Source organism: Zingiber officinale, chromosome 2A, assembly GCF_018446385.1.
Source record: "Zingiber officinale cultivar Zhangliang chromosome 2A, Zo_v1.1, whole genome shotgun sequence".
NCBI classification, from domain to species: domain Eukaryota; kingdom Viridiplantae; phylum Streptophyta; class Magnoliopsida; order Zingiberales; family Zingiberaceae; genus Zingiber; species Zingiber officinale.
The window spans coordinates 168610430-168681504 of NC_055988.1; the positions used below are offsets into that span (position 1 = coordinate 168610430).

Here is a 71075-nt window from a genome sequence, read left to right on the forward strand (position 1 = left end):
TATATAAACTGTAAGTTCCATTACATTTACATCGATCCAATTTGTCATTCTTCGTGTTTAGAATTGCCCGTGGCCACACCAACATCATAATTAAGGAATGTAAAAATCTTACTCAACTCTCCCCGGATTACGGTGCAATGCAAGGGAGTCAAATTATGCCCTCAGAATATAGTGTAGATAGTGGGCGCATGATATCTTTGGCAGAATAGCCAGATGTCGATTCTTAGGAACTGACGACTTGAGATTTACCCTACCATACATCTAACGTCTGTGTTCTTATATTTATCTCTCTCCATATTAGTGGGGTTGACGCTAGAGGAGTCGTTAAGATAGCGGATCTACCTTTTTTATGAAAGAGCATCAAGTTATCACTTAGATATCCATGATTTGATCCCAGCTATTTATAGGAATTTTTCCTCTAAATAAATTATACAGTCACAAGATATTATTCTTTAGACGTTTTAACCGTCCGTCATGAGCACTTTTGATTTATCATGGCAACCGATAAAGAATTTTCAGTCAGTCTTATCGGATTCATCAATTTTTTTTTTTTAAAAAATATCTTGCTCAACTCTACACTAGATATATATTAAAAAACAAAGGTCAACAATTTAAATAGGGCCCGTAATTTTTTATTATATTTTATATTATATATAATTAAAATTTTATAAAATTTAATTCCATAAATTATTAACATTAAATAACATTAATAATTAAAAAATAAATTATATAAATAAAAGACATAAATTATAATAATATAAAATTTCGCTTAAACATATCTAACTAGTCATGTCTCTACTTAATTTTTTTTAAACTATTTTCTCATGTGCATGAAAAATTATCATAATGTCATTTCACTACTATCCTTCATGAGAAATTTATAATCCTAACGAACAATCTCGACTTCCTTCAAAACTATTTTTTACATTTGATATTCTTCTTGTCCATCTTTGTTGATATTTGTTTCTTCCATTGTCTAATCCTTCATAAGTTATTTTTTTAATTTTTTTCTTCACTGCCTTTTTCCTATCAAACGAATGTGGACTTTAAAGTCATCCACATCAACACTCGTATCTAGATTTAATATCAAAGTTCTCCTCTAATTTAGATCTCCTCGCCTTCTTGCTAGAGTAATGATAGTATAGAGCATGTTGTGTAGAGAGAGAGAGGGGAGGACAATACCTCTCAACCTCTAACGCAAAAGAAGAGGAAAAGAAAAAGAGATTGCGCAGAGCAACGAGACAAAGACACACAAGAAAGAGCAAATACGAGGAAGAAGAAGAAGAGTTATCGTAGTTCGGCGGCATGCCTACTCCACAAAAATGATTGAAGCTTTATTAGAATTCTCTCTACACAAGAGAATCACATTCAATGATTTTCATAATATAATAGGTTTACAATGATCCATATAAATAGTGCTTAAACCTCAAACTCGATGAAATCGTAATAGAATTTTGTTACAAAAACCTTAACAAATTTTCTTCTATGACGTCTCTTGTATTGACCTTTATTCAGATATGAGTCATCTGTCAACAATTTCCACCTTGATGAATATTCATCCATTCGAAGAACACAAATATCTGAACAAAATTCCACCTAGATCTCTGATTCTGGACTTCCTTCCTTTAGCATCTAGAGATATGGATCAAGTTTAAGCAATGTTTAAACTTTTTTGTGATCACTGGCTTTGTCAACATGTCTGTAGCATTTGTCTATAGTGTGAATTTTCTCAAATTGAATTTCTCCGAAAATAATCAACTCTTTGATCTTATGAAACCTTGCATCAATATGCTTAGTCTCGCATGATACACATGATTTTTTATCAAATAGATAGCACTTTGACTATCGCATAACAACTTGACTTTACCTTACTATTGCATAGTTATGTGACCAATCCTGTAAGTCATAAAGCTACTTTCGTTGCTTCAGCTGCTGTTATATACTCTGACTCTGTAGTAGACAATGCAACAATTGCTTGACTCATAGACTTCCAATAGATAGGTTCTCCCGCCACAATGAACATGTGTCATGTAGTAGATCTTTTGTCATCTAAATCTCTTACATAGTTTACATCCGCGTACCCAATAATTGAATGATCTTTTGGTTGTCTGCTGAACATGATTTCATAATCAATTGCATTTATCAAGTATCTGAAAGTTCACTTTGCTATATCAAATTTCGCAGAAGTCATCCTTGACATGTTGAAGAAATAAGCTAGAACCTTGCTATGATATCAATTTTTGTGCAAAGAGGAGGCAACACCTCTCAACCTCTAACATAGAAGAAGAAGAAGAAGAAGAGATAAAGAGATCACGTGGAGCAACAAGACAAAATCGCATAAGAAAGTGAAAATACGAGGAAGAATAAGAAGAAGAAAAAAAAAAAAGTTATCATGATTCGGCGACGTGTCTACTTCATAAAACGATGTAAGCTTTATTAGCATTCTCTCTACACAAGAGAATCACATTCAATGATTCTCATAATGCAATAAGTTTACAATGATCCCTATAAATAGTTCCTAAACCTCAGACCCGATAAAATTGTAATAGAATTATGTTATGAAAAAATCTTAACAGATTATTTTTCTTCCATGACGTCCCTCGTATTGGCCTTCATTCAGATATGAGTCCTCCGTCAAAGAGCATATTTCTCATACTATCTGAGAACCCTCCACACATGCATACATTTGAAGTCCTTGTTATTGTTGTTGACTTTTCATATATTGTATGTGTTCTCCAACACATTCTCATCACCCTAACCACTTTGACGATGAGTATAAAAATTATTGTTGGTTGTCAAAAAAATCCATTTACCATTCCATCAAACTTATAGTAATATGATTTACTCGCTAATAGCTTCTCGATATAGTTCTAGAAGACCAATGTTTATTGCTTAATTTATTTAAAAGCATGATTAATGGTTGAGGATAAGAAAATAAGTAAAGCAGAAAAGACATTCCAAATTGGTTATGTCTAACCAATCCTAGGGTGAATACATATTTACCAAATAGAGTTAAAGCAGGGATTCATCAAATTTTGTTGAAAACTTTAGGAATTTGAGAAATTTAAAGGATATTGTGAAATATATAAAATATTTTAAAATTTTAAAGGGTATTGATCCTGTCCGAACCAAGAGTCAGCGGACGCTGGGCACGTGGCGCTCTCTGCTGGATCCTCGAGTGCTCCGGCGAACCTGCAACAAAACCGAGCCGGGAGGGGTGCCCCGGCGACGGTCCTCCGACGCTCAAGTCAGGTAAGTGGTGGAGAAAGTGGCTGCCAATTTTTGTATTATGCGTACCTTTGGCGAAGTAATAGCCTCTTTATATAGGACGGAGAAGGAACTGATGCACGCCCACCGAGGTGCGTACGTGTCAGCAATCCATACCACGGTATGCACTTGTCAGAGAGCTTACCTGACGCCATGCTGCCACAGTCCGAGCATGTTCTTTGATGGGACGGCAGGACCACCCGTTGTCAGACTAGAAGTATGGCATAGCCATACGACTTGACGGCTGTCGAAGATGTCCCCGTCTTTTACCCACCGTCTGACCGGGCCACCCGGCGGGCGATGAACGTCGTCCGGACGGCCTTGATTCTTTGCGCCGTTCGGGCGGCACCTCCTTCCGCTCGGTCATTACGCATTGCTTTATTTGAGCGTCGGACCGTCCCTACCAGGTGCCTTTACTATCGATTTCTTTCTTTCGAAACCGGTCGGCTCGCCTTTCCCATGAGCCATGGACCTTTGACCTCCCTCGCTGACTCCTTATGGGTTCCGGATTTTTACCGGATCACTTGCCTTCCTCTCAAGTCTAGTCGGGAGGCAAAGTCCGACCGACCGATCGCCGATCCGTCGAACAATGATCATTGCTTAGGCCGCCGGCCGCATAAAGATGCTCATCCGCGGCGATATCCGTCCGTCCGCGATACTTTGTCCATGCCTTGTATTTTCTGGGAATCGATGTCCGTTGTTCTCCCACACTACCCATCACGTGCTCTGCGCACGGTAAGGGGAGCTCATTAAATGCGGCTAGTAACCGGCTGACACGTGGCGACCGTGCATTTGTCAGAGTATGGCGGTTGCGTCACTTCCGATGGGATAGCCGCCGTTTGAAACGGACGATCCGATCACAACCTCGATATCGACGACCTGGATCGGACGGTGGAGATCGTTTCCGGGCGGCGATATAAGACCCTTGACTTCGTTTCCGCCGCATTTCGTCTTCTTCGTTTCCAAACTCCTGTCATTCCCCCTCTCGCCGGCGACTTTGTTCTCAGACTTTCCGACGATCACACGGCTTCTTCCGGTCATCTTCCTCGCCTGTAAGAGCCTTTTTCTCGCTTCAGACGCATTCTTCTTTCTGTTAATCATCCTTTTCAGCCGGTTTTCTTCCATTGCTTGAACCATCCTCTTCTATCCCGCATTCTGGCCTTTCAATCATGACCAGTACCTCGCAGTCAACCGGCGGTGCTCCGGGTCTTTGGTACTCGAACATGGAAAGTCGGTTCGACGAGGAAGACGCCATGCGCCTCACTCGAGCATATGACCTACCGACCGACCACGAAATAGTGTTAGCCACGCCTTCCGATCGGCCTAACGATCCTCCGCCCGACACTGTTGTCTTCTTCCGGGATCAATTCCTGGCCGGACTACGTTTTCCTCCTCACAAGTTTTTCTTAGAAGTTTGCAACTATTTCCGCATTCCGCTCGGCCAAGTAGTTCCTAATTCTATTAGGTTGCTGAGCGGAGTGGTAGTTTTGTTCAAACTGAACGGCATTCCCTTAACCCCAAAAATCTTCCACTACTTCTACTATCCCAAGCAAGCCGAGTGGGGCACCTTTGTTTTCCAATCTAGGATAGGCTTCGTCCTTTTCGATAATATACCGAGCTCCAACAAACACTGGAAGGAGCATTTTTTCTATATACGCTTTCCCGAGCGGCCCACTTTCCGCACCAAGTGGCAGATGGCTATGCCTGCGCAACCGGAGCTCGGCAAGTTTAGAGGTGACGCAGACTATCTCCATGCAGCCGAACAGCTAGTCGGTCAGCGCTATCACATTGACAAGATGCTTCTCCCAGGAGTCATGCATATATTCGGCTTGTCTTCTACACCAGCCGATCTGCCTTGTAGCATGAGTAAGCTTCCCTATCTTCCCCTTTATTTTGTTCTAACTGATTTATTCTCTGCTTCTGCAGCTGAGGTCATGTGGCGGGCCAGAGCCACCGAGAAGGTCAAACTGAAGGCCGCTCGGATTGAGGCGGTGACGAGCCAGGAGGCCGCCGAACGGGGCCTTGCTCCGGCTGATCCGGCCGGCGAAGAGGGTGAGGGGACGCCAACGGTCCCAGAAGCCCCGGACGCCCCTGCCCCTCCCGATGAGGCCACGGGCAATATAGAACCTGCGAGTGAAGCTGAAGTGGAGGGCCGTTCGGCCGATGATGTGCCGCTGCGCGCTCGGAAACGCCGGCGACCGGAATCCGCCCCTGCCTCTACACTTGATGAGCCACAACCTGAGCGGGGTGCAGATGCGCCGGTGCTGTCCGGAACAGTCTCTCTCGAGAGTACCCCGACCCCTCAGGATTCTCCGAGGGCCAGCTTGGAAGTGCCGCCGTCCAGCCCTTCGAGGACTCGACGGCGTCTCAAGCGTTTAGGCGAGCTACCCACCTCTTCTGCTGGCGGGCCATCTCAGAGCGGGCCGAGCGGCCAGAATTTACTTAAAACCGTTCTGCGCCTCCCTTCAGAGGCGTACATGGCTGCCGCCGATCGGCCGGTGTTTCCTGAGCAGATGATCACCCTGACGGGCCCTCTCGCACAAGCTTGGATAGATGCTCGGAGTCGGATAGCTAAGTTGACTCCCGGGCAGCTCGGCGACAGCAACCTTCAATCAGCCACCGGGGTATAGCCCTTCCCCCTCTTCTCTCTCTTATTTGAAGTTTTACATTAGCGATCGGTTGGCCGAACTGGAGGAGGAACTGAAGAAACAAAAAACAGCGAGGGACGCTAGGCAGTCGACGGCCGCTCTGGAGAAGGCCAAGAAATCGCTAGAAGCCGAACGGAAACGAGCCTCTGATCTGGCGAGCAAGGTCGTTCGGCTTGAAACAATGATTAAGCAGCGAGACAAGGAGATCCAGACGGCGACCACTCGGAAGCAACAGGCCATCAACGATATGGACCACATGAAGGTGGAGATCCGGGGGCTGGAGCAACGCATCAAGGACCTGGATGCTCTGCTGGCCACCGAAAAAGAGAGCCGCTCGGCTGATCTCCAAAGATTCGATGGAGACTTGAAGGCTCTCCAAGCTGCTAGCGACGCTGCCCATGCCGCGCTCAAGGAGTATCAAGAGGGGGAGTCGGCCCGCTCGGACGAAGTGAGGAAGGCGTTCCTCCGCTCGGAAGACTTCGGAGAGAAGTTTACCGACAAGATATCCCTCACGTTCGAGGAGGCCATCAAGGCGACGGTGGGCTATCTGAAGATCAAAGGTCACCTGTCTGCCGAACAGACCACCCCCCCCCCCCCCCCCCCCGAGGATCTGGCGAGCGTGATGGACGTCATCCCCGACGCTCTTTTTGATTTCGATGTGTGAGGAGCGTTTCTGTAAACTTTTTTGAATTCTCGCCGTTCGGCCCCGCTTATCTATGTAATGACTTTTTTGGCTTGCATATTAGATAATCTTCTGCTCCTTTCTATTTTAGCAAGAAATTTTTCCCTCGTCCCAACTTTAAGTGTCTCTCGATATTTATCGTCGGAGCTCGACGGCGTGGATATTTATAGCCGGTCGACACGACGGGGCTCGTCGGTTTTCCGCTCGATTTTTATAGACGTCGGCTCGTCTCTCGATATTTATCGTCGGAGCTCGACGGCGCGGATATTTATAGCCGGTCGGCGCGGCTCTCGATTTTTAACGACGTGGCTCGTCGGTTTTCCGCTCGGTTTTTATAGACGTCGGCTCGTCCCTCGATATTTATCGTCGGAGCTCGACGGCGCGGATATTTATAGCCGGTCGGCGCGGCTCTCGATTTTTAACGACGGGGCTCGTCGGTTTTCCGCTATAGACGTCGGCTCGTCTCTCGATATTTATCGTCGGAGCTCGACGGTGCGGATATTTATAGCCGGTCGGCGCGGCTCTCGATTTTTAACGACGGGGCTCGTCGGTTTTCCGCTCGGTTTTTATAGACGTCGGCTCGTCTCTCGATATTTATCGTCGGAGCTCGACGGCGCGGATATTTATAGCCGGTCGGCGCGGCTCTCGATTTTTAACGACGGGGCTCGTCGGTTTTCCGCTCGGTTTTTATAGACGCCGGCTCGTCTCTCGATATTTATCGTCGGAGCTCGACGGCGCGGATATTTATAGCCGGCCGGCTCGTTTCTCGATCGAGGCTCGTCGGTTTTCCGCTCGGTTTTATAGACGTCGGCTGTCTCTCGATATTTATCGTCGGAGCTCGACGGCGCGGTTTTTATAGCGTTGGCGCGGCTCGATTTTTAACGACGGGCTCGTCGGTTTTTCGCTCGGTTTTTATAGACGCCGGCTGTCTCTCGATATTTATCGTCGGAGCTCGACGCGGATATTTATAGCCGCCGGCTCTCGATTTTTAACGACGGGGCTCGTCGGTTTTCCGCTCGGTTTTTATAGACGCCGGCTCGTCTCTCGATATTTATCGTCGGAGCTCGACGGCGCGGATATTTATAGCCGGTCGGCGCGGCTCTCGATTTTTAACGACGGGGCTCTTCGGTTTTCCGCTCGGTTTTTATAGACGCCGGCTCGTCTCTCGATATTTATCGTCGGAGCTCGACGGCCTTTTTAAGGCTAACTCCTTACCAGGTCGAGCGACCTTGGCCTTCCTTTCAAGTCTAGCTTGGATAATTACCCCCTGGCCGAACGGCTCAGGGTCCACTTCGTCAAGTATCTTGGCTCGGATAATATACCCCCTTCCGAATGGTACGGGGCTTCCGTTTTTAGAGCGCTTGGCGCCAATTTGATCCGTATACCTCCGGCCGAGCGTTGTCGAGCGCTTGGCTCGGAAAACCATATACCCGGCCGACCGGCTCAGGCCTTCACATCGAGCGCTTGGCTCGTAAATAATCCTCCCCGAGGTAGTCTCGGCTAAAATGTACCTGGCCGAGCGGCTCAGGCCTTCGCTCCAGGCAATAACGAACGCTGCTTATATTCTATACGCAGCCCGGCCGAACGGCCTGGGGTCTTCGGGTTCGAGCTCCCGGCTCGGATATAAACCTCCCGGCCGATCTGCCCGGGGGCCTTCGGGTTACGATGATAATGCCTTATATTCGCTCTTTTGACTTTTCATCTCTGCATTTCAAGTATTTAGTCGAAAAATGAAATACACAGGGTGATTTACAGTGATACACCTTTCACCCCGCCTGGTAAGGCTGGAGGTGGTTCGCGCTTCACGGCCTATCTAGCTGCCGTCCGTCCTCGTCCTCCAAATAATACGCGCCCGAGCGGAGCTTTTCGATGATTTTGAAAGGGCCTGCCCATGGAGCTTCAAGCTTGCCGACATCTCCGACCGGCTTGACTTTCTTCCAGACAAGATTGTTAGGATCTTTCGTACGGCTAGAGAGGGGGGGTGTGAATAGCCGCCCCAAATCGCTCTCGTTTCTTCCTACAATTAGGTTAGTCGCAGCGGAAAATACAAAGAAACGAAAGAGAAGAAAACCAAACCTTAACACGAGGATGTAACGAGGTTCGGAGATTAGGGCTCCTACTCCTCGGCGTGTCCGTAAGGTGGACGAGTCCGGTCAATCCGTCGGTGGATGAGTCCCCGGAGAACCGGCTAATACAATATACTCCTTGTGGGTGGAGAAACCTCGCCACAAACGTTTGCAACAGCAAACAAAGAGTACAAGAGCAGTAAGAAAAGCAATACAATATGAACACAATCGCACTCTACCAATTGCTTGCTTTCTTGTCGACTGGAGGTGAAGCAGCAACTTCACGCGACGCCTACAACAGCAGGAACCCAGCCGGAAGCTCACGCGAAGCTTTGGAGGAGCTCAACAAAGCTCAAGCAAAAATAACGGCAAGAAGGAAGAAGAGTCATCACAGCAGCAGCCTTCGACCCCTTTATACCTGCAAAGAAAACAAGAAACTACAGAAGAAATCTGGCGTTGACGCAACGGCTAGTGACTGATCGGTCGGGACCGATCAGACCTATTCGATCGGTCCCGGACCGATCAGCTTTCACGTAAAGCTGCCCACCTTCGTGCGGGTTCGATCGGTGCGTGGACCGATCAAAGACCTGGATCGGTCCACGGACCGATCCCAACCCTGCTTTCTCAGCGACATCGTCTCTGATCAGACCGATCGGGACATGGCCCGATCGGTCTGTGGACCGATCACCGCCTCTTTGCCTCTGTTGCTGGCGACGGTCACTGCATCGACAAGAATCGAACAGAGCTTGTTGATATCGATCGGTCACCGCACCGATCGAGCAACAGACACCTGGATCGGTCGGTGACCGATCCACTTGGGTTTGGCCCAAACCAAGTCCCAAGACTTCAAACCAATATCCGGTCAACCTTGACCTATTGGTACTTCATCCCTAGCATCCGGTCACTCCCTCTAGACTTCCTCTGCCAAGTGTCCGTCAATCCTTTGACCTACTTGGACTTTCCAACACCAGTCCGATCATCCCCGATCCATCTGGATTTTCCCTGCCCGGCTTCACTCACGGGACTTTCACCGGCTTCACTCACCGGGATTTCCACACCGCCTAACATCCCAGTTAGGACTTTTTCACCGCCCGGCTTCACTCACGGGACTTTCACCTCACTCACCGGACTTTCCCTTTCACCTAGCTTCACTCACTAGGATTTTCACCGCCTGCTTCACAGGATTCACACCGCCTAGCTTCACTCACTAGGTCTTTCCCCTCGGCTTCACTCACGGGACTTTCCAACCGCCTGGCTTCCCACGGACTTTCCACCGCCTGGCTTCACTCACCGGACTTTCTCCGTGCCAAACTCCCTGCTTGGACTTTCCCCTGCCAAGTCTCCATACTTGGACTTTCCGCGCTGCCAACCTTGACTTTTCCCGTGCCAAGTCTCCGTGCTTGGACTTTTCCGCCAAGTCTCCATACTTGGACTTTTCGTGCCAAGCTCCCTGCTTGGACTTTTGCTTGCCAAGTCTCCATACTTGGACTTTTCAGTCAACCAGTCAACCTTGACCTAGGGTTGCACCAATAATCTCCCAACCATCTATTCTTGTCTCACATCAAGAATACAACTCTTCCACGAGTGTCAAACATCAACATGCAACTCAACTAGGTCAATCTTGACCTAAGGTTGCATCAACAATCTTCCCAAGTCAAACATCAAAATACAACTCGAGTCAAGTCAACTTGAGTCGGGTCAACCAGGTCAACCTTGACCTAAGGTTGCACCAACAATCTCCCCCTTTTTGATGTTTGACAAAACTATAATCAAGTTAGGTTAACCCGATAACCTAACTTAGGTTTTCCAACCATCTTCCAATGTCCAATGTTCTTTCCTTGAACATTCTCCGGACATTCTCCCCTTAGGTTAACCCGATAACCTAACTTGGGTTCTCCAATAGTTCTCCCCCTTTTTGACACACATCAAAAAGAATTCCAATGTTCTTCCTTGAACATTCCTTGACATTCTTCCCTAGCTTAGGTTAACCCGATAACCTAACTTGGGTTCTCCAATAACTCTCCTTTGACACACATCAAAAAGTAAAAGGAGGATATCAAGGTCAAAAGTTTCTTCCTAATGAAAGTCCCATACCTTTCATTGAAACTCTTAATTTCCCCCTTGATACTAAACTCAACAATCAACTTAGTGATAATCTCATATCACTAATCCTCAAAAGTTTTAAGGAGTAAAAACTCCCCCTAAAAGTCAACTCCCCCTTGACAATTAGGTAAAAACTTCCCCTTAAAGGTCAACTCCCCCTTGACCATTGCACCAACAATGTCTTTGAGAGTTCCAAACCTTTAGAAATCCAAAATCACAACTTCCATAACTGAAATTTCAGACAACAGCTGAAATTCAGCAGGTTGGCACGCCCTGATCGGTCCCCGGACCGATCAGAACCCCTCTGGATCGGTCCCCAGACCGATCCAGCCTTTCACCAGATCGCAGTGCTACTGGAAATCACTGGATCGGTCTGCAGACCGATCCACAATACTCTGGATCGGTCCGCAGACCGATCAGAGCTTCCTTGGATCGGTCCCCGGACCGATCCAGCCACTGAAATCAGAATTTCTGATTTCCCCTTCCGGAAATTCAGAAACTCCTAGAAAATTTCAGAAAATTCGAAAAATTGTGAAATTTTGAGGATACATTCCTCATAACATACATTATCATGGAAAAATAGTTTTCTATGAAAATAGTTTCCATTTTCAAATCTTGATACAAAATTCGAAAACTTTGAAATAGTTCAAAGTTAAGTCATCTTTGTATCATCTTGCTCAATGAAGAATGCTATCACTAGGAAAGCTTCATCAAGGTTTTTCAAATCAATTTCAAAATGATTTTAAACCTTTTAATTTTGGGACCACAATCTTAGGGCTATATGCACATGACTTGTACACAAGCTTTCCCTATGATCCCCCATTTCTTGAATTAGGCTCATCTAGGTACAAGAACTATGTACCTTGATCCTAACTCATGATCCTAATATCTCACACACATCTAAGGTGTATCAAATCACATTCAAGTCAATTTGATGTGAGATATGGGTTTAGGTATCTTAGACTAAGGTCTCATGCATTTTCTAAACACAAATTTGATCTTAATATCAAAATGTGTTTTTCATCCTTAAATCAATTTCATTGATTATTAATGCAAGAGATGATGACATGGCATAAATTAATAACATAAATGAAAACATGTGCCAATGTCATGATGTCATGGCATAAAGTTTGAAACTAAACTAACACATGACATATAGATAACCTAAGCATTATCATGACATTTCAAATGATAATAAAATAAATATGATGTCATGGCATGGCATATGGCAACCAATCATGGCAAGTTAGCACAAATAAAATACCTAAATTCGCTATCTAAGTATCCTTAATCACTTAGCTAACTTAAGTCCTAATCCTAGATTGCCCAAAGTGCTCCAAGAAAATGTCAAAACCCAAATTGGCATTTCTTGATCTCTTGTTTGATTTATACCATTTAAAATTCTACAAGAGTAGCACTTCTAATTTAAGGCCCGGATTGCCTTGATTACCTAAGAGAATATCAAAATCCCAATTTGATATTTCTCTAGGTTTTTCAAAATTGTGTCAACTTAAAGTGAGATTAATATATTCTCACTTTGGCACACTTTACTCTTCCAAGGAGTGAATGATAAAGATTATTCCATTTCATTTTCAAAGGTTCCCAAAAACCTTGAAAATGCTCCTTGAGTGTCAATTTCCTCAAAGTTGGGTTAACTACCCTTCTTATTGGAGTTGACACTCTCTAACCCATTTATGGGGTAGAGAAGATGCTCCTAGGAACCCAATACCTATTTGAGCTCATTGGGTTCACTAAATATTCACTAGGGATGACTTCCCTAGCAACCCTCCTAATGACCCTCTTAGGCTTTGAAGCCTTGGTCATTTGGGTCTCGTCAAGGTCAACTATAGGGGTGACTCCCCTTGTAACCTTGGTAATGGTCTTCCTAGCCCTAGGTTTTGTTCCATAATCGAATGGAACATTATGATAAGTGGGCTTGACCATTTGGGACTTAGGTTTGTGACCCAAACCTTTCTTGTCCTTGGACTTGGGTTTTTGACTCTTAAACCCTAGAGATGACTTCTCCATGTTCTTAAGAGTCTTTTCCAAAGTATCAAGTCTTGACTTCAAGACTTGATTCTCCTTCTCTAATACCTCAATTTTTGATTTATCACTCTTCCTTGAGGTATTCCTAGGCATATGTCTAGTTGATTTAGGATTCCTACCTAGGTTATCCTTAGCCTTAGATGGGTTGATCCTAGGGTTAGCTTTCCTAGTGTTATCCTTATCTAGACTAACATCTTTGGCACCTAAGCACATATATTGGTTCCTAGAATTATCATGCTTATCATTCTTGACAATTGCAATAAAACTACTAGCATGAGTCTTATTATTATTGCAAGAGTGTGCCTTAAATGTTACCTTAGGGTTTGCCTTAGCTCCCCCTATCGACGTGCTCGGTCTCTTGCCCTTGTGAGGTTGCCTCCCCCTCGGACAATGGCTCCTATAGTGTCCCCTTTGCTTGCATTGGAAGCACACGATGTGTTCCTTGCCCTTGCGTTTCGGGACTCCGGCTTCCTTGACCTTTGGCGCCGGTGGAGTCTTTCTTACCCTCTTTGGACACTTACTCTTGTAATGTCCATGTTCCCTACACTCAAAGCACATAATATGTAATTTAATTGAACTTAAATTGCTTGAGTTACCTAGGGTTGAGGGTGGATGCGAGCTCTCTTCTTCATCCCTCCCGGAGGTAGAAGCTTCTTCTTCTTGCTCCGAACTTGAAGAAGAACTCTCCTCCTCTTCTTCCTTGGATGTTGAGTAGCCCTCAACTCCCAATTCGCTTCTTCCATGATGTGAGCTACTTGACTCACTAGGCTCCTCTTCATGGCTTGAAGTGGAGCTCTCCTCATGGAGTTTGTCCAAGTTGTTCCACAACTCCTTGGCATTGTTGTACCTATCTATCTTGCACAAAACATTATTAGGTAAAGCAAATTCAATAATTTTTGTTACCTCGTCATTGATTTCGGATTGTCGGATTTGCTCTTTCGTCCACTCCTTCTTCTTGATAGGTTTTCCTTCCTCATCCATCGGAGGGGAAAACCCTTCTTGTACACAAAACCAATTTAACATATTAGTTCTAAGAAAATACATCATCCTTACCTTCCAATATGTGAAGTTGTCGTGAGACTCGTAGAAGGGTTGAATGGTGATGTCTTCTCCATAGAGATCCATCTCTAGCCCGTGCTCCCCCGGGTGTTGATCCGTCGAAGAGCGGCCTCGCTCTGATACCACTTGTTAGGATCTTTCGTACGGCTAGAGAGGGGGGTGTGAATAGCCGCCCCAAATCGCTCTCGTTTCTTCCTACAATTAGGTTAGTCGCAGCGGAAAATACAAAGAAACGAAAGAGAAGAAAACCAAACCTTAACACGAGGATGTAACGAGGTTCGGAGATTAGGGCTCCTACTCCTCGGCGTGTCCGTAAGGTGGACGAGTCCGGTCAATCCGTCGGTGGATGAGTCCCCGGAGAACCGGCTAATACAATATACTCCTTGTGGGTGGAGAAACCTCGCCACAAACGTTTGCAACAGCAAACAAAGAGTACAAGAGCAGTAAGAAAAGCAATACAATATGAACACAATCGCACTCTACCAATTGCTTGCTTTCTTGTCGACTGGAGGTGAAGCAGCAACTTCACGCGACGCCTACAACAGCAGGAACCCAGCCGGAAGCTCACGCGAAGCTTTGGAGGAGCTCAACAAAGCTCAAGCACAGCAGCACTTAGAACAGCAAGAAGGAAGAAGAGTCATCGCGCAGCAGCAGCCTTCGACCCCTTTATACCTGCGAAGAAGACAGCGAAGAAACTACAGAAGAAATCTAGCCGTTGCGACGCAACGGCTAGTGCCTGGATCGGTCAGGGGACCGATCAGGACCTATTCTGATCGGTCCCCAGACCGATCAGCTTTCTTCACAGAAAGCTGCCCACCTTCTGTGCGGGTTCTGATCGGTCTGTGGACCGATCAGGCCACAGCTGGATCGGTCCACAGACCGATCCCAACCCTTGCTTTCTCAGCGACATTGTCTCTGATCGGTCCCCAGACCGATCAGGACATGGCCTGATCGGTCTGTGGACCGATCAGCCTGCCTCTCTTTGCCTCTGTTCGCTTGCTGATCACCGAACAGAGAGCTTCTGTTCGGTATCTGATCGGTCACCAGACCGATCAGAGCAAACAAGTATCACTGGATCGGTCTGGTGACCGATCCAGAGCTTGGGTTTGGCCCAAACCAAGTCCCAAGACTTCCAAACCAATATCCGGTCAACCTTGACCTATTGGTACTTCATCCCTAGCATCTGGTCACTCCCTTGACCTGCTAGAACTCCCTGCCAAGTGTCCGGTCAATCCCTTTGACCTACTTGGACTTTCCAACACCAGAAGTCCGATCATCCCTGATCCATCTGGATTTTCCCTTGCCTGGCTTCACTTACCAGGACTTTCACCTGGCTTCACTCACCAGGATTTCCACACTGCCTAACATCCCAGTTAGGACTTTCCCACTGCCTGGCTTCACTCACCAGGACTTTCACCTGGCTTCACTCACCAGGACTTTCCCTTTCACCTAGCTTCACTCACTAGGATTTTCCCCTGCCTGGCTTCACTCACCAGGACTTTCTCCAACTGCCTGGCTTCACTCACCAGGACTTTCCGACTGCCTGGCTTCACTCACCAGGACTTTCTCCCGTGCCAAACTCCCTGTTTGGACTTTCCCCGTGCCAAGTCTCCATACTTGGACTTTCCGCGTGCCAAGCTACCTGCTTGGACTTTTCCCCGTGCCAAGTCTCCGTACTTGGACTTTTCCAGTGCCAAGTCTCCATACTTGGACTTTTCGCGTGCCAAGCTCCCTGCTTGGACTTTTCCGTTTGCCAAGTCTCCATACTTGGACTTTTCAGGTCAACCAGGTCAACCTTGACCTAGGGTTGCACCAATAATCTCCCAACCATCTATTCTTGTCTCACATCAAGAATACAACTCTTCCACGAGTGTCAAACATCAACATGCAACTCAACTAGGTCAATCTTGACCTAAGGTTGCATCAACAATCTTCCCAAGTCAAACATCAAAATACAACTCGAGTCAAGTCAACTTGAGTCGGGTCAACCAGGTCAACCTTGACCTAAGGTTGCACCAACAAAGATCGCCGACTTGGAACGATCTGGGAATTACGCGCCGGTTGTAGTTTTGCTTCATCCGCTGACGGTATGCCATCAGCCGAACGAACGCCTTTGCCCTCTCCTCTTCTACCAAGTCCAGCTCCATGTTTCTTCGTTCGGCGTTGTCATCATCATAGCTCTGGATCCGGGCTGACTCAACGCCGACTTCGACCGGTATGACAGCCTCACCGCCATATACCAAATGGAACGGTGTGACTCCTGTCCCTTCTTTTGGCGTCGTTCGGATGGCCCACAAGACGCTCGGCACTTCATCCGGCCAACTCCCTCCCAAATGGTCGAGCCGAGCGCGCAGAATACGAAGAATTTCCCGGTTGGCGACTTCAGCTTGACCATTGCTCTGAGGATAGGCCACGGACGTGAAATGTTGCTCAATGCCGTAGCTTTTGCACCAATCCTCTAACATCTTCCCTGTGAACTGCCGCCCGTTGTCGGACACTAGTCGGCGAGGGATGCCGAACCGACAAATGATGTGTTGCCAGATGAATTTTTTAACCATTTGTTCAGTGATCTTTGCCAGCGGCTCGGCTCCACCCACTTGGAGAAATAGTCTACCGCCACTAGTAAAAATTTCCTCTGCCCGGTCGCCATCTGAAATGGACCCACAATATCCATTCCCCATTGATCGAACGGACATGAGATGGTTGATGCCTTCATCTCCTCTGCCGGTCGGTGGGAGAAGTTGTGATACTTCTGGCATGAAAAGCATGTAGATACTGTCCGAGCGGCATCTGTTTGTAAAGTTGGCCAAAAGTATCCGGCCAAGAGGATCTTCTTGGCCAATGAGCGTCCGCCCGGATGACCCCCGCATGATCCTTGATGTACTTCCTGGAGGATGTAAGCTGAGTCCTCCGAGCTTACACATTTCAGCAAAGGGCGCGAGAAAGCTTTCTTGTAAAGCTGATCGATGAGTGTAAACCGACCGGCTCTTCTTCTGAGGAGCCGGGCTGCATATTCATCGGATGGTGTGGTGCCCGAACGGAGGAATTCTATAATAGGTGTCCTCCAATCACTTGAAAACGCGAGGCCTTGCATCCGGTCGACATGCGCCACCAGCAGCATTTTTTCAATTGGTTGCTGAATGGCGACCGGCGTTATTGAGCTCGCGAGTTTGGCTAACTCATCGGCCGCCTGGTTCTCCGTTCGTGGGATCTTCTGAATAAGCACCTCTCGGAAAGTAGCTTTGAGTTTTCAAAGGCCTCAGCGTAGAGTTTGAGCCGAACGCTTGATTTCAAAGGTGCCGGAAAGTTGCTGAGCGGCCAACTGTGAATCGAATAGAGTGTCACCCGACCTGCTCCCACATGCCGTGCTGCCTGCAATCCGGCTATGAGGGCCTCATACTCTGCTTCGTTGGTAGCTTTGTAATCTAGCCGGACGGATAGGTGCATCTTTTCTTCCCGAGGTGAGAGTAGTAATATTCCGATCCCACTTCCGAGCCGAGTGGAGGATCCATCCACATATATTCTCCACATAGCTTCCGGCTCGCCTTTGCACTTCGGTCACAAAATCAGCCAAGGATTGGGCTTTAATCGCCGGGGCTGATATTGGATGTCAAATTCACTTAATTCTGCCGTCCACTTGATGAGCCGTCCGGACACTTCGGATTCAACAGACTCTTCCGAGTGGACTGTTCCTCCGGACAATAATGGTGTGAGCCAAGAAATACGGTCAAGGCGGCTAGAACCAAAGCAAAGGCCAACTTCTCAAGCCCAGTGTAACGAGATTCAACATCTTTTAAAATGTGGCTTAGAAATTACAAGTGCTGAGCCTACAGCATGCTCAGTTGACAACAGATACATATAAAGTGACTCACCCCCGACCGGCTTGGCTAACACTGGCAGAGAATTAAGATATGTCTTCAACTCTTCAAATGCTCGGTCACATTCTTCATCCCACTGGAACTTAGTGGCCTTGCGCAGGATCTTGAAGAATGGCAGGCTCCGGTCGGCGGTTCTGGAGATGAATCTGGATAAAGCAGTTATTCGACCGGTCAACCTTTGCACTTCTCTTGTATTTCTTGTGGGCGGCATGTCTTGCAGTGCTTTAACCTTGCTGGGATTTGCTTCGATTCCCCGCTCGGTCACTATTGTAGGATCGAAAAGAATTTAGATATCTCCACAATAGCATGATATTGTCCACTTTGGGCCTAAGCCCTCATGGTTTTGCTCTTGGGCTCTCCCCAAAAGGCCTCATGCCAATGGAGATATCTTTCTCTTATAAACCCATGATCTTTTCCATGTGTTTTCAATATGGGACTATGTTTGCAACCTTGCAACCCCAACAATCCCTCCCTCAAACAAAGGACCATGAGCTTCCCACGTCCGATCCTTGACCCACCAGGTCTTCCTGCCCCTCGGTCCACCCGACCTACTAGGACTTCCTGCCCCTCGGTCCACCCGACCTACTAGGACTTCCTTGCCTAGCCGCAACTAGGACTTCCTGCCTGGTCTCCCGACCTCTGGATCCTGCCTGGTGTCTGGTCCTCTTGATCCGAACATAGGAGCCCCCACTTTCTTTGTTCGAGGTCAATATTGTACTCACATGGTTCAATCAGACCATAGCTCTTGTGCACAGTCAGTGGTTAAACCTTCTGGCAGTCCGGGCTCTGATACCAATTGTAGGATCGAAAAGAATTTAGATATCTCCACAATAGCATGATATTGTCCACTTTGGGCCTAAGCCCTCATGGTTTTGCTCTTGGGCTCTCCCCAAAAGGCCTCATGCCAATGGAGATATCTTTCTCTTATAAACCGATGATCTTTTCCATGTGTTTTCAATATGGGACTATGTTTGCAACCTTGCAACCCCAACAACTATGTACCCCAAGAAACGCACTCCTTTGGCTCCGAACAGGCACTTTTGGGGATTTAGCTTGACTCCATATTTGCGCAGCGTTCGGAAGGTTTCTTCCATATCCTTGAAAAGATCGGCCGCTCGGACGGATTTGATAAGAATGTCGTCCACATAAACTTCCCGATTCCGCCCGATCTGCTCCTTGAACACCTTGTTCATCAAGCGTTGATAGGTGGCCCCGGCATTCTTCAATCCGAACTGCATCACATTGTAGCAATATGTGCCGTCGGCCGTTACGAAGCTTACTTTTTCTTGATCTTCCCGGGCGAGCGGCACTTGATGATATTCGCAGCCGGCCGTAGAGTCCACCAGCTGATCTATCCGGGGCAGAGGATAAAAATCCTTGGGGCATGCCTTGTTTAAATCTCGAAAGTCGATGCAGACCCTCCACTTGCCGCCCGGCTTGGAGACCAAAACTACGTTGGCCAGCCAGCTCGGGAACTGCACCTCGCGTATGTGGCCGGCCTTCAGAAGTTTTTCCACCTCCGCCCGGATAATGGCATTCTGCTCGGCGCTGAAGTCCCTTTTTCTCTGCTTCACTGGCCGAGCATCCGGTCGGACATGCAATTCATGCTGCGTTAGGCTCGGCGAAATTCCAGGTAACTCATGTGTCGACCAGACGAAGACATCATGATTTCGTTGGATGCATTGGATCAGCTTCTCCTTCTGTTCTTTCCCCAGATCAGAGGCGATAAAAGTCGTGGCCTCCGATCGGGTCGGATGGATCTGGACTTCCTCCTTTTCATCATAAATTAACGCAGGAGGTTTCTCGGTTATGGCGTGTACCTCAATTCGGGGCGCCTTCCGAGTGGAACAAGCTTCTGCTCGGATCATCTCTATATAGCACCGCCGAGCTGCTAGCTGATCTCCCCGCACTTCTCCTACTTTGTCCTCCACGGGGAACTTTATCTTCTGATGGAAGGTTGAGACAACCGCTCAGAATTCGCCGAGCGCCGGTCGTCCCAAAATGACGTTGTAGGATGAGGGAGAGTCGACCACCACGAAGTTATTGCTCTTCTCCCAGCGAGGTGGCCACCGGATTTGTCCGACCGGTGAACTCCGTTGCCCGTAAACCCGTAGAGCGGGTCGTCATGGGCAGCAGCTCGATCAATTGCGGCTGATCGAACGCCTTCTTGAATATGATGTTGACCGAGCTCCCTGTGTCAACAAATATGCGGTGAATGGTGTAATTTGCTATTACCGCTTTAATGAGCAGAGCGTCGTCGTGGGCACTTCTACTCCTTCTAAGTCCCCGGTCCGAAAGTGATTTCGGTCCACTTGCCCGCTCTTGGTTGCAACCGACTGCGTGGATCTGCAGCTGCCGGACGCCCTTCGGCTCGGTTGCTCCTGGTCGGCCCACCAAAGATAACGCTGATCTCGCCTCGAAGTATTGCTCCTATTTTCCTCCTCCCGAGCGGACGGTCGTGACCGTTCTCTGGACGCCCGGCGATCTCTCGGAGATCGGTGCCGATCGGGTGTCTGCCGATGTCGCCCCTCGGTGCGGGTCCGGTCGACTTCATGAGTCCCACGCCTCCTGGGAGGCGACCGTCGCTCGGCTTTCCTGGGAACAGATTGGACACAAAGGGAAGGCTTCGCAATCCCTCGTGTTGTGCGTATCCGTCGGGGAAGGTGCGAACATAGGGTCCACCTCTTCTTTGGCTTGGCGAGCGGCAACCACTTCTTGTACGTGCGATCCGGCGTGAGGATCAATTGCTTGCCCTCGGTCCTCGGGTGGGCTGAGCGGTGTGCTTCCGGCATGAAGCAGTCTTACCGAGTTTTTCTGAGCGGCTTGCGCTTCTTCCACATTTATATATTCGTTGGCCCGATGTAGCATGTGATCATAATCTCGGGGCGGCTTTCGGATGAGCGACCGGAAGAAGTCCCCATCCACAAGGCCTTGCGTGAAGGCATTCATCATCGTCTCCGATGTGGCCGTGGGGATATCCATCGCCACTTGGTTGAATCGCTGAATATAACCTCGAAGCGATTCTCTCGGCTCTTGCTTGATGGCGAATAAGCTGACACTTGTCTTTTGATAACGCCGACTACTGGCGAAGTGGTGGAGGAAGGCCGTTCGGAATTCCTTGAAGCTCGTGATGGATCCGTCCGGCAACCTTCGAAACCACCGTTGAGCCGATCCCGAGAGGGTGGTAAGGAAAACTCTACACTTTACTCCATCTGTGTACTGATGGAGCGTGGTTGTATTATCAAACTTACCCAGATGATCATCCGGGTCCGTTGTTCCATTGTATTCCCCGATCGTCGGAGGCACGTAGTGCTTGGGCAGAGGGTCTCGTAGGATAACCTCCGAAAATTGGCGATTGATCCGCTCGGGGGAGGAGTCCGCTCGGGGAGCTTTCCCCTTCCTGTCATCCCGCCTTGGCATTTCATCTGAGGAAGATCCTCTATCTCTTCGGGCTGGTATGGCTTCAGGGGTGCGAAATAAGGCCCGATGGAATGCGACGGTGGTTGGAGGTGCTTCCGCTCGGCCACCAGACGCAGATGTTGCTTGTTGCTCCGCCCGCTCGGCGGATGCTTTTTGTTTTTGCTCCATGAGTTTGGCGGCCCTCATCTCGACCAGGGCATCGAGTTCTTCTGTTGAAAGCGTCACCGTGTGTTGTCGTCCAGCCTCGTCCATTGTCTTCGATCGGATGCAGGAGCGTTCCCACAGACGGCGCCAATTTGATCCTGTCCGAACCAAGAGTCAGTGGACGCTGGGCACGTGGCGCTCTCTGCTGGATCCTCGAGTGCTTCGGCGAACCTGCAACAAAACCGAGCCGGGAGGGGTGCCCCGGCGACGGTCCTCCGACGCTCAAGTCAGGTAAGTGGTGGAGAAAGTGGCTGCCAAATTTGTATTATGCGTACCTTTGGCGAAGTAATAGCCTCTTTATATAGGACGGAGAAGGAACTGATGCACGCCCACCGAGGTGCGTACGTGTCAGCAACCCATACCACGGTATGCACTTGTCAGAGAGCTTACCTGACGCCATGCTGCCACAGTCCGAGCATGTTCTTTGATGGGACGGCAGGACCACCCGTTGTCAGACTAGAAGTATGGCATAGCCATACGACTTGACGGCTGTCCTGACTGGGGTGCCCGGCCCGCCGGGCGGGCGATGAACGTCGTCCGGACGGCCTTGATTCTTTGCGCCGTCCGGGCGGCACCTCCTTCCGCTCGGTCATTACGCACTGCTTTATTTGAGCGTCGGACCCCTGGTCCCTACCAGAGTGCCTTTTACTATCAGATTTCCCTTTCTTCTGAGTCCGGTCGGCTCGCCCTTTTCCGGCGAGCCACTGGACCCTTTGACCTCCCCTCAGCGTTGACTCCTTATGGGGTTCCGGATTTTTACCGCCGGATCAGGTATTATGCATGAGAGGAAAAATAAAAATATTAGATATTTGAATTAATATGAGTATTTTGGGAAGACATATTTTCTTTCATATTTGAAAATTTTAAAAGATTTATAAAAAAACACTAAAATTTTCTGATATAGAGTAAAAAGCAGAAAGAAAGTAGCGAGTGATAGGATAAATAAAAAAAAATAAAATAGTGAAGATGTATTTATAGATTTTTTTATATAAAAAAATATTTTTTAACTTTTAAACCACCTTTAAAAATTAAAAATTAGCCACTGAATAATAACTTATAAAATATTTTATTACTTTTAATCTTTTTAAATAAAGACTAAAATTTTAAAACTCATTTTAATTATAAAAAAATAAATAAATAAATAAAGGAGCGAGAGCCGCTCCCTGGCGTTTAAGAGGGAGCCCTTTCTCTCATATTCAAATCAATTCCCATGTGCATGCTCTTATCTTCTCAAACTTGTGGGCACACTATCTTACGCATCGATAAAATGTTTCACCAGGGCATTTCTATTGGTGTTCATGTAGGGGTGTTATAAACCCTAAATGATATCTTTACTAAATGTCCATTTACTTAGAGGGAAATAGATTTATTATAATAAAATGATATATCAATTTTCAACGGATGTATGTTCTCGAAAAAGAATTCCTCCAACTCCCTAATTAATTTGACAATTAATTATAAAAATTATAAATTGTTCCTATAATTTATTTCTCTTTACATAATTTAGAGACGGATTATAAAAATATTAATAAATTTAATTATCTTTTACTATTATAACGTCAAATATTATTACAATCAAGTATGGATGAGTATTTGAGTACTATAATACCCACATATTAATAATAAATAAATTTTATATTAAATATTTAAAAACAATAAGGAAATACATTTTGGATATAAAAATAACGATGAATGAGTATACTAATCCATAAATAATCATATTAATATTAAAATAAATATAAATATGTATTAATATATTAATATGTGATATATTTTTTTATGAAGCAATATATATATATATTAACATTCAAATAAATAGAATGTCATACTTAAAATTTTTTGGGCCGCATTATCTTCTCGAACTTGTGGCTCTCACCTCTCACATTGAAGTGGTGAGCCCCACTGATATCGAGTGGGCTCCACCATCAGAATATAAAAGGTGGAGACACTGTATAGGATCGAACTAACCCTACTTTAGGCATCGATAAATTTTTTAATTATTTGTGCTTATAAATTTCTAGGTCCCATTAGTTCCAAAATTGCGGGTCCCATGACCTTCCCCTCGACCAAAATTGATTCAGACTTCGTGCTTCGACTATGACAGTTGCAGTCCATTTTTCAACTTCGAGCCATTCGTGTGCGACATCAAACCTGCGCGTTAAGTCCACTAACAGCGTTGTAATGTACATGGGCGTCAAGAGAGGCTCGACATTTTGATAATAATTTTAAAATTTAATATTAAAATGATTAAAAAAACATCTTTCGGAAAATAATTAAATCAAGTACATGGTGGATTGGAAATATAATGAAAATTTTAATTTAATTGCTTTTGTTGACCGCATGTGAAAAGGGAAGGGACGTGAACTTCGTCTTGCGTGTGACCAAAACAAACAAACTTCAACCTTGCTTTCGTTCAACTAGACTCCCCAAGTGATATTTTTGTTTTTTCTTTGTTCTAGATCACTTTTTCCAATCGATTGTCTGACGCAGTCCATATAAATAATTCAATCGAAAAGGACTGTTCACATTTTTATTATCTCTAATCTCTTCAAAAACATCAGTAATCTTACTAACCAAGTAACTGGAAAATAAAGCCATACACTTGATCCCATATTTTAAAATTTGGTAGATGATTAAAGCGATGATTGAAATAGTCTTTCATATCATATTCAATTCATTACTCACTCAAATCACTTTTGTAACGTATAATTATAAGATAAATATCACTATTCTTCTTTCATAATTTTCTCATCTCTAATTCACTTAAACAGGAGAAGAACAAGGATGAGAAAGTGAGGGTACAATCAAATATATCATTCCAAAATTCGAAACTTTTAACTTATTGGATATCCAAACATTAGAATTTCAATTGACTGCGTACTGCATTGTCGCTCGAATAAAGGAAAATAGAATCATTCCTACAATATCAACATTAAACATTTTTACATCTATTTTAACTGTGAAATTCCTAAGCTCATCCTTTAAAAAATGTATCCTCATTGCCGACAAGTAATACTATCTATCCTATTTATTAGAAAAAGAGAATCTAAGCCGGTCTCCTTACTGTAAACTTGTTTGCCTTTTGACTTCATCCTCCTTTTTTTTCTTCTTCTTTTGCGTCAAAACAGGAGCAGCTGGCGGCCGTGGGCCATGAAGTTGCGGCCTTATGGACGGCATGTATGATGTAGGCAGGTAGCGACTGCAGGCGAGCTCCGTGCGAGTGCACGAACATGGCGGAGAGGAGAACGGCGGTGGTCAAACACGCCGCGGTGAGGATGAGAAACAGACTTGAGGATTCGAGAAGAAAACAGAGAAGGAAAAAAAAAACAGAGTTGAGGATCGTAGAAGCTAGCTAGGCTTTAATACGCTAGTTCAATTGTATTGTTGTTTGATTCCTTTGATCGATTGAAGCAAAATATGATTAGAACAGTAGAATCATCAATTCCAGGGCATATTAGAGATGTCTATCTCAATCTCATCATAATCTATAAGATCCACAACCTTAATTTTCATGATTCAGAAACCAAAGATATATATTGCGAGCAAATACACAGAAACCTTACACCTGAAGCCCACACGATCGATATCCATGAACAGAAATTAAACTTCAGTAGCGGAAGGAATTATTTAAGCAGAGCGTTTGTAGATAGATATCTGAAAACTGATCCAAAAGAGGAATGAACGATCGACCATATGGTGCGCAGTTAGGCATGCTCGCTGAAGAATACCGGAAACAGAGAGTTTATCGCCCGTGCTGCCAGTCTCATGAGGCGCGAAGAATTGGCGAGCAATGGCGGCAGCAGCATGGTGAGGAAGCCCAGCGTCCACACCAGGTAGTACGCCAGTAGTTGTTCATGTTCCACCATGAAGGAGGAGGAGGAGGAGGGCACGGTCGGCGGCGACGCCTGCACCTGGTCGACGGCGTGGATGATGAGGAAGGAGTACCTGACGGTGATCAAGAAGCCGAGAAAACTGGCGAACTGTGGAGCGAGGCGGCGCCAGTCCATGAGTCTGATCGGAGGAAGAGGATTGAACACCGGAAACAGAGAGTTTGTCGCCCGTCTTGCCAACCGCACGAGGCGAGGAGAATTGGCGAACAATTGCGGCAGCAGCATGGTGAGGAAGCCCAGCGTCCACACCAGGTAGTACGCCAACAGTTGTTCATGCTCCACCGTGAAGGAGGATGAGGACATGGCCGGCGGCGACGCCTGCACCTGGTCGACGGTGTGGATGATGAGGAAGGAGTACCTGACGGTGATCAAGAAGCCGAGAAAACTGGCGAACTGTGGAGCGAGGCGGCGCCAGTCCATGAGTCTGATCGGAGGAAGAGGATTGAATACCAGAAACAGAGAGTTCATCACCCGTGTTGCCAACCGCACGAGGCGAGGAGAATTGGCGAGCAATTGCGGCAGCAGCATGGTGAGGAAGCCCAGCGTCCAAACCAGGTAGTACGCCAACAGTTGTTCATGCTCCACCGTGAAGGAGGATGAGGACATGGCCGGCGGCGACGCCTGCACCTGGTCGACTGCGTGGATGATGAGGAAGGAGTACCTGACGGTGATCAAGAAGCCGAGGAAACTGAGTCTCTCAGGGACAAGGAGGCCGAGCCAGCCGGCGGCTAGAATAGCAGGAAGATCGGTGCCGTCCATGAATCTGATAGCGAAGGAGAAAGAAGAGGGATGGTTTGGTGAATCAATTGTGCTCGTCGACCTCCTTTTTTATAGGCAAACTGATCACGCTAAGCATAAGGCCGAAATTCAACTAATTCTACAGATCAGATGAGACACAGTGATCACAATGTATAATTGGAGAGCCAATCAAATTGATACAGCAGGAAGAATTTGGTGATCGTTTATCCTTGATTGTGACCACGGGCAGATCAGGAACAGGTTGGTCGGAGATGGATTGGCGTGACTGACGAAAGATGGGAGACTCCGAACGAGAGGAGGGCGGAAGGCGTGTGCCGTGGGTTCGCTACATGGCTGCATTCATACCAGTGGGGCCGGCCCCGGCCACAGGTCGGACCCACTCGTTCCCCAGGAACCCCGAAGGAAGGTTCGCCTCCTCATTAAATACATAATTAATAGATTTCCGAGCAAGAAATATTAAATCGTAATTGATAGATTTCAACCAACAAATCAACAAATTGATTATGAGGTTGAAAGAATTCAAATATTGTATTTCCTGGAACACCATCTATAATATAATCTAAGGAATAGTTTAGTTTTCATATTCAAATTTAAATTTAATAGCACGTATTCAGTACGAATGACATTATAACTTTTAAAATAATAATCAAATTTCGAATTCAAATTTAATTAAACAAAATAAATATTTTTAAATAATCGTTAAACTAAAAATATATATTAGCTTTAGAATTACGTAGGTAAAATCTGAACACCTGTCCTAATTATTAAAAAATAAATAAAAAATAAACCGACTGATGTGACTCCTAAAACCCAAACTGGTTGCTGGATTTTTCCGACTCCGTCCTTTCTGCCTTTTTGATGCCGCTGCTGACGTAGAGGATGACACCGTCGTCGACGTAGATTCACGGTGCGAGGGTGACGGCCTTGTCTTTATTAAATATAAAAAATATTAAGTCAAATAAATCAAAAAGTAAGGACGATCAAAAACTCAGTATCTCTTTATTACTTACGGATCTCATTTAGAAAAAAAAATTACTATAAATACTAAATATTTGGATTACAACTGAATGAATACTTCTGGCTTTACTTCTCAATAAAAAAAATATTTATCATGCTTGATAATCTTATTTGAAAGTGTCGAAATAAATAAATAGATTGGACCACACGACATGGTTTGATCAGTTGTTTAGGGTTGAGTTATGAGTTGTGTCTACTCGTAACGTCAATAAATTTATTTACCTTACTGAGCTAGAGCTAATACAATAATATGATCCGTTCCTTCAGAAGTCATGGTAGACATGGTCCAAACTAAGTCTAATCGCTGGTGGCTAAGCCAAATTTACATATCTAGTTCTATCTTAGTGACCGACCTATGTAATTGGTTCATTCAACTGAATCAGCTTAGCCATTCGAAGTACTTGATTTAGTTGACCAAATTAACATCATCAACAATATGATGCAACACCTAAATCACATATATGCCGACCTCCTTAAAAAGAATTTAGGGTCGGAGGAAAGCAGTAGGATCCGCTCGCATATTGAATCAAGAATCATTTTTTTTTTTTAAATTCTGTGAACACTTATGAAAGATCAAGGGCTTTGCGTGGAGAAGTAGAAGGAATATATGACACGTGCAAAATCTAGAAGATGCCAAAGCTCAACTTTATAGAGGCCTTCTTTGTGTTCATTTAATTAGATTTAAATGTATCACTATAATTTAGCATTATTAGTAAAAAATAATATCGTTCATGTTAGATGGTCTAATTTTATTGATCCCATGTTAAACTCAAGTGGTCCGGTATTATTATCGATCCATGATAAAATACATATAAGTAAACCATGAAGATATTTTATCCCAATATAGTAGTTTTTATGTTGGGGAGGGAGAGAGGTCTACATATGCATGGGGAGGGAGAGAGGTCTACATATGCATGGGGAGTGAGAGAAATCAATCACTCAATGTGACATTTACACTCGTTAAAAGTCAATTCCAAAATTTATTAAAACAAATATTTATGTTAATTAATTTTAAAATTTATTAGATCAAACATGTATGGCTACCAAGTGCTAACATGTAGGGACTTTAATTTTAACAAGTTCCTTCGTAGTGGTACGATGATTAATATATAAGATATTATCATATGAAATTTTAAAGTCAAAATTTAATATATCTGAACATACCTTCTCCTCATGTCTTGCTACTTATACTAATAGTTAGTAGTCGTCGGTGATTTACTTCCTCCGTGTTAACTTAGGAATAAGTTGACGGGGGATGCTGGGAGAGAGTGAATCATCTTTTGCCATTTGTAGGGACTTTAACTTCTCTATGCGCTATTTAATTATCCAAGACTAATAGTTATTCATGATTTACCTCTATTGATCTGATCGGAAGCGTCGGGGCAAACGAATAGCCTTGTCGACTGGTAGCTAGGGACTTTAACTTGATATTATGAACTGATTGCAGATGAACACATTGATGAAAGAAATGATCAAGATATTCATGGGTGGGTGCATCCTACACAAATAATCAGATAATATATTTAAAACAATTCAAACTTAGTCAAAATACTATTCATCAAAGCATGATCAAGATCAGGATTAGGAGTTAAAAAATTAATGAAAAATTAAATTGACGGAGTTCTCCAATCACTTTAAAAAAATACATCATTTAGCGATGAACCAATTCTGTCGCTAATCGATTGTTATATACATATAGTGATGGATTAGTGATGGAATTTGTACCATCACATAGATGTTTGTCACAGTGGTTATTAATTAATAACAACGGATATTAATTATCCGTCTGTCTCTATTTTTAGCGATGGATATTAATTATCCGTCTGTCTCTATTTTTAGCGATGGGTTATTTATAATCTATCGATAAAAATAGCAACGGATAATTAATATCCGTCACTACTAACCGGAACAAAATGACCTTTTTAATCAATAACAACGATGAAGAAATTAATTTTTTGTCACAATTAACGACAGATAATTGACTCTTCCATTCTTATTAGTCGGAACAAAATTTCTTTCCGGTCAACAAATAGCTTCGGAAAATTGACTCTACATCACAAATAGTAATGGAAGAGTTTAAATTCCGTCGCTATTAGCGACGGAAAAGTCAATTTTTAATCACTATTAATATCGAAAAAGTCAATAATCCAATGTTAATAGTGATGGATTATTAAAATATTCATCGCTAATTTTCCCTACACATTATCATAGCCTTCCCATTTTTACAATTTTCCCTATTTATATTCAAATTTAATCTACGACAGTCATCACAAATAATGATTTTTACAGTAAAGTTATAATACATTACAACAAACTCATAATACATCAACAATATTACAACAAAATAATATAATCCATATAAACTAAAATGCACAAAGATAGATATATAATAATAAATTCAAATACACATCCAAATCTAATAAACATAAATTCATAGTATATTATTCAATACAAGACAAAGTTTATATCATCCAATACAATATCCTAATCAAAATCAGGAACAAAATCGACTTCAATCCTGCATGAAATATCATTTGGTAAGTTGTTGATCCTGTGCCGAGACTCTCGCAGACAACTGGTCGATGAGCTAGCAAGCACATTACTTACACCCTCAGATCTTGAAGATGAACAAAAATAAGCTCGGAGAATTAGCAGGACGCTAGGGATTTCCCCGACATTCCTACTCCAATGCTCAAGTCAGAAGCAGTAGTAGGAAGAGGAATTAAAGTAGAGGGAAATCTAGAAATGTTATCTTCACCTACCTCATTTGTACTTGACATGTCCTTTTATATCTTTTCAGTGACCTTCCATCTTCCTTTATTTAATGACACTACATTAATTACAACTATAAATTATTTTTATTTTGACTTCTTTATATTCAATGAGACTGCATTAAATATAGGTGAAGCATTCTCTTTTGTAATTATTTTTGCCTTCTTTTCTTCTTTCTCTACTTTAATGTTTTGTTCATTAATAATGACAATTATCATTAATGGTTAATGACCATTAATGCCCTAGACTTTTTTGCTTTCCACTTCATTTCATGCTATTGTCTATCATTGTATTATAAGCCAAGAGGGACCCTTTACATAAGAGATAGGACTGCTCAAGAGGATACGGATAGCCTCAATAGCTATCTTCGTCTCGATCGACTAGGTTGCTCTAGCCATGGTCAGCTAGACTATTTTGTACCAATCGACCAAACAATCCTTGTCCCGGCTGGTTCTCGATCGGGATAGCTTTAGTAGCTATCTTCATCTCGATTGGCTGAGTTGCTCATCGCCCCAGTCAACTAGGTTGCTCTATGTCCCGGCCATCCAGACTATTCTGTACCGACTAACTTACATAAATTTGAAACAAATATATAAATTTATCCTTTAACTTGGGCTCTACCTTACTTGTACTTATTGATGGATTTTGTAGGTGTAGTTGTTGTTTGTATAAGATGTCAAAGAAGATAATTTCAAGATATATTAGATAGCACGTCAAATATAAGTAGAGCTATGTATGTATATATACTTGAACTATTACCTTATATATAGTTTGACCTCTTCATAGTTCAGCAGTATGTATGTCCTTGCAATATGATATTCTTGTTCATTTAACCGTCTAGAAACAATTGTACTCATTGGCTTACCAGAAAACATTAAAATAGAAAGCAACTCTGGATCAACTAATTGACTATCATCGAGATTTCAAGGACACTTATGATGTTTGGTTTTCACATTATCAGCAAAATAACAAGAGCAGAAGGAAGTGTTAGTACCCCAAGCTAGTTTTGATATGATCAACTAAGTCAAATTAGGTCCTGTTGGCATTTAGTCCCTGTGTCTAAGTGTGCAGGAACTTAGGAGCACAGGAAGTCGAGCGAAAGATGCAGCTAGCGAGAAGGGCAGCACGGTAGAAAGCCGACGGGCTTGGTGCGTCCAAGGTACGAGGTACTGCGGAATAGTACGCGGGTGGATGAGAAGAAGGCGCGTGACGTTTCTGAGGGATGAAAAGTCGGAGTGGAAGACTGATCGAAGGCCGGAAGTTGGACCCGGACCTAAGTGAGCCGAGCCAGAGCAAGAACTCGGACCAAATAGTTAACATAATGTTAATTTAGGTCCGGGCACTTGGACCAAGGATTTTATCTGGATCGCGTTTGACTCGATCCATTACGACGGGAATAAAGTTTTATCCCCCTGGAGGCTCCTAGAACCCTTCTAGGCACCCCGACCAAGGTTATAAATATAACCCTAGTCCAAATGATTCAGAACAACACTTGTGATTGATTCTTCTTTAGCTTTGTTCTGTAATTGAGTGCTTTGAATGTTGTAAAGAGGCTTCTCCGCTTGAAGGAGAGTTTAGTGAGCTTTCAACTTCCTTGGATTAACAACCTCTCTGGTTGTAACTAAGTAAACCCTTTCGTGTCTCTTCTTTTTTAGTCTTTTATTTTGTTTATGCAAGTGTTGGTTTAATTAAGCTGTGAAAGTTCGAGGAATGTTTGTTTTTTTTTCAAGGCTATTCACCCCCCCCCTCCTCTAGCCGGCTGCCAATGGTCTAACAATGGTATCAGAGTGGGCTCGCGTTAGGAGAATTAACCGTCAAACGAAGCACACGAGATGACCGGACTAAGTATCAACCCACCGAAGTTCAAGGGGAAATTCACGAGATGGAAGAAAAAGATTGAGGTATTTTTCAAAATAGATTTTGAATTATTAATAATTATGAAATATGATTTTGTAGTCCCGAAAGACAAAGAAGAATATCAGTGGACAAAAAAGGAGCAAGTTGACTTCGTGGCAAATGACAAAGCAGAGTTTCATCTGCTTAATGTTTTACCACCTCAAGAAGTCAACCATTTTGGAGCCTATGAGTCAGCCAAAGAGCTCTGGGAGAAATTCCTAGAACTACACGAAGGGACCTCGGAGGCAAAACTAGTGAGACGGAACCTGCTTCTGAACCAGATCAGCAACCTCCGATTAGAAGAAGGCAGAACCCTCGCACACCTCCACTCCAGAATCAAGGAGCTCATCACCGGACTCACGAATCTCGAAAAAAAGGTAAACAACTGAGATTCGCTAAGATACGCACTTAATGCATTTCCTAGAACTCAGGAATGGTTGACCTCAGTAGATGTGTATTTCATCTCTAAGGATTTAGAGGTAAGCACTTTAGAAAAACTTTTTTCAACTTTTAAAATTCATGAGTCAAGATGTGCAGGTCTAATGAAGGAATCAAGGCAAAACATTATCTTAAAAGATAAAATGGATGAACTAGATTTTGAGACATCACTTAATGATGATGAAACGACATTAATGGTAAGGAGATTTAAAAAATTATTTAAATCTAAAAGATTTAATCAAGTGCAGGGTACAAAAAGACAAAAAAAGATAAGATGCTACTACTACAATGAAGAACGACATGTAAAAGACAACTGCCCTAAATTGAAAAACAATGACAAGGGCAAGGACAAAGAACATAATAAAAAGTCAACCTAGACCAAGCATAGTCTAAAGGCGATGTGGGACGAAACGTCGTCCGAGTCAAAGATCGAAGCCTTCATCGGACTTGCGCTAATGACAAGTCACTAAGAAGACAAAGACGAAGCAAGTTCATCTGAAATGAGCATCGAGAGCATCGATGAAGGGGAAGCGACATCGAAAGAAATCAGCACTTCACGGGGGAGCTTCAGATTGTGATCGAGATCAATAAGATAAGTCAGGTATAGTCTCTTCCTCTTGACAAGTCATTTCAGTTTATAAAACTCTTATCAAAAAATTAATATAAATTAGAAAAAGAAAATAAAGAGTTAAAATCAACTTTAGCTATATCTCGTCGATTAGAAGATCTTGATAAGATTAAAATTGAAGTAAAAAATTGAGAATTGAGAATGCAAATTTAAAGGATCAAATAGAAAACTTAAAAAATTCTGCATGTTTAAATTTGTCTGCTCCACCTTTCATGAACTATAAAGGATTAAATTGGCAATTTAGATATTACAAGGGAAAAATTAGAAAATTACCAAGAAAATATATTCTTTGGAAATTTTTAATTAACCCAGTAGGGAGGAACTTATATTGAGTTCCAAAATCATATTTAGATTGATTCTTTTTTTTAGACTTAGGGATTTCAGAAAGAAAGTTAAATATTTAATTTCTTTAAAAGGTTTTTTTTAGAAAGTGGTTATTGTTCTAATAATCAAAAAGGCTTAGTGTCTCGCCACAGTCTGGAAGTCAATTATTGAAATAAATGTTTAATTGACTTACTGTGAAACACTTAACTAATGCTTTAAATTATTTTTCAAAATTTCTATTAGAAAAATTCAGATCATTAAAATTTAATAAAAATTATATTTGTTAGAGTTATTTTAGCAAACTTATTTTTCTACGAAATTTTATCTAAACAATTTTCGGAAATTTTTTTCTATTAGAAAATTTTCTATGAATTAGTTATCAAAGTGCAATTTTTTTAAAAAAAATTACTTCAACTTTTTGTGAAAATATTTTTTCCTGTTCAACCCTTATTAAATTTATCAACAATTAAAGGAGTCTTTTTCAAATTTTTTATAAACCAAAGTTTTTGAAGCTTAACTTTTCATATATCCCCCCCCCCCCCTTAGACTTTAAATTTAGATTTTCCAAAATCAATTCAAAGTACCCTATTTAATGTGATCAAAGGGGGAGAAGGGAAGATTAAGTCTAGGGGGAGGGTAATTTAATTTTTTTTAATTATTGAGTTGCAAATGGTAATTTAATTTTGAGTTACAAATGGTAAATTAATTGTTTTAAATTATCAAGTTACAAATTTATTACCTTATTATGATTTCTTTATGTCTATTTATCCTAACTTAACTTGGGTTATTCACATCAAAAAGGAGGAGATTGTTAGTAACCCAAGGTAGTTTTGATGTGATCAACCAAGTCAAGTTAGGTCTTGTTGGTATTTAACCTTTGTGTCTAAGTGTGCAGGAACTTAAGAGCACAAAAAGTCAAGCAAAATATGCAACTAACGAGAAGGACGGCACGGGAGAGAGCCGACGAGTTCGGTGCGTCCATGGTACGAGGTGCTACAGAAGAGTACGCGGGTGGACGAGAAGGAGGCACGCGGTGTTTCTAAGGGACGAGAAGATAGAGTGGAAGACTGCTCGAAGGACGGAAGTTGGGTTTGGGTGAGTCCTATTTCGGATAGCCAAAATCACCCAAGCAAGTTGAGTCGAAGCCGAGCAAAAGATCTGGACCTAAGCAAGCAGAGCTGGAGAAAGAACCAGGACCAGAAGATTAGTCCTGCGTGGACCGGTCGGGGTCCAACTAGCATCATGGTTGATCGGCCAACCGATCTCTAGACTACTTGTCCAGTCAATCGGATTTGCAGCCTCCTTTGACTAGACTTGAGGGGGAGGCACGTAATCCGGTGATGGGTTGGGGCCCCGCCCCGCAGGAGGTCAGCGCCACGTGGAAGGTCAAAGTCAAGGCGGTCAACGTCCCAGGCTAGCGTTCGACCGGGCGACCCCATCAGCCGATTGGACTAAGGAATGGTCGGTCCAACGTTATCACGGCTCGGTCTCGCATTGAGCTTCCGACGCTCAAAGACCCAGTATCACCAAAGCAAGTGCCGAGCAGCAGGTCACATGCCGAGCGGCTGGGCATGTGCCAGGCGGACATCCGGATCGGCCTAGACAGTGGAAGTAGCTGGGCGACCACCCGCTCGGCCCAGACAGTGAAAGTAGTCGAGCGATCATCCGCTTGACCCACTAACAAACAAAAGCAGGATCGATTGATATCCTCCTCAAGGCCCGTGCTGCCGACAGATAGCATGGTCGGCGGCATAATCAGGCAGAGAATCGTACGATAGAAGCTTCCACTGTCTTGTTAGGATATGCTCGGGTCATTGAGGTATGGCGTCAGAGGTACTTTTTCTGACATATCTCTTCAGGGAATGCTTTGAGAAGCGTGCGTGCGCGCCCCATGGGCCCTATATAAGGACCCCCAAGTTTCGACGGAGGTACGCAACATTCTCTACTGTAGCTACAGTTACGCTGCTTCTCGCCCTACTTCATTTTCTTGCCGCAAGAGATCTGACTTGAGCGTCGGAGAACCATCGCTGTGGAACCCCTCCTCGGCACGGCACTGACGTCTTGTAGTTGTAGGTCCACGTCACGCGGAGGTCTACGACAAGTCAACAGGAGCGCCACACACCTAGTGTCAATCGCCTCGACTCTCGGACAGGATCATATGTAATAGTACGTATCATTTGCAATAATGATGTTTGATTCAACTACTACCGAGGCGTACGGAGAGTAAGATGGTTAAGTCGTAGCCACGCCACTCCTAACCATTGGACAGCGGTTGGACTGCAATCATGTCAGTCCAGTTAGTTAGACTCAGATTTTTTCCGACAAAATTTAGGAAGACTTGTAATGTGACGAGTACATAGGAATACGTGTAACCTTTCCTAAGTCAGTTTGAGGTTAGCTAGTGGTCAAAAGTCAAGCAGAGTTAAGTCAAAGGGAGAGGAAAGTCAGTCTTAATCAAAATGAACCCAACATAGTTGGACTTTATTAGCTCGGTTCTTCAACTCCTTTCGTTCGGTTTACTAGACTCTCTCAATTCGATCACATGACTCCTTCAATTCAATTTACCAATCTCCTTTAGCTCGGTCACCCAACTCCTTCAACTTGGTCAGCTGACTCCTCCAACTTAGTTATCCAACTCCATCAGATTAGTCAGTAGACTCCTTCAGCTCAACCACACTCAGTTAGGACCTATATCCTACCTAGCTTGTTAAAAACATGGGAGGTGTGTGGATAAGGAAGTAACAGGATCATTGTAGTCATGTATCTATTTCTCTCGTAGGACATGAGCAACGTAGTCATTTTTTTTCCGAAGGACATGGATAACGTAATCATTTCTCTCGAAAGATACGGACAATATAAGCTCACACTTACAACTCTTTAAATGATCATCTACTTCCATGGGCACAGATAGACATTCGAACTTTTCTCCTCTATAACTTTTTCCTTTTTCAACTCTTTCTAATTACTTGAGTATCGTCGGAATGGTTGCCAAGTCCAACCTTAACTATCATTCTAGTCTCCTGCTCAATATTTATAGAAATCTGTGAGTTCTACTCACTACCGTCGAGTCGTCATGTACAACCTCTCCTCTTACTCATCGGATCATCATCGCAGTCAAGAACATATAATTTACGTCGTCACTTGCAATCTTCTCTCTTTGTTCGTGTAGTAGGGAAATAAATAAGAAGATTAGTAACCAATATTTTAAAGATTGATCCTATAAATTGTATTCTCCCGATTTATTCAATTGGTAAATTAGGAAAAAAAAAACTTTTTTTAGTTGATGGCACTTAATTAGCCCATTCTTCTATTAATTCTTTGATTAATTATCAAAGTGATTCAATCCGAAAGTGACCAATTAGATGGTCCAACTATATTAAAGTCTTTTAAATTTTCTATTCTACCGGAATAAATTAGGAAATTTTCATGAAAATTTATCCAAATGGCCTACATTTATTCTTAGACCCACTTCCCGTTTATATCATCCGAAGATTCTAAACCATCAGATCGTTGGTTCCAAACTGTGATTAAATCCATCTGCAGTGCCACGTGCATTAATTAATCTCGATTAATTGATTAATTAATCAAATAAATAAATAAATCATATAATTCGTAAAATCGACTAATTAATTAATCAATTATAATAATAGATATTTTAAAAAAATCTCTAGCATCCATAATAAAAACAATTATTTCATGAAATTTTTTAGAGGATTAAATATTTATTCATCAAATAAAGCCAGGTGTCGGCTCCAGGTTACATGTAGGCAGGCAGACTATATTCTGACTTCTGAGTAAGTAAAAGTTCCCTGGATGGGTCTGATCCATGGGTCGAGCCAGAGAGAAATAGCGTGGCCGAAATAAATACTAAAGAGTCCGCTCGGCCTAAACAGTGTCCGGCTCAATTGATCTGTTTTGACAATCTTAACGGATCGTTTCCTTGTATTTTTATGAGAGGTAGCGGAATTAAAAAAAAGGATGTGCATTCCCAAGTCAAAGGAAAAAGAAAAAGGACATGTTCTTGTACACATAATTGAAAAATTGGATATGAATCTGCTTTCGAAATTGTCTTATCTCTAATTCCTTCAGACAGAATGAGGATCCGAAAACATCGTCGAGGATAATAGAAGAAGGCAGAGAAGAGAAAACAGACTTGAGGATACAAATTAAGATGCAAATTTTGTCTGTTCCTGTCTCTATCATCGTAAAAGGAGGAGGAGAGGAGACTTGAGATTGGAAGGGAAAGGGGAAGCGGATCAACTGCCCCGTCCATCTCAACCCATCGACCACCGCCTGATCCAGAAAATTTGTCTGTGCCGTGACCTCGTCCACTGAAATCTGTCGAGATTGGATCGGAAAACATCTGCCGCCGACGGATTTTATGGAGGAGGAGCTCTTTGATTTGCGGCAGCCGCCGCCGCCGACGGGGACGTTGCGGAGGATTCCGCCTTTGGTCCAGTAGCGGCGGCAGGCCTTGCAGAAGTAGCGGGGACGTTGCGGAGGATTCCGCCTTTGGTCCAGTAGCGGCGGCAGGCCTTGCAGAAGTAGCGGGGACGTTGCGGAGGATTCCGCCTTTGGTCCACTAAAGGCTACAAGTCTTGCAGAAGTGGCGGGGTTGAGCGGAGGACAGATCCTCCCGTCCATAAAACGGATGGATTATTTATAATTATAATAAGATCGTAATTGTGATCCGATAATAATTAATTATAAACTCTTTTTAAATTTATTATCCCTTAATTAGGTTATAGTTTGAATCTGAATAATTGGTCGGAGGCCGCCGACGATGGACAAGTGGCCAAGCAGCCTAGTGTCAAGCGGGGTAGCCTCCGCTCGCCGCCCGTCCCGAGAACTATAAATCCAACGAGGAAGGCCATCGGATAAAAAAAACTTATAAGATTTATTATTATTATTAATCTTAACTCAAATAATAATAAAGTTTCTAGAAGTCCTTAAGAACATAGACACTATGTGAACCCTTATAAATCAAAGTTCAAACGATATTATTTATTAAATAAAAAGAAAGAGGCATTAAACACCAGCAGCGCAAAAGCGTGTTTCCCCGTGTTCCATGGGTTCACACACCACAGCCGTCCGATCCTATCACCATTTGGTCGTATCCTTCTTTTTTTTTAAGATTTGATTGTTTCTAAATTAAATAAAAAAATCTTAATATATCTATCTAACAATTAAATTATATAACTTTCGCTGGAAATGTGGTTTTTGTGCTTTTCTTACGTAGCTAACAACACAAAATTTAATCAATATATTATTTTAAGTTTCTATAATATATTTTCTAATGAAGTCATTATTTGCTTAAAAACTTGAGCTTAATTTGATTAATCAGGATTATTTATTTAGCACGCAAAATTAAAGTGACACGAAAAAGAAACATATAGCAGCTGTTGAGTGAATAGCGATCAGTTCAGTCGAATAGAAAGCTCTGAGATATGTTCTAGTTCAATTGTATTGTACATTTTGTGTCGTTCTTTGATTCCTTTTGATCAAATTATGATTAAAACAGTAGAATCATCAATACATTCCAGTGCATATTACTGTTGTCTATTTCAATCTCATCAAACCCCAAGCTTTATTTTCATGATTCAGAAAATCAAATATATTGCATGCATGCGAATGACAGAAACCTAAGCTGCAGACGAAACCCACACCATGGTCATGGACAGAATTAACCTTCAGGCTTCAGCAGCAGAAGGAATTATTTAAGTATAGATGAAACAGCGATCGATCGATCGATCGATCGGATGGTGCGCAGAGCAGTTAGGCATTCTCCTCTAAGAATATCACAAGCACAGAGCTCATCGTCTGTGATCGTGATGTCAAGTACTGCGTCAGGCGCGGAGAACAGGCAAGCAATAGCGGCAGCAGCATGGTGATGAAGCCCAGCAGCCACAGCAGGTAGTACGGCAACAATTGTTCATGCTCCACCGTGAAGGAGGACGAGGAGGGGGGGGACATGGCCGGCGGCGACGGCTGTGCCCGGCCGACGGCCTGGATGATGCGGATGGAGTACCAAACGACGACTATGAAGCCGGTGAAAGAGAGGAGTTTCCCAGGGAGCCGGAGCCGTCTGACGACTGGAATAGCAGGAAGCTCGACGCCATCCATGAATCTGATCGGATGATGATCAGCAGTGATCGATATAATTTGCTGAATGGATAGAAGGCGCGCTACCTCTCTTTTTATAGGCAAAGGGAGACGAGGCTTGCAATTCTTCAAACGGTTAAATTTTTAAATAATGCCGGAATTCATGGGATTATGCTGCTTGTTGGTCTGGAGAGAAACCGTTTCTGATTTTTGGGCAACTTTCCCTTATGAAAAAGAATTAATAAGATAAAATGAGTACTTCTGGCTTTTCATCTTAATGAAAGAAATAATTATCCCACTATCTCGGCTCAATAGATCTGTCAAGCTTGATCATCCTACTTTGGAAGTGTCAAAATAAGGGGATTGGACCACACGACGTGGTATGATCAGTGTGTTTGAGTCGTATTACTCTGACCATGTTACATAATTTGTCATGAGTTGTGTCTACTCGTAATGTGAATAAAATTTTCTATTTTTTAACATTTCTTTTATAAATGTTAATGTTTTAAAAATAAATTTTCTTCTTTTTTTTTTTTCAATTTTGTTTTTCTAGTTCTATCTTTGCGGCCTGTGTAATTGGTTTATTTAATTGAATTAGCTTAATCATTCGAAGTAAGCTATTTAATTGACCAGATAGACATAATACTTTCAACGATCCGACCACCTTGATTGACTTGACTGGCAATACTAACCCAATTTGTTTGACCACTTTGCTTTGCTCGGCCTATCTAGACGATTTAGATGCATGGCTATAATTTTGTATTATATGAATTGATTGTGGACGAACACATTCATGATCAAGATATTCATAGATGGATGCATCCAACACAAATGATCAGATAATATATTAAAAATATTTCAAACTCAGTCGAAATAGTATTCATCAAGGCAACAGGATCAGGATCAGCAGTTAAAAAATTAATGAAAAATCAAGTTGATGGAGTTCTCCAATGGTCGTCTTCCTCCCTCAGATCCCTCTAATATATTATTATCGGGGAGCTCACGGCCCGAGGTGCAACGCAACATCCCATGATTTCCCATCAATGCCGGTTCGCAGATTGCCGGAGCACCCCGCGCGGCTCCACTCCGATTAATTAGTGATTACAACTACAGCAACAACGAGAAGAGAACCGAAAGCAGCGATTTTGAAGCAGAGATAGTGGAGAAATCGCAGCGGTCGGCGGCTCACCGGAGCCACCGCCGGAGGTCCGTCGTGGAAGATGGAGACACCTCGCCGCCGACGCTGTCGTTGCAGGAGGATGACACGTTGGAGCGGTAGTCGCCGGCGAACCGCCCCGCTGCGCTCTTGAAGCTCGGGCTACGCAGGCTCTGTGAGTACGGGTCCGGCGCCGGGAAGGAGAGCCGCTTCTTGGCGGCCGATCCGGCGCAGCCTCCCCGGTCGCGCTCCGGCGTTGCGGGCCGCTGTCGCGGCGCGCTCTGCGACCGCACCCGCGCCTTGGCTGACTCGGTCGCCGTCATGTAGTTCGGCACCGCGGCGGCCGCTGCCGGGTGGTGTTGCTGCCGAGGCCCGCCGCCCTGGTAGTGGTGGTGGTGGTGGCCCGGCGTCTCTACGGTACCGTATAAGCTCCTGTTCTCCCTGCCGCAACGAGGGCTGGCGGAGCGGACCTGCAAAGGCCGCGTCTTGGACGGCGAGGGCGTGATCGGCGAGTGGTGGTGCGCGCGGTGGAGGGGCGAGCAAGGGTGCTGCGGCACCAGCGGCGACTGGCGGCGGGGATTAGCCGGAGTAGAGTGCGCGAAGGGACGAGAGGTGTCGATCTCCAGCGTCTTGATGGGATCTCGGTTGTCGGTGGAAGCTCGCGCCGCCGCTCTGCTGCTGGCTCTGTTATCAAAGGAAGACCTCGAAGCAATCCATCGGTCCTTCCACCGCGTTGGCCCCCGCTCCTCCCCCGCCGACGCCGCCTCCCCGTCCGCCTCCACCTCGTCGGGGTTCCGATCCGGTCTCCACAGCTTTTCCATATCCAATAGTTTACATCAGTCAGAATGCATCAAGAACAGAGAGATGAGAGGGATAAAATCCCCAGATTTGCTTACTTGATGAGAGAAAGCGTAGGAGAGCGCCCGCTCACGCTTCAGCACCGCCTCCTTTCGGAGCTGCAGCATCGCCTGGATCTCCTCGATGGTTCTCGGCCGGTCGTCCCAGTCGTCGGCGAAGCTGCTCCCTTCCCTCGACTGCGTGTTTACCGGGTTAACAAGTTAGGGCAAAGTAAGAAAGAAATGTGAGGAAGAGCAGAGACGGTTGGATCTAGGTTTTCACCATGGATCGCCTCTCGGCGAGATCCTGAAGGTATTTGGAGTCCCACACAGAGGTGTCGCAGCTGAAGGAGGACTTGTTGCTGCCTCGGGAGACGACGGCCGCCGCAAGAGACATTGTGCCGCAAGACTCATGGGCAAGCCGCATCCGCTGGTCTCGAACCCTCGCTTGAACCCTAACTAGGGCTTGCATGCATCGCAGCGTCATGTTCGCCTGCTTCCGGACATTGTGCCCCCTCACCAACGCCTGCAACTTCACTAGCCCCTTCAACGCCCGGAGCGCCCTCCTCGCCTTCGCCGGAGAAACTCAAACCCATTTCAGACGCACGCACACCAGGTGTCCGATGTAATGCCTAAGAGAAGAAAGAGAAAGCGTACCAAGTATCCTCGAAAGGCGGTCTGGATGACGACGGCGGCGGCGTAGCGCTCCTTGACGAAACTAGCAGCCGACGGTCGGGTGAGCCGCACCACCTCTGCCGCCGCCTGCGCCGTCGCCACTGCCGCCTCCGCCGTCGCCGCCGAGGCCACCGCCAGAGCAATGGCGTGCCTCTGCTCCGCCGTCCCCGCCGCCCCACCTACCGCCGTCCTCGCTGGCTGCTGCTCGTTCACCGCCGTCGTCGACGACGCCGCCGACGGCGACGGCTTCCGGAACAGCCATCTACGCTTCTCCCTCTTGTGCTACCGGAAAAAACGAAGTCAAAACGCAGCCAAGGCGGCATTTTTAGGACAGAAGTCAAAAACAAGCAAACGGACGTTAAAAAGCACTAACCTTTTCTTCTTCCTCCTGCTCCGCCAGATCCTCTCTCTGCCTCGCGGCCTTCTTCTCCTCCTTCGACGGAGACCTAAATGCCCGCTTCACCGCCGTCAACCACGAGCCACTGCCCTTCTTCCCCATCGCAGCACATCTACACGGCAGCAGCGCAGAGCACCCTGTTATCCCACCCTGCCCTCACCCAACCAACTTCCAATCTTTTATCAACCCAGAGAAACAGAGGACAGAGTGAGAAGGTGGCGTTTGGCTTTTAGCTCTGCAGGCCAGTGGACTCACTTAACGAAGCGCGACAGAGGTGTCTCCCACGGGGCCACAAGAGAAGTCACCCATTGCCACAGTCATCCCACCACCACCATGAACGTGCTCAATCGGCACACAAAAGAGTAAAAAAAGGCTCACCACTGCTACTTCGCTGGCAAGGTGATTGGAGCTCACTGTGTGGATCCAACGTTTAAAATTAGAAATTCACCTCCAGGTACATTTAGGTGAAGGTGTTCAAATTTGCCAGGATAAAACATGCAACTGCTCAATCAGCTGTTGTTGTATTATTTAAATCAAGTCATAATTAAGATAGAATATATCCGTATTTAATGGATATGCTTTGAATAAATGAAAGGCTAAGGCTAGATCTAGATGCATAATTTTAGGATCGGATTGTTTTTTCTTACTGCTATATAAAGACATATGTATAGCCTATGCTTTGTATAAACTTTTAATGAGAAACCAATAGTACATTAATTCTCTGCTATCTTTCTCTTATTCATCTAAGTGCTATCAGGTGTTTTCTTTGACTCTTCTTCATTTGAGTGTTATCAAAGTGGTATCAGAGCCGGTAACCTTCTAGCTCGTTTTTTTTTTGTAGTAAAATATGACAAACAATTTTAATGTTGTTTGGTCTGGTCCCAAATTAGATGGGAAGCTCGATTATAATTATTGGCAGATAATGATGTCTACACATTTAAAAGCTCAAAATCTTTGGAGCTCTATTGATTCAGGTCTTTCAGAAGGAGCCGATGCAAACTCTCAACGTCGAGATCAACTTGCGTTGGGACAAATTCATCAAGGAGTTGATTATTCAATTTTTGGTTTGATTGCAAATGCCAAGACGGCAAAGGAGGCGTGGGACACCTTAAAATTGTCATACAAAGGAGTTGATCGAGCACAAAAATCCAAGTTGCAGTCGCTACGAAGGTTATACGATCGATGCGAGATGTCATCTACAGAAACAGTTGAGCATTATTTTTCACGTCTTACTGATCTTGTCAATAAAATGAGATTATATGGTGATAAAATTGGAGATGATGCTGTTGTTGAGAAGATTCTTCGAACCATACCATTGAAGTATGATCATGTGGTGGCCTCAATTCAAGAATCACATGACATTGAACTGCTGACAATTGCAGAATTAAAAGGTATGATAGAAAGCCATATTGACAGGATCGAAGCAAAGACGGAAACACCAACAAATGAAGAAGCTTTAAAGAGTCAGGTTACTCTTAACACGACTGACTCTAGTCAAAGAGGAGGAGGATTCAATAGAGGTCGAGGAAGAGCAAGAAGAGGATATAGAGGAAGAGGTCGAGGTAACTACTCAAATCAAGGAAGAAGTGGAGATAATGCCATGCAAGAGAGGTTTTCGGCTCACTGCTATAATTGTGGAAAATATGGGCACAAAATTGCAGATTGTAGATACAAGAAATTCAACAATCATGGCAACCAGGCAAACATTGCTGGAAATTATGGTGAGGACTCTAATGAATCTGAGACTTTACTTTTGGCTAGTAATAGTTTACCTGCAAATGAGAACGTATGGTTTTTGGATACTGGATGTAGTAACCATATGTGTGGAAGAAGAGAGTTATTCTCGGAATTAGATGAATCAATTCAATCAGAGGTTACTTTTGGAAATAAGACAAAAGTACCAATATTGGGAAAAGGTAAAATTTATATCCAGTTGAAGGATGGTTCTCAAAATTTTATATCTGATGTCTTTTATGTTCCAGAACTTCACCAAAACTTATTAAGTATGGGACAATTATCAGAAAAGGGTTATAAAATATGCATTATTCAGGGGTATTGCATCATAACAGATGGAAATGGGAAGTTGATAGCAAAGGTAAAAATGTCTCAGAATAGATTATTTCCTTTGAAAATTCAGCATAAATTTCTTTCTTGCTTTAATTCTGAGATTTTGGATGATAATTGGTTGTGGCATATGCGCTTTGGGCATTTTCATTTTTCTGGATTAAATTATTTAGCAAGAAAGAAGCTTGTTTTTGAGTTGCCTGATATTGTGAAGTCTAATCATGTTTGTGAGACTTGTTTAATTGGCAAGAAGCATAGAGAACCTTTTCCTGTAGGTAAGTCATGGAGAGCCACAAAACAGTTAGAACTTATACATTCAGATTTGTGCACAGTGGAAGTACCATCACTTGGAGGTAATAAGTATTTTATTACTTTTATCGATGATTTGAGTCGAAAAACTTGGGTTTATCCTCTACATCACAAGTCAAAAGCATGTGATATTTTCAAGCAATTTAAATTATTTGTTGAAAAACAAAGTGGACTTGAAATCAAAATCTTAAGAACTGATAGAGGTACAGAATATATTGTGTGTGATGATTTTTTAAAGAAGCATGGTATTCAACATCAAATGACAGCTAGATATACTCCACAACAAAATGGAGTGGCTGAGAGAAAAAATAGAACTATTATGGATATGGTAAGATGTATGTTGAAATCAAAAAATCTGCCTAAGCATTTCTGGGCAGAAGCTGTATCTTGTGCTATTTATGTGTTGAACAGGTGTCCAACAAGAAGTGTTCATGATAAGACACCTGAGGAAGCTTGGAGTGGAAGAAAGCCGACTGTCAAACATCTCAAGATCTTTGGTTGTTTGGCATATGCACATGTACCAGATAAGTTGAGGAAGAAACTTGATGATAAAGGCGAGAAGTGTATTTTTATTGGTTACAGTGATACATCAAAGGCTTATAAGCTATATAACCCTGAAACTAAGAAAGTTATTATTAGTCGTGATGTGGTCTTTGATGAACATGGTAGTTGGAATTGGTGTATAGAAAAAGAAAAGTCTATTATTGTTCCTGATATTCCTGACGACTTTCTGGATGAACAGCCTACTCAAGATAATGTTCAAGTTTCTGTACAATCTGAAGCACCAACTAGAAGATCACAACGCGAGTGCCGATTACCAGCTCGCTTGCAAGATTATGTGTTAAGTAATGATAATGATCTGTCTGATGAAGAAATTATTCAGTTTGCTCTTTTTTCAGATTGTGATCCTATATTTTTTGAAGATGCTGCTAAAAAGACTCATTGGTTGAAGGCAATGGACGAGGAAATTCAAGCCATTGAAACTAATGGTACTTGGGAATTGACTGAATTACCTCCAAGAAAAGAACCAGTTGGAGTAAAGTGGGTATACAAGACAAAGTATAAGCCAAATGGTGAAATTGATCGTTTTAAAGCGAGGTTGGTTGCAAAAGGTTACAAGCAAAAAGCAGGTATTGATTATTTTGAGGTCTTTGCTCCTGTAAGTAGACTTGATACAGTACGCATGCTTATTTCACTTTCTGCTCAAAATAATTGGAAACTGTATCAAATGGATGTAAAATCTGCTTTTCTGAATGGCTTCTTGGAAGAAGAAATATATGTCGAACAACCTGCAGGATATGTGAAGAAAGGGGAAGAGAATAAGGTGTACAGGTTGAAGAAAGCTCTATATGGTTTAAAACAAGCACCAAGGGCATGGTATAGTTGTATTGATTCTTATTTTATTGAAAATGGTTTTTTGAGATGTCCTTATGAGCATACTTTGTATGTTAAGCATATTGAATCTGGTGATACACTCATAGTCTGTCTTTATGTTGATGACTTGATTTTTACCGGAAATAACTTAAAGTTAATCATAGAATTCAGGGAAGCCTTGGTTAGTAAATTTGAAATGACAGATATGGGTCTAATGAGTTATTTCCTAGGGCTTGAAGTTATTCAGATGGATGATGGGTTTTTTGTCTCACAAAAGAAATATGCTTCTGATATTTTGAAAAGGTTTAGGATGGAATGCTCCAAACCAGTTCCTACTCCAGTGATTGAAAAGATAAAGTTGTCTAAAGATGAAACTGGTAAGAGTATGGATATTACTGCTTATAAAAGTTTGATTGGGAGTCTAAGATATTTGGTTGCTACAAGGCCAGATATTTCTTTTGGAGTTGGAGTACTTAGCAGGTTTATGGAGAAACCAAAGGATTCGCATTGGGCCGCAGCAAAGCGAATTCTTAGATATGTCAAAGGTACAATTAATGATGGAATTTTGTATTCTACTAATAAAACTGTGGGACTTATTGGATATACAGATAGTGATTGGGCTGGAGATGTTGAGACTAGAAAGAGTACATCGGGATATGCTTTTCATCTTGGTTCAGCTATATTTTCTTGGTCTTCTAAAAAGCAACCGGTGGTAGCACTTTCAACAACAGAAGCAGAATATATAGCGGCAACAAATTGTGCTATGCAAGCAATTTGGCTAAGAAAGATTTTAGATTTTCTACAACACAAACAAGATGGTCCTACGACAATTTTTTGTGATAACAAGTCAACAATTGCATTATCTAAGAATCCAGTATTTCATGGCCGCTGCAAGCATATAGATATCAAGTATCATAAAATCAGAGAATGGGTTGCGGAAAAACAAATCAACATCGAGTATTGTCCTAGTGAATGTCAAGTTGCAGATATCTTTACAAAACCAATGAAGACAGAGATTTTTCTCAAGTTGAAGAAGGCAATTGGGATGGCTAACATTTGTGACTTGGTTTAAGGGAGGCTATGTTGTATTATTTAAATCAAGTCATAATTAAGATAGAATATATCCGTATTTAATGGATATGCTTTGAATAAATGAAAGGCTAAGGCTAGATCTAGATGCATAATTTTAGGATCGGATTGTTTTTTCTTACTGCTATATAAAGACATATGTATAGCCTATGCTTTGTATAAACTTTTAATGAGAAACCAATAGTACATTAATTCTCTGCTATCTTTCTCTTATTCATCTAAGTGCTATCAGGTGTTTTCTTTGACTCTTCTTCATTTGAGTGTTATCAGCTGTCTTCTCCAATTCGAGCCAGTACGATATCAGCGCGTGATGATGCGTGTATATCAATACACAGAGTTCAAGCGCGGAGGAGGAGGCGGATGAAGACGATGGCGTCGGTTGGTTATTTAATGATGGGGGTCAGGCGTGCAGTCAGGTGCTGGGAGTTAGTGCCTGTACGAAAGGGGAAGAGCAGGTGGATGAGAGGCTGGCGTTCCTTTACGGTTGACAGAGCAAGGAATTGAAGAGCGGCCATGGCGGTGGTGGTCGATCAAACAATTCAATGCAAAAGTTTAAAGTAAACAGAAAGGAAGAAGACGAAAAGGTCGAGGGCGATGAGTTGTCCGCCACGTGACTGCTCTGCTTCGTAAGTTTTCCCACGGCCAGCCGTGTCGCTGGATCCGTCGCTTTGGTGGTTGGTGGTTCTTGTTTCTTTTGATGGAATCTGGAGACCTTCTTCTTCTTCTTCCACTCCCACTCCCGTAAACGTTCCGCGGGAAAGACTAAAAGCTAACACGCATAATTATAGATTTTCCTCTTTAATCTTTTAGTGATAAAAAACATTCTTTGGATTTATATATTTTATGGGGTTTTGGAGGGAAGCCCGAATCGCCCACACTCTCATTGATATTTTTTGTATGTTTTCCGATAAAATTTCATCCGAAATTATTTCCTCAAATCTTAAAGTATGCGGAAGGGGACCGTCAGCCGGTCAAATATGCGGTCCAAGTGGGATCCGTCACTGTACGACCACATTAGTTCTTTGCATTATTCGGACATGGCTCGCCAACAAATTCATTGTTTATGCATGTTGAGATCTTTGATGTTTATAATAATGAAAAAAATATCAAATAATTTACAGGAATTATTATGATTGAGGAAATAAATAGTCCATTACGATTATTAAGAAATAAATGTCTCACACATTGATGGCATTTTGGTTTAGATGCATCATTGATGCAGTGATTAGGTGGCCATGGTTTGGGGCACGCCTTGGCACAACTGGGCAACAAGGGTTTCGACAGGAATCTTATTTGCATCCCTTCTGATTCCGATGTCGGACACATATCGACTAACACAATACATGCCGCTGGCAAACACCATGAGCCCACTGGCGCTCGTCGTCAGGAACCGAAGCGGGGATGACATTATAGAAGTGATTGCAGCTAACACGGATGAGATTTGTCCGCTCCGGCCAACGCTGAAAGTCGTCTCCACGAGCAGACCTGTCTTGCAGTATATGGCAAAGTCCTCGCAGTTGTTCTTGAACAAGCAATACATGCCGAACCCATTGTTGTCGAGAAGGTATTTGGCTCGGTGGAGGACGATGTTGGGGGAATCGGAGGGGGCGAGCGTGCAGGTTCCTCCGCGCGCTTTTGCTAGGAAGAAAGTTGGAGTGACTGAATAGCTGAACAGGTAGAGGTTGCCTCCTGCAAGGAAGCAATCCAAGCAAGAGGTGATCACTCCATGGAGATTGCTTTGATCACCACACTTTTCGCACGGAGTTCCTGAATTTGACGGCGAAGAGCTGAAAAGGAATTGGTCAAGTACGGTTCCTGTTCCAATCTCTTGGCCAGCTGCTCTTGTGAAATGAATGACCATGCCATCTCCCACATATATCCCTACGAAGCAGGGCAAATAAATAAGATAACAGTACATGATGGATAAACTTTGAACAGTAGTAAAGATTAATGCTTCAGTAATTGTCGATGAGTTGACCACATTGTACAATTCAGCAACAAGGAGAGAAAGAAAGATGACCTGCACAAAGCTTTTCTGAACTAGTAAACTATATAGTATCGTAGGCAGTAACAAAGGACGGAACTTATCGATTCTAGTAATTGAATTTTGCTAATGTACTTTAGACCTTAATTCCTGGAAAGAAGTTTGCTGTATACAATCTCTAAATTCAATACTCACTCTCGGAGTCCATGCTTAAAGTGATCAAAGGAAGAATTTTTTGGTCGAAGTTACTCAACAGATTCTATGTAAATGATCATAACATCATAATTTGCAGAAAATTTCTCTATAGATTCCATGTTAAACAGTCATAACAAGCTAACGGTCGCAAAAGACTCGAAGGAGACATACGGTTGAAGCACCATTCCGAAATCACATCGATGAACGCTAATTTTGCAGACGTTCACGGCTTAACACACTCGAATAGAATAATGGTTTTACAAAACTCTCCGTCAAGTTTGAGCCTTTATCATCTAAATCAATTCAGAAACACTGAAACTAAGTAAGATTATCTTTCGGCAGTGATTATCACTCCTACCAACCTAAAAATGGGGGAAATGCTAAAAAAAAAAATGGAATCAACATGGGCAAACGACGAGTGGAGAAGCCCTAAAACCAGGGACGGTTCCGATTCATACAAAATCGACGTAACAATAAAAGAGAGAGAATACAAAGAAGGAAAGGAAAGACCATGATGGGCATAGATGTAAGCCGACCGCCATGAGTAGATGTGATCCCCGGGCGCGAGCTCCTCCCGCTCGACCTTGTTGGAGAGGATGCTCATCCCTTGCTCCCCGCTCCAAGGCGAGATTAGGTCAGAAAAATGAAGGCGAAGAAGCAGAGAAAGGACGGAATGCGATTCCTTCGCTTAGCAGCGAAGGAAACCGAATTGTCGGCTCAATAAACCGATGCAAATTGGACCGGACAAATTAGATCGAACTAATGGGCCACAATGATATTCCGGTTTCCAAATTACAGTGGCTACAATGAAAATTATTGAAACTTAGCGGGGTGCAAAGTGAAATTTCGTCTTTCAAATTCGGCTGTTCGAACTTGCTATCCGCTCAAATCAGACTATTTCCGATCCAGCGGCCGTACCAAAGAGATCTGACGGTGGAGAGAGTAACTAGCCATCGGGTGAGCTGGGTAAGAGAATGCTCACCGTACGATTTCCGCAGGGAAGTAGTAAATCGAAAGATCGCGCGAGATCCGTTCGTTGCAGGAAAAAAAAAAAAAGCAAAAGCGACTCTTTTGCTCTTCCTCCAAATCCCGATCCGTTGAATCCTTTCCGTTTTCGCTTGATTTGAATTCTTGCCTGCTTCTTCCTCAAATCCGACCTCCCCGATGCGGCGAGCGTGATTGACTCGGAGGAGGAGGAGGGAATCGGATGGAGGCGGCAGAGTACATGGAACGGCGGCTGCTGTTTCTCAGGAGCTACCACTTCTCGCGGAAGCGGCCGGCTGGGGAGCGGGCGGGGGGCCTGCTCGGGTGAGCCGCCTCGTCTGGGTGCGACTCCTGGAGGCGCGGAGCCTGCTGCAGCTCCTCTTGGCGAAGCTCCGCTGATCCCTCGCCGTGCTGATCACTGCCCGCCGATAGGGCCACTTTGTCCAGTTCCAGAGGCTGCCACACCACTGGTAATTATAGCCCGACCTGTATTGCGGCTTAAGTCTAAAATTAAATTGGGTTCAAGTTCAATTTGAATTGGGCACTTCACCTTGAGTTTTGTTGACGATAAAATAAAAAATTTCATATGAGAATTTTATATATATATATATATATATATATATATATATATATATATATATTTTGATACGGATATATAGGAAAGACCCCAATGGAAATAGGAGGAAGGAGGAGGGCATTAAGATCTTTTCATTGTTTAGGGCTTAAAGGAGAGGGGTTTGGGTTTATACGTTTTCCGCCGCCGTGAACAGGAACCAAGAGGTGGCTCTCTTCCTCCCTCTCAGTCTCGCACTCCTCGCAGGCGCCGACACCGGCCACTCCTCTCCTCTTCTCTTTTACCTCTTGTCCTCCGGCCTTCTTCATGCCAACGCCGCCGAGGAGCTATTAGAGTGTATACTAAAAGCTTATCTTTTGTAAACATTTATTTTGAAATAAAGAATCACATTGGTCAAAAATGTCTACATTTGTAGTTGTTCAATTAATTTATATTGTAGATAACATGGTGTGTGGTGTCACACACAGAAGATTATGTTATCAGATCATTATAAATTATAAACAGTTGCTCACGACTAAGATGGAAAAGGAACGAACCGTTGAAATAGTCGTAGTGTAATTAGGTATTAGTTTATCTTGACTAATAAATTACACTAATACACTCTAAATGTATTGAGTAAGACCATTTAAGGCAAGTTTTTTTTATACTGACTTAATAAAAGAACTATACCTTAGTTATTATGGAAGTGTGTGCTTTTAATCCTAATATAATAACAAGCACATATATTTAGTATTTATTTCTTTGATTTATCAAAGGGTGAGATTTAACTCGATAAATCAATATGCCCGAAAAGTTGAGAAATGATATTACTTATAGTGTGTGTTGTTGATTATAAAAGGAAAATGTGTCCTAGTAATCTAGGTTGAGAATGTCCCCAAGAGGAGCTCATAAGGATTGTCATGTTAAACCCTGCAGGTGGACTTAGTCTGACATGACGATGAGGTTGAGTGGTACTACTCTTGGACTAGATGTTAATTAAATGAGTTGTCAATAGCTCATTAAATTAATGGACATTCGATATCTTAAACTTAGAAAGACTAACATACTCATGATAAGAAGGAACTCATAATGTAATTTGGGATTGGTGCGGTATTGCAATAATAACTCTCTAGTGGAATGAGTTGTTATTGATGAACTTGAGTTGTGTGTTCGGGGCGAACAAGGGATACTCGAGCTCGTCGGGAGGCCAAAACTAATTTCTCCTCTAGGTTCCTGTCGTAGCCTCAATGAAGCCTCAAACCCACTCATGAAAAGCTCATCTTGGTGTCCAAGAGGGGGTCGGCCCATGGCTTGGTGACCAAGCCATAGGGGTCGGCCACTTCCTTCTCAAAGGGGTCGGTCCTTTGCTTGGTGCCCAAGCAAGAAGGGGCCGGCCACCATAATTCAAATTAAGAGGGGTGTTTTGAATTTTTAAAATATTCTCTTTATAAATATCTACAAGTTTTAAAAGAGAGATTTTAAAATTACAAAACTTTCCTTATTTGAATTAGGTCACATAGTTTAAAAAAAGTTTTAAAAGTTTTAAAATTTTCCTTTTTTAACCATCCACATGAGTTTTAAAAAGAGAGTTTTAAATTTAAAATTTTCTTTTTTTATAATCAGGTTAAAAAAGGAAATTTTATAAGAGAAGTTTTAAATTTTAAATTTTGATTTTAATTTTTAAAACTTTCCTTTTTTAACATCCACGAAAGGAAAGAGAACTTGTAAAATTTTATAACGGGATTTCTTCTTTTATAAAATTTTATAAAAAACTTTTCTCTTCATGATGATGTGGTCGGCCACCCTTGCTTGGTTTCCAAGCAAGGGGTCAGCCATTAAAAGCATTCAATCAATTGATTCAATCAAGAGGAGAAAAAAAAAGAATTAAAAAGGAGGAAAGGAAAAACAAAAGGAAGATTGTAATTTTTGTAAAAATCATTCCTTATTTGCCTTGGGCAAGTATTATAAAAGAAGGAGAGGAGAGACCTCATGAGACAACAATTCTTATTCTCTTGTTGGTGTTCTCTCTTGTGGTCGGCCATCTCTCCCTTCCCTTTCCCCTTGCTCTCTTTTGTTCTTTGGTGGTGGTGGTGGTCGAATATTAGAGAAGGAGGAGTTTTGCGTGGTGTTCATCTCGGAGGATCGTCGCCCACATGACGTCCAAGAGGAGGCGAGGAATACGACAGAAGATGATCTCGAGGTTATTAGCATACAAAGAAGAGGTATAACTAATAATTTTTTTATGCATCATGTTAGTTCTTCTTTGTATGAATTCCAAACACAAGAGACATTAGATTCTAGTTTTTCGAATTTGTTATTCGAGTTTATGTTTTTTTATATTTTTCGAATTTGTGATTCGATTGTTTCTTTTGGTTAAACCTAGAGTTATATAAGGAAATTAAATATTAGCTTTCCTTAAAAGTTTTTGTCTAGGCGGTGGTGGATGATCTCATACCCAAGAAGGACTAGTGCCTCGCTATGCAGTCCTGGAAGCCAATTTTAGAAATTAATATTTAATTGAATTTATAACATAGATGGATTTGAATCAATAGTGTTAAGTTCCGCTTGCGATCCAAGTCTAAACCATTAAGAACAGATAAGTTAAATTTGGAAACAATAATGTTAAGTTCCGTTTGCGATTCCTAATTTAATTTTTAAATAACACAATATGTTGTTTAGGAAATATTCGACACTTGTACAAAATTTTTGTACAGTGGAACCGACACGATCTTCCTAGGACCAACCAACAGGAGCACTGTCGCCAACTCCTCTCCTATCTTCCTCTCCCAACCGATGTCCGCCGTGGCATCCCGGGGCTTCCATCGCAGCCGGCCACCAGGATGCACCTCACCTTCATCTCCCACCACACGGGGCAGCACCGTAGCAAGCCCTTTGTCCTCACACAGCACGCCATCCGACGCCAGCCCTCTCCTCCTCGCAGCCGCTCCTCTTTTCCTCCTCGCGATGCCGCCATCGGACATACTTGCAGCTGCCATCTCCTCTCTTCCTCCTCCTTCGCTTGCCCTCGTCGTTACCCCTCCGCGATCCTCTGCTCTGTACAGCTTCAGCACCTTGCTTCATCTAACGTCTTCCGTCGTTGGTTCTGTCGTATGGGACACTCCACCGCCGCCGCTGCCACCACGAGCGCTAGTCTCGACCTGACCAAGCACAACACCGTGGAGATCCCTCAGCGACCAGCCATCGCCGTACGCAATCACTGCCTGCCCTCTCTGGCGTTAAGGGTGCAATTCTTCGCTCACCAGTCCCTTGCCACCATCATCGACCAGCGTTCACAGCAGCCGCCAGCGTCGCAGAAGGCTTCCGAGCCATGGCCAAGTCATATCGTCGCAGACAGCTTCCGCGCAGCCATCCCCCATTGTTGTAAACGGCCTCCGATTTGCATCGTCGTATATTTTCGAAGTCGATTCGGTATTCAACCCACGTTGACGAGCGTCTTCGACACTATTCCAACTATCGATCCATTTTTATGTTCCGACCTTCGAGGCGCGATTGTGTTTCGGGCTGTGTGAGTTATGTCTAGCCTCTTTGGTGTTTTTATTTCCCGGCCTGCAGGCCGAGATTCTATTCCAGCTCACATGTCGATATCTTATTCCGATCTAGGTGCTAGTGTCATATTTCAGCTTGCGTGCCGATTTCATGTCCCGGCCTGCGTGCCTATCTTATATATATCTCGACCTGCGTGTTAATCTCATATCCCGGCCTGCGTGTCGATCTCATGTCCGACCTTGCATGCCAAGGTCGCATCCGGTTTTGTGTCACCGCATCCGGCTCCATGTCATTGGATCCACCTCTTCATCCGCCTCCGAGTCACCTGCTCTTTCAAGTCGCGACAATTCGAGCAGCGTCCCATCCGAGGGCGCCCCCTTGGTCAGGGTACGTCTTCGTACTCGTCTCTCATTTTATTTCATTATTATATTATTAGCCTGTTACTTATATGTCCGTTGGATCTGCCTTGAGCCTGGGGTACCAGGGACCGGGGGGACCCGGTCGCTGGCTACAGGTAGCATTGACCAGAGGACTTCTGAAGATTTGGTCAACACAGAAGCCATCTCAACACACCCCTCCTCCGGGACATCGTGACTCGGTCAACATTCCATCTACCTCACCCGATGGTCCGTCTGACTCAGATTCCAGACAAGATCAATTTGGCGTCGTCTGTGGGAACACATCCACCTGTTCTGGGACGTGAAAATGGACGACGTCAGGAGATTCTTTGCAATTATCACAGTTCCGGAGGATCCCGACGAACATATTACCTTCTACCCTCACTCCACTGATCTTCGGGAGTCGAGGGATCGAGTGGAGCTTCAGTTGGTCGACAGGTTAGTTTTTCCATTATGTTGTTTCCCTGACTCCATGGGTATTCGGGAGTCAAGGGACCGAGACAAGCCCTTAGCTGGTTGGCACGGCTCCTCGATCAAGTACGTTACTAGCTTTGCTCCCTTTTTACGGTTATAGGAGCTGCTATAGCTCCCTGATAAGAGACTGAGATCTTAGTACTTGATCAAAGACTAAGGCCTTCGATTTTTGATCAGATACTAGGGGCCCAGCTCCCCACTCATAAACTAGGGACACAACTCCCCGCTCTTACACTAAGGACACAGCTCCCCGATCATTAACTCGCAGTACGACTTCCCGATCAAGATCTAGGGGTCTCACTCTTTGATTACAGGCGAGGGGTCTTACTCTCCAATCAGGGACTAAGGGCCCAGCTCCCCGATCAGGTATACTACAGGCTCTGCACCCTTCACCATGAGGGTCTGCATCCTCTTACTGCTACAGGCTCTGCATCCTTCACCATGAGGTTATGCATTCTTTTACTGCTATAGGCACTTCACTCTATTATTACTATATGCTCTGTATTCTACACCTGTTTTGCGTGCTTTTTACGTATACAGGCTCTGCTCCCTTTACCCGCGGTGCTATGCTTTTATTGCTACGGACTCTGCTCCCTTATATGGCTATGAGCGTCACTCCCTTTGACGGTCGGAGCTCAGATTATTCTTCTCCCTGACTCCGCGAACATTTAGGAGTCAAGGGATCGACACTATTTCTCTTACTAGCTATACGGGTATTTGGGATTCGAGTCAGCCGGTTGACATCACTTCGCCATCAGGTATGATAAAGGCTCTGTCCTCTCATATTGCTATGGGCTCTGCTTCTATGGATTTCAAGGCTTATCCTCCCCCGGTCGAGGTTGAGTTATCGCCACTGGTCTCGGACCAGAGTATCACCACCGGTCTCGGATCGGAGTATCGCTAACGATCTCTCGATCGAGCTTCCAGACCAACTCTCGGTCGAGCTTCTAGACTAATTCCTGGTCAGGTCTCCAGATCAAGTCTTGGTCAGACATCTAGATCAAGTATGGGTCAGACCTACAGATCAATTCTTGGTCAGACCTCCAGATTAATTCCTGATTAGGCCTCCAGAATGCTTCTTGGTCAGACATTCAGATTGTTTCTTGGTCAGACCTCCAGATTGCTTCTTGGTCGTGTTAGAGTGTATACTAAAAGCCTAGCTTTTGTAAACATTTATTTGCTAAAATAAAAGAATCATATTGGTCAATATCTGCATTTATTTATTAAATGTAATTGTTCAATTAATTTATATAGTAGACAACATGAAGTGTGGTGTCACACTTAGAAGATCATGTTGTCAGTTCTTTCTAAATTATAAACAGTTGCTCGCGACTAAGATAGAAAGGAACAAACTATCAGTATAGTCGTAGTGTAATTAAGTATTAGTTTATCTTAACTAATAAATTATACTGATACACTTTAAGTGTATTGAGTAGGATCATTTAGGTAAGTTCTTTTTGTACTGACTTAGTAAAAGAACTAAACCTTAGTTATTATGGAAGTGTGTGCTCTTAATCCTAATATAATAACAAGCACATATATTTAATATTTATTTCTTTGATTTATCAGAGGGTGAGGTTTAGCTCGATAAATCAATATGCCCGATAAGTTGGGAAATGATATTACTTATAGTGTGTGTTGTTGATTATAAAAGGAATCTGTGTCCTAGTTATCTAGGTTGAGAATATCCCCAAGAGGAGCTCATAAGGATTGCCATGTTAAACCCTGCAGGTGGACTTAGTCTGACATGACAATAAAGTTGAGTGGTACTACTCTTGGAGCTAGATATTAATTAAGTAAGTTGTCAGTAATTTACTTAATTAGTGGACATTCATAATCTTAAACACAGGGAGACTAACACACTCATGATATGAAGGAGTCATAATGTAATTTGGGATTGGTGCGGTAGTGCGGTAATAACTCTTTAGTGGAATGAGTTGTTATCGATGAACTTGAGTTGTGTGTTCGGGGCGAACACGGGATACTCAAGCTCATCGGAAGGTCAAAACCAATTTCTCCTCTAGATCCCTGTCGTAGCCTCATTATAGCCTCAAGTCCATCCAAATGAAAGACTCTTCTTGAAGGGAGCCGGACCATTGCTTGGTGACCAAGCAATGGCCGGCCATATCCTCTTCAAGGGGCCAGCCCTATAGCTTGGTGACCAAGCTTGTAGGGGCCGACCACAATAATTCAAAAAGGGAGGGTTATTTTGAATTTTTAAAATCTTCTCTTTGTAGAAAACTATAAGTTTTAAAAGAGAGATTTTAATTTTTAAAACTTTCCTAATTTGAATTTGGCCACATGTTTTAATAGAGAGTTTTAAAAGTTTTAAAACTTTCCTTTTTTAACCATCCTCATGGTTTAAGAAAAAAAAGAGATAAGTTTTAAAATTAAAATTTTCTATCATCATGTTAAAAAAGGAAATTTTATAAGAGAGTTTTTAAATTTTAAAACATGGTTTTAATTTTAGAAACTTTCCTTTTTTAACTCCTACTTTAGGAAAGAGAGCTTGTAAAATTTTATAAGAGTTTATCTTGTAAAATTTTATATAAAAAATATTTTTTTCCTTGCCTTTTAATATGGCCGGCCACCTTGCTTGGTGCCCAAGCAAGGGCCGGCCAATAGGATTCAATCCCAATCCTAAAACAAATAGGATTGATCTCAACCATTGATTGATGATTAATTCAATCAAGAGGAAGGAAAAAGGAAAATAAAAAGGGAAAAGGAAAATTATTAAAATCTTTCCTTATTTGCCTTGGGCAAGTAATATAAAAGAAGGGGTAAGGGGGGCTTCATGAGACACAACTCTTATTCCATTGCTTGGGTGATCTCTTGGTGGCCGGCCCTCTCCCTTTTCTTCTCCCTTTGCTCTCTTTTCTATTAGAGGTGGTGGTGGCCGAATATTGCAAGGAGGAGAAGGACTCTTTTGGGTGGTGTTCATCTTGGAGGTTCGTCGCCCACACGACGTCCAAGGCAAGGCGAGGAATACGGCAGAAGATCTTGAGGTCATTAGCATACAAAAAGAATGTATAATTAGCAATTGTTTTCCGCATCATGCTAGTTTTCTTTTTGTAAGAATTCTAAATACAAGAGGCAATTAGATCTTGTTTCGAAATAGTTTTTCTTTTGTTTTCTTTTTTCGAACTTGTGTTTCGATTGTTCTTTTTGGTTGACCTAGAGTTATTTAAGGAAATAAATATTAGCTTTCCTTAAAAGGCTTTGCCTAGGCGGTGGTGGTTGCTCCCATATCCAAGAAGGTCATGTGCCTCGCCATGCAGTCCTGGAAGCCAATTTTGGAAATTAATATTTATGGAATTAATAATCTAGGTAGGTTTGAATCAATAGTGTTAAGTTCCGCTTGCGATTCAAATCTAAACCATTAAGAACAGATAAGTTAAATTTGGAATCAATGATGTTAAGTTCCGTCTGCGATTCCTAATTTAACTTCTAAAGAACACAATAGGTTATTTAAGGAAAGGTTCGACACTTGTACAAAAATTTTTGTACAGTGGAACCAGTACGTTTTCCTAGGATTAACCAACAATTGGTATCAGAGCTAGAGTTTGCCTCTGTGTATTTTTAGAATTCAAATAGGTTATGCACATGTCATGCATAATTTAGGCAGGAAAATAGTAGGATGTGCTAACTCTTTGGTTGCAGACTCCAACTATTATGGCTTATTGTTATTATGTGTGATTGGACCCTTGGATATGTCAAGGGCATTATTTGTGTGCATGATTGTATGTATAAAATACAGCAGGAGCTGTATTATATTTTAGAATTTTATTTTTCGATCTAGATTACATGTACATTCCCTCGAGGAATATAGGATCGATATATGTAAAATTCTTTTCTTGTCGCGAATCGGATTCTTGCGAGGCGTGGTACATTTGGAGCACCAAAGGCACAGCGGAATAAGAAGCAAGATGGATGCGACAACTCGACCCGATGGCGGTGGTTAAAGATGACAGCAGCTAGGGTTGGAGCATACCGAAGACAGTGAAGGAAAAGGCCATAATAGTTGGAAAATTAATTTCCAAATTTATTGCTTTTATTTACTGTGATATTAATATGCATGTGATGTATGCTAGCATAGGTTAAAATCCTCAATTTTAAATAACTAAGTGGGAGAGGGATTTTAATAAATCCCATGGTCTCCATTACTGGTTTGTAAGTGATGCAACAAGCTTGCGTGTTGGCTCTGAGTGCCTCCCTCCACAACGGATGGGTTTGTTGCGGATCACTAGATCAAACTTCCTTTTATGGATGGTTATAGGAAATTATTTAGGAGCGTGTGATCTTCTCCAACTGAAGGGGCACAATCCTATTTAATGGACTTAGTATCAAGTAATAGTATACACTTAGACACATTCAATAGTATCCTCCCCAACGGAGTCACTGCTATTGTATTGTGTGACCAAAGTAAAACCAACTATTAATTTTATTTGTCATAAAGTTAGGATGACAAGATAATAAAATTAATGGGTCACACCCTCCTCTTACAAATGTTGAATTTGTATACGTCCACACTAACGTGGCATGCAATATTCACGGTGATTTGAGGTGTTGGTTAATTTTAAATAGTATTGTTTGAGGAATCAATATTATTCTAAATTTAGAGTCTTGACCAAAGTTTTTTTTTGTGATTCTTAGGATGACTTTCAACCCACTAGCCATTATACTGAAAGAGAACAAACTTACTGGTCCCAATTATATTGATTGGAAAAGAAACTTGGACATTGTTCTTACTGCTGAAAGCTATAAGTTTGTACTGACCGAGGCATGCCCTGAAGCACCTGACGGTGACTCTACCCCAGAGTAGATTGAGTATCATAAGAAATGGGTAAAAGCTGATGAGATGGCACGGTGTTACATTTTGGCATCTATGTCAAATGTATTGCAACATCAACATCAAGATTTACCAACAGCTTATGATATAATGAACAATCTCAAAGAACTCTTTGGGCACCAGAGTCGGACTGCTAGGCAAGAGGCAATGAGGAAGTTAATGACAGCCACCATGTCTGAGGGGACACCCGTAAGGGATCATATCCTCAAAATGATGGCTTATCTGAATGAAATACAAGTCCTTGGAGGAGAAATCGATGGAGAAACCCAGGTCGATATAATTCTCCAAACGCTACCCAGAAGTTTTGAGCAGTTCCGCCTGAACTATAACATGAACAAAAGAGAGTATACATTGGCGGAACTTCTGACAGAACTACAGGCAGCCGAAGGAATATTTCGTCAAAGTTCTCAGATTCACTATGCTGAAAATGGTTCGACTTCTAAGCTGAAAGGCAAGAAGAAGAAGAAACAGGTCTTTTCAGCGAAGAAGGTGAATAAACCTCAGAGTACAGGACAGAAAGCTGGAATGAAGAAGCCGAAGGGCAAGTGCTTCATCTGCAAGCAGTCTGGACATTGGAAAGCGGACTGTCCTCGTAGGAACCAGAACAATAAAGGTATATCTCATACTCTAGTAGTTGAAACATGTTTAGCGGTGTTATCTACCAGCACCTGGTGTGTAGATACAGGTGCCACTGATCATGTCTGTAATTCTTTGCAGGGGTTCCAGGAAACCCGACGACTAACTGAAGAAGAGATTACCGTCTACATGGGCAATGCTACTAAGGTGGCAGCTGTTGCAGTGGGAGACGTCTACTTATCTTTTGATAGGAATAGAAATTTGATTTTAAGAAATTATCTTTATGTACCCAGTTTTAGAAAGAATTTAATTTCAGTTTCTAAACTGTATTTAGATGGATATTCAGTCTCTTTTAGTAACAATGTCGTTATAAAGAGAAATAAGGTGATTATCTGTTCTGGTGCATTGGTTGGCAATTTATACACTTTAAATCCAATTTCTCCCACAAAGTAAAATATGGAAATTAATAACACATCTTCTAACTCTAATAAGAGGAAAGAACCTTCGGAAATGAACCAAACATATCTTTGGCATCTAAGGCTTGGACATATTAACTTAAGTAGGATTCAAAGGCTTGTAGCCGATGGACTCTTGGGTTCATTAGAGTTGGAAAACTTTCCAACATACGAATCCTGCTTAGAAGGTAAAATGACCAAGAGACCTTTTAAGGCCAAGGGGTATAGAGCCAAAGATGCGTTAGAACTGTTTCATTCTGATTTATGTGGTCCTATGTCTATTCAGGTAAGAGGTGGTTATGAATACTTCGTCTCCTTTATAGATGATTATTCAAGATAAGGATACATTTACCTGATGCGCCGCAAGTCTGAATGCTTTGACAAGTTCAAAGAATATAGGGCTGATGTGGAGAAACGTCTTGGTAAAAGTATCAAGACACTACGGTCTGACCGTGGTGGCGAATACCTCTTTGGAGAGTTTAGGAATTACTTATCAGAAGTCGGGATTCAATCCCAATTGACTGCACCTGGTACACCCCAGCAGAATGGTGTGGCAGAACGAAGGAATAGGACTCTTATGGAAATGGTTAGATCGATGATGAGTTATTCAGAATTACCAAATTTGTTTTGGGGATATGCTTTAGAAACAGCTGTGTACATTCTGAATATGGTACCTTCAAAAACAGTTCCTTCTACACCCATGGAATTATGGAATGGGCGTAAGCCTAGTCTGAATCATATCCGGATATGGGGTAGTCCAGCACATGTGCTGAAAGGAGATACTGACAAGTTGGAATCACGTACAGAAGTTTGTCTGTTTGTGGGATATCCAAAGGGAACGAAAGGTGGTTTGTTTTATAATCCTAAAAATCAGAAGATCATTGTTAGCACCAATGCTCGATTTTTAGAAGAAGATTATGAGTGAAATAGTTCTAGAAGAAATTAGAGAGGACACGTCAACTTCAGTACCAACAGTTCAAGATGAAGTACCACAAGAGACTGCAACACGTGTCACATATGATACACAACCACAAACGGTGCCTCGTCGTAGTGGGAGGGTTGTGAGGCAACCTAAGAGATTCATGTTTCTGGGTGAGTCTTCAGACTTCATCCCAGGTAAACATGAACCTGATCCCCGGACATATGATGAAGCACTCCAAGATATAGATGCAGTATCTTGGCAAAAGGCAATGAATTCTGAAATAGAATCTATGTATTCTAATAAGGTCTGGGAGCTAGTAGAACCACCTGATGGTATAAAAGCCGTTGGATGCAAGTGGATCTACAAAAGGAAAAGAGGGACAGATGGGAAGGTAGAAACCTTCAAAACAAGGCTTGTTGCGAAAGGGTATACTCAGAAAGAGGGAATCGACTATGAGGAGACTTTTTCGCCGGTAGCCATGCTTAAGTCTATCCGGATACTCTTATCCATTACTGCTCATATGGATTATGAGATTTGGCAAATGGATGTCAAGATTGCTTTCCTTAACGGAAGTCTTGAAGAAAACATCCATATGAAGCAACCAGAAGGGTTCATTGAAAAAGGCAAAGAGCATCTAGTATGCAAGCTTAATCGGTCCATTTACGGATTGAAGCAAGCTTCAAGATCTTGGAACATCCGATTTAACGAAGTAATCCAGTCATATGGATTTATACAGTGTCCGGATGAGTCTTGTGTATACAAAAAGTGTAACGGAAACGTAGTGGTATTTCTTGTACTATACGTAGATGATATTTTGTTAATTGGCAACAATGTCAAGGTATTATCAGACGTAAGGGTATGGTTGTCCAAACAATTTGATATGAAAGACTTAGGAGAATGTGCACACATTCTTGGGATTAAAGTAATAAGGGATCGCAAGAAAAGAATGTTGTGTCTATCCCAAGCTTCATATATAGATACGATCCTTGCTCATTTTAGCATGCAGAACTCTAAGAAAGGTTTCTTACCTTTCAGGCATGGAGTAGCCTTATCTAAAGAAATGTCTCCAAAGACGTCAAAGGAGATTGAGGACATGAAGGCAGTTCCATATGCATCGGCCGTAGGAAGCCTTATGTATGCAATGCTGTGTACGAGACCTGATATCTATTTTGCCGTGAGCATGGTTAGCAGATATCAGAGTAACCCTGGACAAGGACATTGGACTGCAGTAAAGCATATATTAAAGTACCTGAGAAGGACTAGAGATTATATGCTAATTTACCAAGCAGACGATTTGCTCCCTGTGGGTTACACAGATTCGGATTTCCAATCAGATAGGGATAATAGTAAGTCTACGTCAGGCTATGTGTTTACTCTAGGAGGTGGAGCCATTGTATGGAGGAGTGTTAAGCAGAAATGTGTCTCGGACTCGACCATGGAAGCTGAGTATGTGGCAGCCTCTGAGGCAGCCAAAGAAGCTGTATGGCTCAGGAACTTTCTAATGGATTTAGATGTGATTCCTGGTCTGCCCAAGATCATCACAATTTATTGTGATAATAGCGGTGCAGTTGCAAACTCGAAGGAACCACGAGCTCATAAGGCAAGTAAACATATAGAGTGCAAGTACCACCTGATACGAGACATCGTCAAGCGAGGAGAAGTTGTCGTCGCCAAGATTACATCAGAAGATAACCTAGCATATCCTTTCACAAAAGCCCTTCCGGCAAAAGCTTTTGATCGGCATGTGGAGGAGATGGGAATCAGATGTAAGGCAACAGATATGGCAGCTTAGTCTTTTATTATAAGTGGGAGATTGTTAGAGTGTATACTAAAAGCCTAGCTTTTGTAAATATTTATTTGCTAAAATAAAAGAATCATATTGGTCAATATCTGCATTTATTTATTAAATGTAATTGTTCAATTAATTTATATAGTCGGCAACATGAAGTGTGGTGTCACACTTAGAAGATCATGTTGTCAGTTCTTTATAAATTATAAACAGTTGCTCGCGACTAAGATAGAAAGGAATAAACTATCAGTATAGTCGTAGTGTAATTAAGTATTAATTTATCTTAACTAATAAATTATACTGATACACTTTAAGTGTATTGAGTAGGATCATTTAGGTAAGTTCTTTTTGTACTGACTTAGTAAAAGAACTAAACCTTAGTTATTATGGAAGTGTGTGCTCTTAATCCTAATATAATAACAAGCACATATATTTAATATTTATTTCTTTGATTTATCAAAGGGTGAGGTTTAGCTCGATAAATCAATATGCCCGATAAGTTGGGAAATGATATTACTTATAGTGTGTGTTGTTGATTATAAAAGGAATCTGTGTCCTAGTTATCTAGGTTGAGAATGTCCCCAAGAGGAGCTCATAAGGATTGCCATGTTAAACCCTGCAGGTGGACTTAGTCCGACATGACAATAAAGTTGAGTGGTACTACTCTTGGAGCTAGATATTAATTAAGTAAGTTGTCAGTAATTTACTTAATTAGTGGACATTCATAATCTTAAACACAGGGAGACTAACACACTCATGATATGAAGGAGTCATAATGTAATTTGGGATTGGTGCGGTAGTGCGGTAATAACTCTTTAGTGGAATGAGTTGTTATCGATGAACTTGAGTTGTGTGTTCGGGGCGAACACGGGATACTCAAGCTCATCGGAAGGTCAAAACCAATTTCTCCTCTAGATCCCTGTCGTAGCCTCATTATAGCCTCAAGTTCATCCAAATGAAAGACTCTTCTTGGTGTCCAAGAAGGGAGCCGGACCATTGCTTGGTGACCAAGCAATGGCCGGCCATATCCTCTTCAAGGGGCCGGCCCTATAGCTTGGTGACCAAGCTTGTAGGGGCCGGCCACAATAATTCAAAAAGGGAGGGTTATTTTGAATTTTTAAAATCTTCTCTTTGTAGAAAACTATAAGTTTTAAAAGAGATATTTTAATTTTTAAAACTTTCCTAATTTGAATTTGGCCACATGTTTTAATAGAGAGTTTTAAAAGTTTTAAAACTTTTCTTTTTTAACCATCCTCATAGTTTAAGAAAAAAAAGAGATAAGTTTTAAAATTAAAATTTTCTATCATCATGTTAAAAAGGAAATTTTATAAGAGAGTTTTTAAATTTTAAAACATGGTTTTAATTTTAGAAACTTTCCTTTTTTAACTCCTACTTTAGGAAAGAGAGCTTGTAAAATTTTATAAGAGTTTATCTTGTAAAATTTTATATAAAAAATATTTTTTCCTTGCCTTTTAATATGGCCGGCCACCTTGCTTGGTGCCCAAGCAAGGGTCGGCCAATAGGATTCAATCCCAATCCTAAAACAAATAGGATTGATCTCAACCATTGATTGATGATTAATTCAATCAAGAGGAAGGAAAAAGGAAAATAAAAAGGGAAAAGGAAAATTATTAAAATCTTTCCTTATTTGCCTTGGGCAAGTAATATAAAAGAAGGGGTGAGGGGGGCTTCATGAGACACAACTCTTATTCCATTGCTTGGGTGATCTCTTGGTGGCCGGCCCTCTCCCTTTTCTTCTCCCTTTGCTCTCTTTTCTATTAGAGGTGGTGGTGGCCGAATATTGCAAGGAGGAGAAGGACTCTTTTGGGTGGTGTTCATCTTGGAGGTTCGTCGCCCACACGACGTCCAAGGCAAGGCGAGGAATACGGCAGAAGATCTTGAGGTCATTAGCATACAAAAAGAAGGTATAATTAGCAATTGTTTTCCGCATCATGCTAGTTTTCTTTTTGTAAGAATTCTAAATACAAGAGGCAATTAGATCTAGTTTTTCGAAATAGTTTTTCGAGTTTGTGTTTTCTTCTTTTTCGAACTTGTGTTTCGATTGTTCTTTTTGGTTGACCTAGAGTTATTTAAGGAAATAAATATTAGCTTTCCTTAAAAGGCTTTGCCTAGGCGGTGGTGGTTGCTCCCATATCCAAGAAGGTCATGTGCCTCGCCATGCAGTCCTGGAAGCCAATTTTGGAAATTAATATTTATGGAATTAATAATCTAGGTAGGTTTGAATCAATAGTGTTAAGTTCCGCTTGCGATTCAAATCTAAACCATTAAGAACAGATAAGTTAAATTTGGAATCAATGATGTTAAGTTCCGTCTGCGATTCCTAATTTAACTTCTAAAGAACACAATAGGTTATTTAAGGAAAGGTTCGACACTTGTACAAAAATTTTTGTACAGTGGAACCGGTACGTTTTCCTAGGATTAACCAACAGGTCGGACCTCCAGATCAATTCCTGATTAGGCCTCCAGAATGCTTCTTGGTCAGGCCTTCGGATTGTTCCCTGGTCAGGTCTCCAGATCAAGTCCTACTCAGACTTCCAGACTCTCGCCCTAGTGTGAGTTATAAGTGAACATGCTCTCACGTCCAATGACCGGCAGGTCGGGTCCCAGACTCTCGCCCTAGTGTGAGTTATAAGTGAGCATGCTCTCACGCCTAACGACCTTCTTGGTCGGTGTCCCAGACTCTCGCCCCAGTGCAAGTTATAAGTGAGCATGCTCTCACGCTTCCAGACTCTCACCTCAGTGCGAGTTATAAGTGAGCATGCTCTCACGCCCAACGACCGACAGGTCGGGTCCCAGACTCTCGTCCCAGTGCGAGTTATAAGTGAGCATGCTCTCATGCCCAATGACCTCCCGGTCGGTGTCCCAGACTCTTGCCCCAGTGCGAGTTATAAGTGAGCATGCTCTCACGCCCAACGACCTCCCGGTCGATGTCTCAGACTCTCGCCCCAGTGTGAATTATAAGTGAGCATGCTCTTATGCCTAACGACCTCTCGGTCGGCACTCACTCCTCACTCGCCGCTCTGCCCAGCACTCATCACACTTGCTTCACTTGTCACCTGCCCGACACTCATCATTCGCATTTCACTCACCGTTGTTGCTCGATCGGCACTTACTGTTCACTTGTCGCCCTGCCCGACACTCTCAGTTCGCATTTTCACTCACCGTTGTTGCTCGATCGGCACTTACTGCACACTTGTCACTCCGACCAGTACTCTCTCTATTTCCCGGTCACGATTTTACTGTCGCTGGATCGGTGTTTCCTCGGTTGTGCTCACGGCTCTGCTCATCCAGCACTCTCTCTATTGCCCGGTCATGATTTTACTGTCGCTGGGTCGGTATTTCCTCGGTTGCTCTCACTGCTCTGCTCGCCCAACACTCTCTCTATTGCTCGGTCGCGATCTATTGACACTCGGTCAGTATTTCCTCAGTTGCGCTCACGGTTCTGCTCGCCCATCATTCTCTCTATTGCCTGATCGTGATCTATTGACGCTCAGTCAGTATTTCCTCGGTTGCGCTCATGGCTCTGCTCGTCCAGCACTCTCTCTATTGCCCGGTCACGATTTTACTGTTGCTGGGTCGGTATTTCCTCGGTTGCGCTCACGGCTTTGCTCGCCCAACACTCTCTCTATTGCCCGGTCGCGATCTATTGACGCTCGGTCAGTTTTTCCTCAGTTGCACTCACGGTTTTGCTCGCCCATCATTTTCTCTATTGCTCGGTCGCGATCTATTGACGCTTGGTCTGTATTTCCTCGGTTGCGCTCACAGCTCTGCTCGCCCATCATTCTCTCTATTGCCCAGTCATGATTTATTGACGCTCGGTCAGCTTTTTTGCTCGTATCTCACTCATCACTTTGCCTCTCATTCATCGCCCAGTCGACACTTGTTTTTTACTGGTCATTTGCATAATCGCCCGATCACTTTGCTCAGTATCGCTCAAGCGTCTTCCCGATATCACTCGGTCTCACTCAGCATATGATCGATCACTTGCTCGGCATGCGCTTCGCACTATTTCTTGTCGCTCAGTACTATTTGAGTTACCTGCTCGGGATTGCCATAGCTACTCGTTCGACGTTATATGACAAGTCCCGCGATATAACTTTGCATTCAGTAGTGATTATGTTTTTCGTTTGGCTAGGTCTAGTCAATCGGACTTGCGTCTCCTTCGACTAGACTTGAATGGGAGGCTTGTGATACAGATATATAGGAAGGACCCCGATGGAAATAGGGGAAGGAGGAGGGCATTAAGGTCTTTTCACTGTTTAGGGCTTAAAGGAGAGGGCTTTGGGTTTCTTCGTTTTTGCGTTTTCTGCCGCCGTGAACAGGAACAAAGAGGTGGCTCTCTTCCTCCCTCTCAGTCTCGCACTCCTCGCCGGTGCCGACGCTGACCGCTCCTCTCCTCTTTTCCTTTACCTCCTGCCCTCCGGCCTTCTTCACACCAACGTCGCCGAGGAGCACCATCGCCAACTCCTCTCTTATCTTCCTCTCCCAGCCGGCGTCCGCCGTGGCATCCCGGGGCTTCCATCGCAGCCGACCACCAGGATGCACCTCGCCTTCGTCTCCCACCATGCGGGCAGCAGGCCCTTTGTCCTGACACAGCACGCCATCCGACGCCAACCCTCTCCTCCTCGTAGCCGCTCCTCTTTTCCTCCTCGCGACACCGCCATCGGACATACTTGCAGCTGCCATCTCCTCTCTTCCTCCTCCTTCGCTTGCCCTCGCCATTACCCCTCCGCGATCCTCTGCTTTGTACGGCTTCAGCACCTCGCTTCATCTAACGTCTTCCGTCGCCAGTTCTGTCGTATGGGACACTCCATCGCCGCCGCTGCCGCCACGAGCGCTAGTCTTGGCCTGACCAAGCACAACGCCGTGGAGATCCCTCAGCGACCAGCCATCGTCGCCACAATCACTGCCTGCCCTCTCCGACGTTAAGGGCACAATTCTTTGTTGACCAGTCCCTTGCCACCATCATCGACGAGCATTCACAGCAGCCGCCAGCGTCGTAGAAGGCTTCCGAGCCGCGACCAAGTCATATCGTCGCAGACAGCTTCCGCGCAACCATCCCCCATTGTCATAGACGACCTCCGATTTGCATCGTTGTATATTTCCGAAGTCGATTCGGTATCCGACCCACGTTGACGAGCGTCTTCGGCACTATTCCAGCCATCGATCCATTGTTGTGTTCCGACCTTCGAGTCGCGATTGTGTTTCGGGCCGTGTGAGTTATGTCTAGCCTCTTTGGTGTTTTTATTTCCCGGCCTGCAGGCTGAGATTCTATTCCGGCTCGCGTGTCGATGTCTTATTCCGATCTAAGTGCTAGTGCCATATTTTGTCTTGTGGGTCGATTTCATGTTCCGGCCTGCGTGCTGATCTCATACATATCTTGACCTGCGTGTCGATCTCATATCCCGGCCTGCGTGTCGATCTCATGTCAGGCCTTACGTGCCGAGGTCGCATCCGGTTTTATGTCACCGCGTCCGACTCCACGTCATTGGATCCAGCTCTTCATCCGGCTCCGAGTCACCTGCTCTTCCGGGTCGCGACAATTTGAGCAGCGTCTCATCCGAGGGCGGCCCCTGGGCCAGGGTACGTCTTCGTACTCGTCTCTCATTTATTTCATTATTATATTATTAGCATATTACTTATATGTTCGTTGGATCTGCCTCGAGTCTGGGGGTACCAAGGACCGGGGGGACCCGATCACTGGCTGCAGGTAGCGTTGACTAGAGGATTTCTGAAGACTTGGTCAACACAGAAGCCATCTCAATGCATTCCTCCTCCGGGACATCACGACTCGGTCAACATTCCATCCACCTCACTCGATGGTTCGTCTAACTCAGATTCCTGACAAAATCATATATATATATATAACCCAGGATTTTTTTTTGTCCTATATATATATATATATATATATATATATATATATATATATATATATATATATATATATATATATATATTTGAATAAAAGTTTTTTTTAATGAGAAATATGTTAAAATGTGTTTTGATTTTATTGATAAAAATTGATAACTAAGGATTTTTTAAATTTTTTCCTCAATAAAAAAAGGGGTAAAATATCATTTTCTACCTCTATATTTAAAAAATAACATTTAATCCTTCTTGTGATCAAAAGTCAGATGGAAAAATTTTGTAAAAGATAATTGATCCTGTCCGAATGCTGAATCAACGGACGCTGGACACGTGGTGCTCTCCGGTTGCAGAAGTGGGTCGTTGACTAGTTGCACGAACCCCCGTCGAACCTGCACAGAAGTCGGGCCAGGAAGGGGTTCCCGGCGGCGACCCTCCGACGCTCAAGTCAGGCAAGCTAGCAGTGAAAAAAGTGGCTCCAAAGTTGCTTAACGCGTACCTCCGGCGAAGTATAAGGCTCTTTATATAGAGCGGTGAAAGAGCTCACACACGTCCACCGAGGTGCATACGTGTCCGCAGCCCCTACCTCGGTATGTGTCTATCAGAAAGCTTACCTGACGTCATACTGCTACAGTCCACGCACGTCTTCGATGGGACAACAGAACACCTCGTTGTCAGACTTGGAGTATGGCCTAGCCATAGGACTTGACAGTTGTCATAAGATGTTCTTGTCCTTCTCTACCTACCACAGGCCGGGGCGTCCGTCCGGCCGGCTAGATGGGGAGTCCGTCCGGCCGGCTCTCATCTTACACGCCGGCCGGACAACATTCATATCACGTCCGACCCTCCGTATGAATCGGTATGCTGGGGAAACCTCAGGTAAGATGCTATGTAAGGATTGCTAGCAGTATGTTACCTTGCGTCTTTGGCCAAGCATGACTTCTGCTCGGCCCTTACTTACTGGTCAATCGAGTGTCGGAACTCCGGCTCCTGTCGGGGCGCCTTTTGCCATTGATTATTCATCGGTCGGCCGGCCGGGAGGTCGGCTCATCCTTCTCCGGTCGGCCGCCCGGTCTGCCCCTCTCCGGTCAGCCACCTGGCTTTTTGACTTCCACGTGGCGTCGACCCCTCAAAATGGGGATCCCCTGTTCTATCCGCCGGATCAATAATTATGTCATTATTTTTTTTATCATTTTTTATAATAACATTTTAATTTTATAAAATTCATATATGCACTAGCCTAAATAACAGAAAAATAAAACTTTAAAAGAATAGCTAACTAAAAATTTATTTCACCACTTTCACTAAAAAAAAACTTAAATTTTAAATTTATGAATTAAAATTAAATAAAGATAGAAAAGTTGATCATTAAAAATCTCCTTATTGGTCAAATAATTGTACTTT

The 71075-nt window shown here is 43.3% G+C and overlaps 2 protein-coding genes across 2 annotated transcripts; both read right to left on the reverse strand.

Annotated features, from left to right (window-relative positions):
* Positions 1-40031: 40031 nt before the first annotated feature.
* On the reverse strand, positions 40032-42708 carry LOC122043163 (protein IQ-DOMAIN 18-like). The gene is made up of 5 exons (XM_042603649.1): positions 42240-42708; positions 41849-42148; positions 41475-41762; positions 41252-41389; positions 40032-41167 (listed from the first exon to the last, which is right to left on the reverse strand). The coding sequence occupies exons 1-5, from the start codon at positions 42363-42365 to the stop codon at positions 40385-40387; spliced, it is 1635 nt and encodes a 544-aa protein (XP_042459583.1). The 5' UTR covers positions 42366-42708; the 3' UTR covers positions 40032-40384.
* A 5524-nt stretch (positions 42709-48232) lies between these two features.
* Positions 48233-49977, reverse strand: LOC122043164 (protein LEAD-SENSITIVE 1-like). Its single transcript, XM_042603650.1, has 2 exons — positions 49789-49977; positions 48233-48980 (listed from the first exon to the last, which is right to left on the reverse strand). Exons 1-2 carry the CDS (start codon positions 49880-49882, stop codon positions 48325-48327), a joined length of 750 nt encoding a protein of 249 aa, XP_042459584.1. The 5' UTR covers positions 49883-49977; the 3' UTR covers positions 48233-48324.
* Positions 49978-71075: the final 21098 nt, after the last annotated feature.

What these genes read in the sequence shown, in the direction of transcription:
- LOC122043163 (XM_042603649.1), bottom strand. Translation starts at nt 42,365, where the DNA reads ATGGGGAAGAAGGGCAGTGGCTCGTGGTTGACGGCGGTGAAGCGGGCA. An exon ending in AGCAGGAGGAAGAAGAAAAG is followed by an intron (nt 42,149 to 42,239) that starts GTTAGTGCTTTT and finishes TTTTTCCGGTAG; the next exon opens with CACAAGAGGGAGAAGCGTAG. An exon ending in TCGCCGAGAGGCGATCCATG is followed by an intron (nt 41,390 to 41,474) that starts GTGAAAACCTAG and finishes GTAAACACGCAG; the next exon opens with TCGAGGGAAGGGAGCAGCTT.
- LOC122043164 (XM_042603650.1), bottom strand. Translation starts at nt 49,882, where the DNA reads ATGAGCATCCTCTCCAACAAGGTCGAGCGGGAGGAGCTCGCGCCCGGG. An exon ending in TTACATCTATGCCCATCATG is followed by an intron (nt 48,981 to 49,788) that starts GTCTTTCCTTTC and finishes CCTGCTTCGTAG; the next exon opens with GGATATATGTGGGAGATGGC.